The sequence below is a fragment of the Populus nigra genome, chromosome 9 (genome assembly GCF_951802175.1).
Source record: "Populus nigra chromosome 9, ddPopNigr1.1, whole genome shotgun sequence".
Classification (NCBI taxonomy): domain Eukaryota; kingdom Viridiplantae; phylum Streptophyta; class Magnoliopsida; order Malpighiales; family Salicaceae; genus Populus; species Populus nigra.
Genome location: NC_084860.1, coordinates 9220408 through 9292496, shown reverse-complemented (window position 1 = coordinate 9292496; position 72089 = coordinate 9220408). Strand labels below are relative to the sequence as shown.

The 72089-nt window shown below is 34.7% G+C and overlaps 1 protein-coding gene, 1 long non-coding RNA gene and 2 pseudogenes across 2 annotated transcripts; 3 read left to right on the top strand and 1 right to left on the bottom strand.

The window, feature by feature from the left end:
- The first annotated feature begins 9684 nt into the window (after positions 1-9684).
- LOC133702739 (transcription termination factor MTERF9, chloroplastic-like) lies at positions 9685-10819 on the top strand (annotated as a pseudogene).
- Positions 10820-28226: 17407 nt separating this feature from the next.
- LOC133702738 (uncharacterized) lies at positions 28227-47301 on the bottom strand (annotated as a pseudogene).
- A 15573-nt stretch (positions 47302-62874) lies between these two features.
- On the top strand, positions 62875-64169 carry LOC133703221 (uncharacterized). Its single transcript, XM_062127677.1, has 4 exons — positions 62875-63237; positions 63323-63372; positions 63812-63893; positions 63965-64169. Exons 1-4 carry the CDS (start codon positions 62892-62894, stop codon positions 64009-64011), a joined length of 525 nt encoding a protein of 174 aa, XP_061983661.1. The 5' UTR covers positions 62875-62891; the 3' UTR covers positions 64012-64169.
- A 2995-nt stretch (positions 64170-67164) lies between these two features.
- LOC133702551 (uncharacterized) lies at positions 67165-70177 on the top strand. The gene is made up of 2 exons (XR_009843764.1): positions 67165-67231; positions 70012-70177. It is a non-coding gene; the product is annotated as an uncharacterized LOC133702551 (long non-coding RNA).
- Positions 70178-72089: the final 1912 nt, after the last annotated feature.

Sequence of the window (72089 nt, the reverse complement as noted above, 5' to 3'; positions counted from 1 at the left end):
CACATAAAAACCCTAATGGACCCCTTATGTAGACTTATATGATCCCCATTTATAATTTTAACCCAAGATAGGACAACATGTTAGGAGACTTAACGTAAAATCTAAGCTCAATCCAACAGTCGAATTGAGACTTACAACTGTTGTTGTGAAACTGGATAGTTCTGCATTTTATATCAGAATCTGATTGTTATATCGTTTCCCAGATCATGTCAAAGAATATCTCACAACTCACACACAGTTGCGGCCGACGATGTTTATTAATCTGCAAAATTCATAGCCGCCACATTTCTGATTATGGCTTTATTTATAATGACTCTAGAGTAAAATAAATCCTAATGGACTCCCTTATGTGGAATTATAAGAGGTCCACTTACAATTGACCCAAATAAATAATAGTAACCTAAAGACTAAGAAGAAAATAATTAATATAATAAAAATCCAAAATTAATATCCTAGATATACTACAATCAAATTTGTCACCTCTAAGAAGTTCCAAATAGACAAGGAAATCTGATCTGAATGTGGAAAAAATTCTGAAGTCTTCTTGTATTCTTGTCTTGCTCGGTTTTTTTTTTTTTTTGCATGGACAATCAATGAAGAAAATCTCCCTCTTTTATACCTGTCAATTTAATTGAGCTCTTATTGGACTTGGATTAGAAGAATTAGAGGTTGTCCTTCATGATCCCTTGGCTTCCCTAGCTCCTCTAGGTCCATCTTGCTCCATATGTTCTGAACAAGCTCATTCAATGGATCTTTAAGCTTCTTTGCCCTAACTATTGTAATTGGCCCATTTTGTACCTCTAATGAGTCTTTGGCATGATTAAGCTTGGAATTGGGCTGATCCGCATCAAAAACAAGATAAAATTTCTTAATATCCTAGCTTAAATAACTCTTGGCTGAGATCCACCTCCCTAGATATTGATGCAAACCTCATGATCATGTGGTCACGTAACCCATAATCAAGATTGAGATCTGATCCCAGAAAGCCAAAAAAGGTCTGATAGGAGTGTGACACAATGTGATACGGTTCAGCCTTGTGATACGACCCAAGTAAGGTCAAATTCCGATTTTGGCGTAAGATTTTTTACCGTTTAGTTTTATGCTATTGAGCATAACTTCAAATCCAACCATTGGATCGAGCTGAAACTTTACGATAAGATTCCAAAGGTATTTGTCTATGTTGGGGTACATTTTCAAGTGAATCCACGTTCTGAATGGACTACGATATAGGTCAGAACAGGCTATATAAATTTCATACAGAGAGATCCTTATACTTGAGATCACTAACTATTTTATTATCTTATATTATTAACGACAAGTTGGAATAAGATTTAAAAATAGTTTCAAATCTTATTCAAACGATCAATGACTATTATGTAGAGAATAAACATGATTTAACCTAACAAACATACTTCATGCTTTAATGTTAAATTAGAAAAGTATTGATGAAAGAGAATTAATTACACTGAAAAACTAGTCACTGAAAGGTTAAGTCAAACCACTAATCACTTTTTTAATATTTAGGGGATCATGACATATTGTTAGAGGATGCACCTGATCTTCAAATATAAATTAATCATTTTTTGAATTGATAATAAATTAGATTATTTAATTTATTTAATTTAATTTTATAATAATTATAATTTATATTCAGGCTAATATATTATGAATCTAATAGGTCATACACATTAAGAACCATTAATCAAAAATTAAACTGGATAATTAATTAAGTCTGACTTGATTGAAAAAAAATTTAGAAATTAAAGCACTATAATGTATTTAATTAATGGATGATAATTCTAGTCTTAAAATAATCAAGTAGGGTTGATTGATTAAATTTCTAAAATTATCCTTAAATAATATCCATATATTATTGAAGGGGCAAATTTAAATTATGCCAATTTATAAAATTTGTTAGATTTTAATATAAATAGTAAGCTATGCCTCTTATTATTTGTAGTTGTTGTCTATTAGACATAAAGACTACAAAAGTCACAAAATAGAGAGCTAACATTCTAGGCATAACAATCCCTAAATAGAAAATTTCTCACTAGTAGTTTGTGTGGATTACCGTTAGAAGCTAGACAATTGGACGTCTTGTGGTTTGCAACAACCTAGCTTGTAAAGAATTATTCAAAACCGAAGAAGAACTGATGCAAACCTCATGATTACGTGATCACATAACCCACAATCAAGATTCAGATTTGATATGGGAAAGCCGAAAGAGGTCTGATAGGATTGTGACACAATGTAAACTTGTCCCAAGGCACTAGTATTATTGAAATGAAATCGAATGACGACATAAAGCTAGTTAATCTTTGATATGTTGGATTTAGTTCATTCAAGAATTAAAAAATGCAAGAATATCTCTCACACGTTAAACTAAAAAGTTCAGAAGTAGTATTCATAAAAGGTTTTGAAATTTAGGCTTTGCATTATGAGCATAATTAACCCCCTTACAAAAATTGACTCAAAACCTTTACTAGTAAGCCCAAATCTTAATCCAAAGAAGCCTTATATCTTAGTTGAAAACCAAAGAATTAATTAAGCTTAAAGGAAGAAGTAATAATGAAAACAACAAGTTTGAACAATAGTTTATTGATGTCACATATAAAAGAAAGAAAAACTGATGCGAACCTCGTGATTACATGGTCACGCAACCCACATGCAAAGACACCAATTCTCGGAAAGCCAAGTAAATCAGGTTTGATAGGAGTATGACACAAAGATAACTTGTACCTAGGCACAAGCACTATTGGAAACAGAGACCCCCACCCAACAAATATTGAATTGCGAACGAGAAGTATAAGGATGAGGCCTCGAAAACAATTGGTCTTTGATAAGTCATTTTCAGTCCTTTAGAGAACCAAGAAAGAGAAATTATCCCACCAACACACAACAAGTGCGGCAAAGAAGTTTATTGATCTGAAAATTGCGTCGCCTTACATGTTTGGTTATGCTTTTATTTATACCGACTCTAGACTTAAAGAAACCCAAATAGACCCCTCTTAGGTGGATAATTGACCCAAATAAGTGATAATAACCCAAACACTAAGAAGAAAATAAAATAAAAATCCAAAAATTACCATCCTAAATATGCTAAAATCAGATTTGGCACCCTTAAGAAGTCCTAAATAAACTAGGAAAAATCTAATTATGAAAATTTGTGTTGCTACTCCCTTTAATGTTCTTGATTAACTTGGATTTACTTGTTTAACTTTGACAAATAAGAAAATAAATTTCCTCCTTTGTTGCTGATTTAATTACTTTCCTTCCTAAATTAGGAAAAACATTAAATAGCCCTCCCCTCTTTAGGAATAAGATATGGCCAACTTCCTTAATTAGGATAATAAATTGTTGATTTTTTTTTATCCTGGTAGCATTAGAAAAAAAACAAGCCTAACAAGGCTGGTATTAGGTCGGAGACATCAACCCCTTGTTCCACACAAATTGGGCTCTTCTTGAACCTGAACTAGATGAATTAAAAGTTGTCCTTCATGCTCCTTAAATGTCCCAACCCCTCTAGGTCCATTTTGCTCCATATTGAACAAGCTCATTCAATGCTTCTTTAAGCTTCTTTGCCTTAGCTCTTGTGATTGGCCCAATTGGCACCTCTAATGGGTGAGATCCTAGCTTAAATAACAAGATAAAATTTCTTAATATCCTAGCTTAAATAACTCTTGGCCGAGATCCACCTCCCTAGATATTAATGCAAACCTCATGATCACGTGGTCACGCAACCCACAATCAAGATTAAGATTTGATCCTAGAAAGCCAAAAAAGGTCTGATAGGAGTGTGACACAATGTGATATGGTTCAGCCTTGTGATACGACCCAAGTAAGGTCAGATTCGGATTTTGGCGTAAGATTTTGTACCGTTTAGTTTTACGCTATTGAGCATAACTTCAAATCCAACCATTGGATCCAGATGAAACTAAACCATATGATTCCAAAGGTATTTGTCTATGTTGGGGTACATTTTCAAATGAATCCACGTTTGGAACGGACTTGCAATATAGGTCAAAAAAGGCTATACGAATTCTATTATTTACTAATAATATGGTTCAGCCAAGTAATACGAACCAAGTAAGATCATATTCGGATTTTGGCATAAAAGTTTCTACCGTTTAGTTTTACGCTATTGAGCATAACTTCAAATCCAATCGTTGGATGGAGCTGAAACTTTACCAGAAGATTCCAGAGGTGTTTGTCTATGTTGGGGTACATTTTCAGGAGAATCCACATTCGGAATTATGTTATTTACTTCTTTTTGACTTGTGGACTTCCTATTTGGCAAGGATCCTTTTCCTACAAGGATGTGGGAGCTTCTTTTAGGAATTTCCTAGTTCCACAAGGATCTTTAATTAGCTACAATATAATTTCAAAGTGTGGCAAGGATTCACTAATGTTTCAGAATCCACATAAGGGATTAAGTTTTGTTTTTAGTTAGGATCCAAGGCTTGTTTGGATTAAGTTATGGGCTTTTCAGTTTAGGGTTTAGGGTTAGTTTTGAGTGGACCTCATATAAGTCCACATAAGGGGTCCATTATGGTTAATTTTTCAAGAACTATTTAAACTCATGTAAGCCAAAATTTCACCAGCTTGGATGATTATTACTTCTGAATTTTTCAGTTTTAACGTGTGAGATGATTCTTGCACTCTTCAGTTCTTGAACGAACTGAATCTGACTTATCAGAGATTAACTAGCTTCGTGGCATCATTCTACTCAATCCAATAATGTTGGTGCCTTGGGGCAGGTTGCCACTGTGTCACACTCCTATCAGACCTATTTCGGCTTTCCGAGATCATATCTCAATCTTGATCATGAGGTTCGCATCAACTTTCTTTTGACTTGTGGACTTCGTATTTGACAAGGATCCTTTTCCTGCAAGGACGTGGGAGCTTGTTTTGGGAATTTCTTAGTTCCATAAGGATCTTTAATGAGGTGCAATATAATCTTCAAGTGTGGCAAGGATTCACTAATGTTTCAGAATCGTTTTCGTATAAGGATTCCTTATCTATCCTAGCTACACAAGAAAAGAAGGGTTGGTGGTATTTAATGACAAATCAGTTATTTTTATTATTTTCTTTCATGTTTTGCCTTATAGAACTTTGTTTTGAGCTAGGATCCAAGGCTTGTTTGGATCATGTTATGGGCTTTACAGTTTAAGGTTTTTGGGTCAATTCAGCCCACAAGGGTAGATCCATTAAGGTTACTTCAAGAGCTATTGAAACACATGTAACCTAAATTTCGGCAGCCTTTGATGATTATTACTTTTGAATTTTTCAATTTTAACGTATGAGAGTGATTTTTGCATTCTTCAGTTCTTGAACGAACTGAATTTGACTTATTAAAGATTAACTGGCTTTGTGGCGTCATTCTACTCATTCCAATAGTGTTGGTGCCTTGAGATAGGTTTTTATTGTGTCACACTCCTATCAGACCTATTTCGGCTTTCTAGGATCAAATCTCAATCTTGTTTGATGGTTGCGTGACCACGTGATCACGAGGTTTGCATCACAATAGAAACCTGCCCCAAGGCACTAACACTATTGGAAGCATAAAACTGGACACTAGAAACCTTTACGCTAAAATCTGAATCTGACCTTGCTTGGGTCATATCACAAGGCTGAATTGTATCAGATACTCTAAGATTGCTTAACCAACTTTTAAAGTCCTTTAGATGATAAAAAATCTTATCTGAATAGGAATTTAGTTGTTGAAGTCTTTTTTCCTTATAGGACTATGAATTCCTTTCACAACATGGAAAACAATCTTAGAAATTAATCCCCCTTGTAGCACTAAAAGAATAAAATCTTTAGCACTAAATAATCCTTCCAAGTTTAGGATTTAGATCTAACACCCCTCTTTAGTTTCCTTGAATGTCCATTTCAATTTTAGGAGAATATTTTGTTGATCCTTGTAAGAAAAGGATCCCAACATCTTAATTCACCTAAGCCAACTTTGGACCCCATGTGGCCCAAACTCATACTCATTAATATAACCCAAATAAGACTTGATACAAGCTCCCAATAAGCGTATTTTTCTACCCAAATCAAACCCATACATAGGCTTGCCTGATTTGGTTGAATGAATCATTAAAGAGATTGGATTGAACCCATCATCATGCACAAACCAAAGCTGGCTAAAACTATCCAATGCCAAAAACCCATCATGGTCAAATGGAATTCAAGCTAAATTTTAAGGAAAAACACAATCTTGGTCGAATGGCCTCTCTATAAAACCCAAGCACAAAATTGAAGGCCCTTCATGAGAAATCCATGCCTGAACCATATCAAGATCAGATCTTCAAGTAATAAATCTCTTACAACTCTAAATTTATCTAACGAGATCCTAGGGATTCCTAAATAGTTTTGTTTTATTGTTTTCATTGCATATATGATATTTGAGAACCCAACGGTGGTATCAAGCTTAGTTAGACAATTAGAGTTGTTGTTTGCATGTTTTAATTGTTATTAGTGTTAATTGTGAATTAATTTTGTGCAAAAATTATTTTTCTAAAAAGTAATTTTTTATCTCATGATTTAAAAATTAAAAAAAATAATTGTGATTCGAGGACGAATCATCTTGAAGAGAGAGGGAATGATACGGTCCAAGCAAGGTCAAATTCAGACTTTTGAGTAAAATTTCCTATTGTTTAGTTTTACGCTATGGAGCATAACTCCAAATCCAACCGATGGATAGAGCTGAAACTTTACCAGAAGATTCCAAAGGTATTTGTCTATGTTGCTATAAACATTCAGGTGAATCGGAGTTTGGGAAGGACTTGCGATATAGGTCAGAACACACTGTATGAATTTTGTTATTTATTTTCTTTTGACTTATGGACTTCCTATTTGGAACGGATCCTTTTCCTACAAGGATGTGGCAACTTTTTTTGGGAATCTCCTAGTTCTACAAGAATCTTTAATGGGTTGTAACATAATTTCCAACTATGGCAAGAATTCTTTAATATTTCAGAATCCTTTTCTTACAAGGATTTCTTATTTATCCTAGCTACACAAGGAAAGAATGGTTGGTGGTATTTAATGACATTTTGGTTTCTGAGAAGAAAACTAAATTTGCAGGTATAAAAGAAGGAGATTTTCTTCATTAATTGTCCATGCAAAATAAGGAAACCAAGCACAACATGGTAAGAAGACTTCAAAATTAATTCCATATCCAGGTCAGATTTCCTAATCTACTTGGGACTTCTTAGGGGTGGCAAATTTGATTCTAGCATATATAAGATATTAATTTTGAATTTTTATTATTTTTCTTAGTCTTTGGTTTATTATTACTTATTTAGGTCAATTGTATGTGGGTCTCATATAAGTCTATATAAGGGGGTCTATTAGGGTTTATTTCAGTTAAGAGTCAATATAAATAAAGCCATAAGCAGACATGTAAGGGCTAAGAAATTTTCATATTAATAAACATCTTTTGTCGCAACTTTGTGTGTGAGTGGTGAGATATTCTCCCTTTCTTGGTTCTCTAAAGAACTGAAATGGCTTATCCAGAACAACTGACTTCGTGATGTCATCCTTATACTTCTTGTTTGTAAATTAATATTCGTTGGGCGAGGGTTTCTATTTCAAATAGTGCTAGTGTCTCGATACAAGTTATCTTTGTGTCACACTCTTATCAAACCTGATTTACTTTGCTTTCCAGGAATTTGGTGTCCTTGCGTGTGGATTACGTGACCACGTGATCATGAGGTTTGAATTATTTGGTATCAGAGTGTGGCTCTATTAATCAAGTTATATCCTTCTAAAATTTTCTTTTCTTGTTGATTCTACAAAATTAAAAAAAAAACATTTCTTTAGTGTCCAATTTCTTCTTCTCCTTGAATCTGAGGCATATTATATAAAAAAAAGGAAAAAAAAGTTGTTCAAAAGACAGTTGTTTGCTTTTGCCGCAGAAAACTAAACAAAGGGAAATTTGATAAAATTAATTCAGAATTAGCTCAAATTTGAAACTTTAATTACTAGGGTCCTAATCTCATTACATATTAATTTTTAGACTCCCATCATAATTTCTAACAATGAAAAGTGGAACAACAGTATTGGTTATATGGTTAGAGGCTTAAGAGTCAAAATACCATGGCTTAGAATAAACTTGATGATTACCTAAAAGCCCGAAAGCATAAAGAGCAGAAAGAATCATTTGTTATACCGTTTCAAGAGTAAGTGTGTTCGGGTTTGCTAAGGCTGTAGAAGCAAGAATATGAACAAGCAGCGAGGCAGCAGACAATGCAGCAGAACTAGAGGCACCCGTAGAGGTATGATAAGCAGTACCTTGCTTCTGTTCAAGTTGAATGGGACAAGCAAAGATGATATGACCGTGTTTCTTGCAATAATTATAAAACTTCTTGGGATAATTCCGAACAATATGATCAAAAGCTTTACAACTAAAGCATTGGACAACATGCATGTTTTTACCTTTATTCCTCCCTTGTGAACAAACATTAGCCTGATGTTCCATAGCAGTCTGAGTTACAATACGCTACTCCTCACGAAGAAGTTTCAGTCAAACATGCATCAAAAGATGGTATAGGATGTCGATTCATCATATTAGAATGTGCAATTTCAAAATCAAAACGAAGCTTCATCAAGAATTGATCTCTCTTGTTTGTTTCATGCACTGCTTGAACAACAGATAGAACTGCAGCGGGGACATTAGCATAAATAATATCATAATAATCAGCCCAAATATTTTAAAAACCAGAATAATATTCCTCAATGGAGAGACTTTCCTTTGTGAAATTATTCATCTCATACTCCAATTAAAAATGATCAGCCGTGTTGTCTTGATTTTAAACCTTATTCAGATAATTCCACATGTCAGTGACAGTTGTATAAGGCCTCAAATTGAGAACAAGGCGCGGCTCAACTGAGTTAAGGATCCAAGTCATAACCCGAGCATCCTTGATTTTCCATTTAGACAAAGCTTCAACCTCTCGAGGTGCGGGAGTAATCCCATCAATATGACGCCACAATTCTTTTCTTTTGACAAATAATTTAAATTAAAACTTTTAAGCAAAATAATTTTTGCCAGTAAACCGAATATAAAACAAGTCTATTTTATCATATGACATGATGTAGCAGAAAAATAATCACACGAAAAAAATAGTTGCGAGAAGCACTGAAATCAGGGAGCGCAAATAACACTCCAAACCCGAGAGAAACAACAGAGGTGCTGAAAGGAAATAACTCACCAAAATGCTGAGCAGAAACACCGAAAAATGATACCCAAACCAAGAAAAAATACATTGAAACTACACAACTGAACCAGAGGAAAAGTGCTGAAATCCAAAGACCACCAAAAAAAGAAGGGGAAAACACAACAAAAGTTGCTGAAAATCCAGGTGCTGAACCAAAAAGCAAGAACTCCAAAAAACCAACTGAGACAGTGCTGAGAATGAGGAACCCACAAAGAAGCTCTCTTTCGTGAAAGATAGGCAATCTAGTTACCAGCTCTTCATACCATGTCAAGATATTTTGTCAAAAGCAAGAGAAACCTAAAACAGACAGCTTTATTTCTTCAAAAAAAACGCTTCCCTTTTCAGTTTCCCTCTTTCTTTATATAGTAATTCCATCTATACACATAACTGATTCCTAATAATTAGCCTTTATACATGGAAAGATAATCTTATAACTAATTTTGACAAAGTCCTAAATTTTATGTACGGTAGCAACTTTATCCAAATCTATGAGAGGCACATGCCACCCCTTCAAATAAATGTATGTTCTGCGCAGGAGAGGTTGGATTACCTTCTGAGTATTGGTCTCAAAACCCATAGTCAGATATCTGGTTGAGGAGGTTGGAATTAATGGAAAATACATATGCAAAGTCGTGCAGTGAGCCCCCAAATCCTGGTTCAGCGGATTGAGATATCATGGAATGCTCGCTGTCTTTTTCTCTCAAAGGAGTTGGGAGCATCCAGAGATAGTGTAGTAAAGATGGTAACAAAACATCCCCCGCTCCTCCATTACAGCATTGATGATGGATTTCTTCCGATGATTAATTTCCTCAGGAGTATTGGAATGCGTAATTCTGACTTCTTGAAAGTCTTGACCAGTTTTACACAGGTTAATATACTTTTGTATCCACATTAAAAAGTTCTCCCCACTTATCCTTGACATGATTTTCTTGTTCGCTACAGAAACTTCGTTGGTTTTTGTGTTTTAAAGATATTAATTTAAAAAAATCAAAATTTTTTATTTTTTTTACTTTAAATTAATTTTTTTATATTTTTAGATATTTTAATATGTTTATATAAAAAATAATTTTTAAAAAATTAAAAAAATATATTATTTTAATAATTTTTAAGTAAAAAATATTTTAAAAAATAAACACAATCACAATTTTAGAAAAAATATATATATATTATTTATCTTCGTCCTAGTCGAAATCTTAATGCTGTTATTTGATTTTATCCATCTTCATGATTTTGAAGATATCTAGTAAATTTTTTAATGATGCGCTGCTCGTCTTATCAGGTATTATCTCTGTCAGGAAGACAATCTGAAGCCGAAGAACAAGTATTTGATCAATGAGCTTCGTAATGAGGTGCGGTCCTTGACCAAATACCCTATGTACTAGAGATTATCTTTGGAACAGAGAATTCGCCCTCGCCATAGGTTCTCGGTTTCCATAAAGAAAGCTCCAGAGGGGCCATTTCCTCTTAAGTTCATTGTTCCAACAGCTGAATGCTTTTGTCAGCAGTGGGCAGGAACTAGCTTAGAAAAATATTTGGCATTTCGGCAGCAATTGCTACTAAAAGAGTTTGCTCAGAAATATGAAAGACGAGGGTAGTATGTTCTTTACCGAAAATCTATGAATACAAACGGAATTATTGATGGATTTTTTCTATAGGTATTTTACGGTGATCTTTACCGACTGAATTTTTTCCATCGCTAACTTCATCAGTATTTACCGACAGAAATATGTCGTCAGTATATACCAAGGAAATCCCAATCCAAATAGAAAAAACTGAAAAAACAAAAACAAATAGTACAATGGCGTGCAAGTTTTTACGAACGTCGTTACAGACAAAATTACAGTTGAATTCAAATAGAGAAGCCCGTATAGTGATGTGTTACTTATACTGACATAATTGTCGACAAATTGACAAACAAAATAATTTCATCGGTAAATCCATATATAATATTTAATATATGACCTGGCCCTCTCCCCTCCCCTATTTCTTCTTCTTCATTAAAAAACCTCTCTGTAACAAAACAGACACCCCCCCTCAACACCCCCCCTCATCTCAACACAACTTATCCTTCTACAACTTTTTCAGTCACGACAACACTTTGTTTGACAGCATTTGTGTTCTGATTGAAACTTTATTACGGATTTTCCATTTTAAGTAAGCAAATCTATTTTTTTAAAAAAAATTGAACACAATTTTAAAATGTTAATTTTTTATTTCATATTTTTGTAGTATATATATTTTGTTTGGGTGTTTACTTGTTTTATTGTTTTTTTCTCAAACAAAATTGTTGTATGGATTTACAATTTTGTACATATTATGGTTTGTTTTAAATTTTGTAAAATTGCATTTGTTTGTAAAGTGTTGAAAATTAAGTCGAATTACCGACTTAGGAGTGTTATGATGAAATAAATAATAGCTTGTTTAACGAATCTGTTTTATATTTTGTCAATTTTATTATGGAGTTGTAATTTCCGTAAATATGTAGAAATTTATATGTACGTAGATAATTGATAATAAATTAAGAAAAGTATTAAAGTAGGTTGAATAATCTTAAGCTAAACTTATATTTTTGCAAATTTATATAGTTAATGTAGTTAATTAATACATGTTGTCATCATTATTTGATATAGGTTTGATAGAAGTCATGGATGTATCGAGTTTCACCCTAAAGATTGCAGATGATGGTTTATTGTAATGGGGTTCAAGGTTTTATTAATTATGCAACATCTAATCTGAGAAATATTAGTGAATGCGATATTAAGTATCCATGCAAAAGGTCTAAATAGTGGTAGTAAGGCCGAAAGGCCAAGGTGGGCTAATCGAAGAAGATTCAATATGAGTAAGGAAGAAAAATGAAGGTTACGAGTTTCATATATTTATGCTCATAATGCTTTTACGATGTTAGATAAAGAGTGCAAGGCTAAACGACATGAAAAGGTTTATAAAGAAACAAATATCTTACGTGAGGAATGGAGAACTTCAATTCAGCGCCAAAGGGATAACAAACGAAAGAGGATAGCAGTGATTATCATTCAAAAATATACACAAAAGTGGATGGGAAGACATGCTTATTTGAAATTATTATCGGCAACTACATTCATACAATGTTATTAGAGGCAATTGCGTGTAAGAAAAGAACTCCAACGGCTGAAAACAAGACGCTAAGGAATTGTCCATCAAACCTGTTGGTGATTCGACAATGAATCATCTTGAAGAGAGAGGGAATGATACGATCCAAGTAAGGTCAAATTCAGATTTTGGTGTAAATTTTCTATTGTCCAGTTTTACGCTATTGAGCATAACTTCAGATCCAACCGTTGGATCGAGCTAAAATTTGACATGCAGATTTCGGAGTTTAGGAAGAATATGCGATATAGGTCAGAACAAGCTGTACGAATTTTTTTATTTACTTTCTTTTGACTTATGGATTTCCTATTTGGCAAGGATTCTTTTCCTATAAGGATGTGACAGCTTGTTTTGGGAATCTCCTAGTTCTACAACGATCTATAATAGGCTCCAACATACTTTCCAAGTGTGGCAAAGATTCACAAATGTTTCAGAATACTTTTCTTACAAGGATTCCTTTTTCATCCTAGCTACAACAAGGAAAGAAGATTTCAGAATAAATTCTACTTTCAAATCAAATTTCCTAGTCTATTTGGAACTTCTTAATGGTGATGAATTTGATTCTAGCATATTTAGGATCGTAATTTTTGAATTTTTATTATTTTCTTCTTGGTCTTTGGGTTATTATTACTTATTTGGGTTAATTATATGTGGGCCTCATATAAGTCCACCTAAGGGGGGTTCATTAGGGTTTATTTAAGTCTAAAGTCAATATAAATAAAGACATAACCAAACATGTAAGTTAGACAATTCAGATTAATAAAACTTCTTTTTGTCGTACTTGTTGTTTGTTGGTGGAATAATCTTCATTCCTTGGTTCTCTAAAGAGCTGAAAAATGACTTATCAAAGAACAACTGACTTCGTGGCTTCATCCTTATACTTTTCGTTTGCAAATCAATATTCGTTGGGTGGCGGTTTTCGTTTCAAATAGTGTTGGTGCTTAGGTACAAGTTATCTTTGTGTCACACTCTTATCAAACCTGATTTACTTAGCTTTCTGGAAAATTGGTGTCTTTGTGTGTGGGTTGCGTGATCACGTGATCACGAGGTTCACATCATTCATAATTGGGTAAAGTGAAGTATTTTCTAAGAGCTTCCTTATTGGAAGACTAATCTCGTCCGTCATAAGCTTAATGTCACACACATAGAAAAGAACATGTTTGAGAACATTTTTAATATGATCATGGATGTGAAGGGAAATACAAAGGACAGCATCAAGGCTAGAATGGATATAGCATTGTTTTGTCACCATAAAAATATGAAGCTGGTTTATGATGGGTCACCAGTCGCAAAGCCCAAAGGAAGCTTCGCTTTAGACAAAAATACATAAGTATTAGTCTACCAATGGCTTAAGAGTCTGTCTTTTCTCGATGGACATGCCTCGAACATATCAAGGTTGGTTAATTTAGAGGATCGCAAATTGTATGGAATTAAAAGTTATGACTACCACGTGTTTACACAAATACTCATTTCATTAGCTTATCGTGATTTATTGCCAACAGAGATATGGGATGCACTCATGGAGATCACTCATTTCTTTAAGGGATATATGCTCCAATAAGTTGCAGACACAATACATTGATAAGGTTCAAATGAATATCATCAGGACAATATACAAACTTGAGATGATATTTCCTCCATCATTCTTGACTTGATGGATCATCTACCCATACATTTACCATATGAGGCAAAAGTTGGAGGCTCGGTCTAGTATAGATGGATGTATCCATTCGAGAGGTTAGAGATTACACATGCAATGTAATTAAAAATGTATTTTCATTGTTTTTGTTAATTGAAAACATACGTTTAATTCCATGAAGGTACTTCTTCAACCTTAAGAAAAAGATTAAAAACAAGGTGCATATTGAGGCTTCGATATGTGAGGCCTATATAGTTGAGGAAATCTCAACATTTATCTCATATTATTTCGAGCCTCATTTAAGAACAAGAATCAATCGCGTTCCAAGGCATGACGATGATGGTGAAGTACCTTCGAGTGGGAACTTGTCACTATTCTCCAATCTTGAATGGCCCGCACCAAAAAATGCTCTCATGGAAAGGTATTTGACTAAAATAAAATTTAGACGAGCACATAATTATGTGTTATTTAATTGCGATAAACTGAGACCTTTTATTCACTAAGTATATTACTTAAACTTTGTTATTAGTGGACTATTTATCTCTTGTAATATCACAAACTCATACATTATTGAATACCTTGTAGGCAACATCGTCAATATTTACTGTCTAATAACTCACAACTGACCGAATCCCAAATCTTTCGATTATAAGATGAACAAATTAGCCCGTGGTTCAGAACACATGTAAGTACTATTATAAACTCATTATCTATCATGATACTTAATTTCATTACATAATTCTCATTCACTATTCATGGTTGTACTTGATGTATCAGGTTTATAAACTGGGAGGGAATGCTAGTGCTACATTGTCTTTTTACTAAGCCTGGGTCTTGAAAGAAAGGTGAAGTGCTATAATGAGTATTTTGTCAATGAACACATGTTTTATACTAAAGAATATGGGCAGGGTAGAAAGACATATAACAGGGTAGAAAGACATCCCAAATCTTTCGACTTCTAGTGAATTTTAAGTTGACTATTATGAGAAATTAGAAGAGATAATTGAATTGTAATATCATAGTGAGCATAATAGAGTCTTTTTATTTAAATGTTATTGGTATAACACCACTGATAGAGGAATCAGAGTAGATCTCCATCATGGTTTGGTCAAAATTAACTCAAAAGCTAAACTCTGCAATGTCAACAATGTCTTTGTTTTCGCCAAGTAATGACAACAAGTTTATTACACATACACCTTTTCCTTTAGAAAGGATCATTCAAGAGTTGATTGGTTATCCGTATTGAAAAACCAAACCAAGGGGTTATGTCGAGGTTGCTTAGGATGAGAACAATGATCATTTTCGCTCACCACTTTAAGGTACATAACCAAAGAGCTATAAGTCCACGCACAATGAGGTTCCTACAAATCCACTTTCCACAAGGTATCTACTATTAGTGAATATGTACTGTAGTCAATCAGTTGGTTATGCGTAACACTGATTTTATTCATGTAAAATATATTTATTATTAATAAAGGTTTTTTTTTCCTTGACATTCATTTATAGTTGATTAGTGAATCTAATGTTTTAATTAATGAATCTAGAGTAAAGATAAAATCCACGAGGCAAAATACTTTACAAAAAAAATTATAAAGTTGTTATAATTATGAAATTTCTATTGCATCAAAGCATTGTTCCTAAATGTTTCTAGTCAATGTTATATTAAAACTGAATATTAATTAGAGTTGTTGAGACTAATACATATTATGTTCATTCTTTTATGAAAGAAAACAACTATTCATATAAACAAAGGTATAAGAAATACCTGAAACTAATATGTAGGTTCTTGTCAAAAGCATGCATACTGAATTAACTAGTGAGAGAATCTTATATGAAGAGATCACATTTGTTTATGGAATGGCTCACGTGATAGTTCTGTAAGTGATCCTTAGACTTAAGATTACTAAGTTATCTTGTATGAGTGTTATGCTTTAATCCTAACAACATAGTTTTCTAACAAAGAGTAATAAACGGGCAAATATTGTGAAATTATAAAAAATATTTAAGTAATTATAAGAGGATTCATCACCCTAGGTGAATTAGAAAAAATATTTCATATGTTCTCAAATCGTATTAATTGTGAAATCCTTGACCAATGTAGAATGAGATTTGAAAAAAGGTTCAGATCTTATTCAAAAAATCAATGACTATAATGTTAAGAACTAACATGATTTAACAAAGCAAACATACTCCATGTTATAATAACTAAATTGAAACATTTGCGATGAAGGAATAATAATTATAATGAGAGACTAGTTACTAAAAGGTTAAATCAAACCACTTGTGACTTTCTTAATATATGGGGATCATGATAGGTTGCTAAACATTGTATTTGATATTTAAATATAAGTTAATCAATTGTTGAATTGATGATTAATTCAATTATTTTATTTATTTAATCTTATTTTATTTAGGTTTATAGTTTATATTTGGATCAACTTACTAGAGAACCTAATGGGTCACACATAGAAGAATTATTAGACAAAAATTAAAATTGGATGATTAATCAAATGTGACTTAAATGTAAATAAATTTTAGAAACCGAGGACTAGAATGTAATTAATATAGGGGATTATAGTTCTAGACCAATAAACAATCAAGTAAGAACTTGATTGAATAAATTTATAAAATTATCCTAAAGTAATATTATTTAAGGGGAAAATTGATATTTTGCTATTTATAAGATTTTTATGTTTCCTTATAATACAGTTCATTCTATAGTTTGGCCTTGGATTACTTATGATGGGGATTCGGTTTGAGGGGAAAACCTTTTGGCCAAGTAAATGGTTTTTCCTTAGGTTTTAGCTTGTATTCCATTCAGCCATGTTGGGTTTTCACCTTGGGATACATTCAGCTAGATTGGGTTTGTTGGTGTTCATGGGTTCGATCTAATTATGGAGGAGTTGGTTTCGGTCAGATATGATTTGGGCCTTGTGGATGTGCATGGGTTGGGCTATATATGGCCCAAAAGTGGCTAGGATTAATGAAAGTGTTAGGGTCCTTTTCTTTTGGATTTGACAAAAATCCTAGCTAAGTTTAGGTTCATGATGGGCGGTTACAAGACTAATTGGAGAGGGATTATTATGTCTCTATATTGGACAAGGATTCCATATCTAACATGGAAGCCAAGGATTATTATGTAAATTCCCCTATTTATTTGTCCATTACAGGCAAGGATTCCTTTCCTTACAAGGAGAACAAGAGGCAACAAGATTTGAAGGACTTCTTTGTTGTTTTCATTCCTTTCTCCCATAGGATTTCCTTACTTTAAAGAAGATTGTGGAAGGCTTTTAAAAGGGAAGAATTCAGCAACTCTCTTCCCTATTTTTTAGAGCATTAATTTGGTCAAACAAGGGAAGAAGATCAAGCATTCAAGGCAGCATGTTCAAACTATGGAAAGAGGTCTAAAAGAGATAGCAAGCATACAAGAAAATTAATCAAGCTCAGGATGATTTTAGAGGCTGATTGTTTCCTTGTATTATTCTGAATACTTTACCTAGTTCGTATGTTGTTTTAAGTATTATTTGAACCATAATATTTTTGTTTAGGTTTTAAGTTCAATTGGGTTTGTTTTGGCCCAAATTAAGTGTTTTAGGCATTAGGCTTGTGTTAGCTGAAAGCCTGATGATTTGTAATCCAATATAGGTCCATTAGGGTTCCTTATCTTAGAACTATATAATGTCTTCCTTGACGTGAATTTCAATAGCCTTTATATTAATAATACTATTGTGTTTTACTTAAAGCAAACATGTTCTTTGCAATGACAAAGAAGAAAACCTGACTTATCAAGGTATAACTGACCTTATGGTGTCAATTTGTGAATTCCAATACTTATGGTTCTTAGTTACAGGTTAAATCTAGGTCAAGGTTCTCAAACATGATTTTTGACTTTCTTCGGGAACTATCATCTTCATTGGGGGTTTCTTGACCACATGATCAAGAGGTCCACATTAGTTGGTATTAAAGCTAGGCTATTTAATTAGGTTATATCCCTTATTTCTTGTGTTTTTGTTTTGTTTTTTTTCTTAGTGTCCATTTCGTCTTCATCCTTGCATCTCCATTTCTTGTTCTTCCTAGAGTAAAAGAAATTACTCTTAGCGGTGTGTTAAATGCTGAGAAGGAGCAAATTATTCATATTCTTGGGTTTAGAGAAGGGGAGCTCCCTATGAAATATTTGGGAGTACCTCTTCTCTCATCCAGACTAAAGGCTGTTTATTGTAAGGGCCTCGTGGATCGAATCACCTCTAAAGTTCGACATTGGACTTGTCGAACACTCTCGTATGCAGGACGGGTACAACTGATTAATTCAGTCTTATTTTCCATACAAGTCTATTGGGCATCTCTCTTTCTCTTACCTGGGCAAGTAATTAAAAATGTGGAGCAAATTATGAAATCCTTTCTTTGGTCAGGTTCAGATATGAGAACTACTGGGGCTAAAGTGGCTTGGGATCAGGTATGTCTTCCAAAAAAGAAGGGGGGGCTAGGAATAAAACGGATAACAGAATGGAACAAGATTGCTTTGTTGAAACACATTTGGAACCTGTGCAATGACTCAGATGGCTCAATATGGTCTACTTGGATCAGATCCAATCTGTTGCGAGGTAGGAATTTCTGGACAATCAAGACACCACAGAATTGCTCTTGGGCTTGGGGAAAGATTCTAAAGCTGAGATCCTTAGCATGGCCGAAGATGAAGTACATCATAGGAGATGGAATGACAACCTCTCTATGGTTTGACAATTGGCATCCTCACAGCCCACTCGCGGATTCTTACGGGGAAAGATTCATCTATGATTCAGGTATGGCCAAGAACGCGAAGGTGAATGTGCTAATTCATAACTCAGAATGGAAAACTCCTACCACCCAAGCTATTGGCTGGCACCCCATTATAGAAGCTATTCCTTCCAATTCTAATCCTAAAATGGGGCAAAAGGATGAGATAGTTTGGTTGGATTCACCAAATCACAGATTCTCGATCAAAGTAGCTTGGGAACAACTAAGACGTCATCGTCAGATGGTTGAATGGCATGACATTGTGTGGTTCAAGAATGCTGTTCCAAGACATTCATTTCTTCTATGGATGGCTGTCCAACAGAAACTCACAACTCAAGATAAACTTCATCGGTTTGGTATACATGGTCCCAATAGATGCTCGCTCTGTCTCCGCAACAATGAGGATCACAACCACTTGTTCTTTGAGTGCTCCTATACTAAAGCGATCTGGTGGGATGTTTGTGACAGATGCGACATTCCAAGAATGACAAAAGGCTGGGATGAATGGATTCGATGGGCCACTGTCTCTTGGCATGGCAAGAGTTTCGTCAATTTTTCTCGTAAACTGAGTTTTGCAGCTACAGTGTATCATGTATGGCAAGAACGGAATGCAAGGATCTTTGCTGGAATGTCTAGAACTTCGAATTTGGTCTTTAATCAAATCGAATGTATCATTCGTGATAAGCTTGATTTGATGAGGAATGTCGCACCAACAAATGAAAACAAAAGGATCCAACGAGCTTGGAGGGTGAATACCATAGATTCTTAATTTGTTAGTTAGCTGGTTGTATTGGTTTCCCTAACGAATCCAGTGAGGTTTCAGTGTTATGGTCGGTGGCTAGCTTGTAGCCATCTGTTGTTTTATGTTTCTGTTATCATTGTAAATCTGGGGTATGCCCCTTATAATGTTTGTATCTTCTTCTTTTAATACATACGTCAACTTACCAAAAAAAATAAAAGAAATTACACACCAAAAACATTAGTTGGGTTAAATCTGGTATGATTACATCTGTTTCGCGTCAACCTATCAAAACACCGTAGAATTGACTAAAATTTCATGTTATAGTTATTTAGGGTGGCAGTACACCAATTATGAATTTTCAACTCATCGGGGCATCAATTTCTTAGGGTTCCATATTCGGATTAGAAAAGGGTTGTTACTTATTTCTTTCGCGTCAAACATGATCATAAGTGTGTTGAAATTGATATTTTGTTTTATTCGGGTTGAAAACGCGCTAATTATAAGTTTTTAGCTTAATTGGATGTTGTTTGGTCTAGGGTCCAGAATTGATTCAAATCAGTATTTTCATATCGTAAACTCTATTTGTGTGTCTTCGTCTCGTCTTGATATTATCTCTACAAATGCCATCAATAAAGACTTCCAACATTGAATTTAATTATAGTTAAAGTCTTTGAGTAAAACACGAGAGGAGAGTAAACATGTGAGGTAGTGGGTGAGGAAACATACTTTTCTTTATACCACTAACAAAATTTTGCAGATTCGCAATGGCTAAGGAAAAGTAAGAAAAACCATCTTAGATGGAGATGAAACAACTACAACTTCAGATTCGAGGTATGACACAAAATGGTGGAGAGGTTTAATTTGGTGATGGGTAGTACGCATGAAAGGTTGGAAAGGGTGAGAGGGCGTGGTATTGATTACCTTAAGACTATATAATGTTTTCCTTGTTATGAATTTCAACAACCTAGATTAATAATATTATTGTGTTTTGCTTGAAGCAAAAATGTTGTTTGTTGTGAAAAAAGAATAAAACCTGACTTATCAAGGTATAACTGATTTTGTGGCGTTAATTTCAGAATTTCAATACCTCTGGTTCTAATTAGTTATAGGTTAACTCTGGGTGATGGTTCCAAACCTGATTTTCAACTTTCTTGGGGAAGTATCATCTTCATTAGGAGTTGTTTAACCATGTGATCAAGAGGCATCACCTAATAAATTGAAAGGTATGCCTCTTATTTCTTAAGGTGAGTAGAGTAGAGTAAAGAAACACATAAAACATATATATAAAAAAAGAGGTAGCATTCAAAGGTATAAAAATCTTTCCATTCTAAAAGGGTTTAGGAGATTTTTCACTATTGGTTTGTGTAGATTACCATTAGAAACCAAATTACTGTGTATAAATGTCCGACCTCTAATGCTAATCCATATGTACCACTAATAAGAAATCTCATAAACCCTTTTAGGAGAGTGAGATTGCTATATACCTTTTAGTGTTAGCTCTTTTTTTTAGGTGTTTCTGTATTATACTTTACTTACCATAGGAAATAAAAGGCATAGCTTTCTATTTATAGGGTAACCTAAAAATTCTATAAATGAAAAAATATTAATTTTCCCCTTAAATGACCATTTAATTCCCTTCGATAGCTTGAGGGAATTAGTTTAGATATATCCATAATCATTCAATTAGAATGGCATGCTAGGCGTGTATGTTAATATATAATTGTTATGTATGATATATCAATTATGGCATGAAATGAGATCTAATTAAAAATTAATAATAAATCTCTCATTAATATATTAAGTACATGTTGAGTTTGTTGTTTTATTTTATATGCATAAAAAAAGAGTTATATTCATGGATAACCTATAGAGTTTCTCTAGGTTACCGTTAATTCAAAATGTCTAATGCTATAAAATTAGATCTTACTTAACTAACTTATATGTTTTAGATGAGTTACTTATGATCATTTAATATTAGAGGCAATAGTTAGGCGAAACATAAATGATATGTTTAGACAAAGAGTTGTCACCTAACTGATCTAAGAGTTACATAAAGATATGATTGATAAGTTATGTTATTTACCTAATTTACTTTTATTTTGATTTGTTAGGTTAACTAAGGTCATGTAAATTAAATAGGATTTTGGCTCACTAGGAGATCTAAGCAAGATTCCCTTAATTAATAATGACGACTATTAATTTGCAAGAAAATAGCAGGGGACTAAGTTAAGATTAAAGATCTTATCTGAATTTGGTTATAAGTAGTTATGCTTGGAACCAAAACTTGCTATCTTTATATAAATTGGTTGATAGATTACCATGATTAAGAATTTATATATCCCTACATAACATACTTGATGGTATTTTAAATTGATTGAACTAAACTTCTTAGACTAGTATTGGAATATGAGAATTATTCTCAAACAAGAAAGAAGGTTAGTTATATGTTCTTGAAAATTTGATTCCTAATGTGCCGTGAATGATTCGAAAATCAGGAACAATGAATCTAACGAAAATGGATGAAGGATGGGTCTAGTTGTGTTATCTTTCTTTTAGTGTTTAGGCTGGATTATAGTGATTTTAAGGTAAATAAGATGGAGGATAGACTAGAATGATACTTTGATAAGTCAATCTGGACGCAACAAAGATCAATCTAGGATTTCGACGCCACACTCTTTGTGATTGAAGAGTGATAAGTCAGGTAGGGTTCTTCACAAAATCATTTTGGAAGAACAATTCTTAATTCTCTGAATTAAGTTTTAAATCTTAGCCAAAAGTGTTTATTACATATTCTGATACTATATGTATAATTGGAACATCCCTTCATAGTTAGGAAAATTCAATGTGATAGAAGTTAAGCCTAAAAATTAGACTTTGACTAAGTAACTAGACAAATTTAACTAGCACACGTTTTCTAATCTTAATTGAAACATAAACAGACCAAATTTAAAACGGCTATAACTTCTTGCACAAAAGTCCAATGCAATCATGGTTGGACAACCTAGAAAGATCACGTTCTGAACTTGAAATCCACTTAGATTAGTCTTATCTACTATTCTGACCGTAAACATGCAATGGATACTATTCTGAACTTCACATATAAAGGATGACTTCAAAATCGGGTTTAAATTCATCTACTATTCTAACCGTAAACACCATCAATTTCTTCATTTATTTGCATTATCAATCCAAACTCAAGTAGCCCAACATCAAAAGAACTATTAAGAGCTTTTCTCATGTCCAAGTTTCAATTGTAGGCAAATAAGAACCTTTGAAGCAATTCGGAACAAACTGCCAGCTTTTAACTCCGAAGCAACTTCAATCATTTCGATTTAACTTGTCAAGTCCCTTTGTAGTTGTTTCTCTCTCGCTCTTGTTATTGGACCATCTAAATCTTCTTGTAGATTAGGTTGAGCTTTCGAGATGGATTATAATCCACATGATGCACATCAATTCCTCATATCCTTGATCAGGACACTAATAACAAAGTTTAGACTGAATATCAACATCATATTAATGACAATGAGTGGGCTACAAATGTGATATTAGCTAGCATGTTACTTTTACTTCAAACATAACATAAGAATATAGATGCCCATATAATAATTATGCATCTCATAAAGAAATGGGATGATACTAGAATTTATAATTGTTATTATGTTCTTGCACTTTTTAGAAACATCGTATTCATTTCTGAATGAATTTAAATTTATTATTAAAGGCAAATTGATGTGGATCAACCCAACACCAAGCTTAATCACCATAGACCAATTGAAGGTACCAAGTGGGACAATTACAAGAGCTAGGGCAAAGAAGTTTTAAGAGGCATTGAATGGGCTTGTTCAAAACATATAGAGCAAGATGGACCTAAAGGAGCTTAGGATGCCTAGGGAGCATGAAGGACAACCTATAATTCATCTAATCCAAGTCCACGAAGAGCTCAATTTGTGTGGATCAAAGGGTTTCATATCTGATTTCTTAACCTAAGAAGGATTAATTAATGATTTTCTTAGTTTAGAAAGGAAACTAAATTGGCAGGTATAAAAGAGGGATTTTCTTCATTAATTGTACATGCACAACAAGGCAAAAAGTCTTCAGAATTAATTCCACATTCAGTTAGATTTCCTAATCTATACAGGACTTCTTAAGATTGAAAAATTTGATTCTATCATATTTAGGATAGTAATTTGAAACTCCCCAGTCATGATCCGAGCCTTATTTGAAAACAAACAAATATATTTAAACTATTTCCATTTAGTTTACAAGCCTCCAAACTCATCAACGCTTTAGTCATGCTAATTTGACTTATTAAGGCGGTTTGTAGTTATTTCGCTTAAGTTATCGTTATTGGACCATATGAAATACATATTAGAACCAACTGCTTCCATGTTAGAATCCTCGTGCATATCATCACCCTTGAGTTGAAACTGATTTCACCTTAAATCAAAATTGTTAACATCTTCCAAGTAAGGTGACAATTCTTTTATATTAAAAATCAGACCCTTCTATATTAGAATCATGATACATATCATCACCCTCAAGTTGAAAATGATTTGTTCTAAAATCAAAATTGTGAACCTTATATCATAATGGATATAGAATCCTTGCAAACTATAGATAATAGTTGTTGCAATAAATGTCTCTTTGTTTAACATGGAATCCTTGTAGAATAGGTGAGCCAATAATAGCCACAATTGCTTCCAAGAGCATTAAAGAATCATTGTATTGACTAGAATTCATAATACACAAGAAAATAATATTTATTAGATTTGAGTCTTTATTTCAAGCACATCTAATGTGAACCTCGTGATCACGCAACCCACAATCAAGATTGAGATATGATCCTGGAAAGCGGAAATATGTATAATAGGAGTGTGACACAATGAAAACCTGCCCCAATGCACCAACAATATTGGAATGAAGTAAAATGACGCCACGAAACTAGTTAATCTTTGATAAGTCAAATTCAGTTCATTTAAGAACTAAAGAATGCAAGAATCACTCTTACATGTTAAAACTGAAAAATTCTGAAGTAATATTTGTCAATTGGCTGCCAAAATTTTGGTTACATGAGTTTAAATAGTTCTTGAAAATTAACCCTAATAGACCCCTTATGTGGAATTATATGAAACAAAGTTTTAATTAAACCCAAACATGAAAGAAAAAAAATAAAAATAACTAATCTGTCATTAAATAGCACCGGCCCTTCTTTCCTTGTGTAGCCAGGATGAATAGGAATCCTTATAAGAAAAGGATTCTGGAACATTAATGAATCGTTGCCACAGTTGGAATTATGTTTCAGCTCATTAAAGATTCTTGTGGAACTAGGAAATTCCCAAAACAAGTTACCACATCCTTTTAGAAAAAGGATCTTTGTCAAATAGCAAGTCCACAGGTTAAAAGGAAGTAAATAACAAAATTCATACAGCCTGTTCTGACCTACATTGCAAGTCCTTTCCGAACTCCGATTCATCTGACAATTTACTCCAACATAGACACATACCTCTGGAATCTTCTGGTAAAGTTTCAGCTTGATCCAATAGTTGAAATTGGAGTTATGCTCAATAGCGTAAAACTGGACGGTAGAAAATTTTACACCAAAATCTAAATTTGACCTTGCTTGGGTCGTATCACAAAGCTGAACCAAATCAACATCGTTCTCTCTTGTCTAGATGAATTAGTAGGCCTACCATATATTGATAAAAAGGTACGAATATCTACTTTCTAACCCACTTGAAATCTCAATAGAATTCCTTTAGTAGCTTTAGATATAATCTAAACACTATATAAAGGTCCATAAAGATAGATTTGACAAAATTCATCCAGTAACTTTAACCCTCTAAAATAATTGATTTTTAATGTCCGATTGACTTAAAATTTTAACCCAATATAGAAAAGAATGTCTCCAAATGTTTGTAAAAATTTTAGTTTGATCCAACGATCGAGTTAAAAGTTATGCTCAATAATGTAAAATCAGATAATAGAAACTTTGACGTCAAAATGTAAACTTGACATTGCTTGGATCATATTATTTCTCAAAAAAATATGTGTCCTAAACACAACTTGAAAGAGATATTATGGAAACCACTCCCTATGCTTCGGCTATAGGATCCATTATATATGCAATGCTAGGTACAAGACCAGATGTATCTTATACTTTGAACATAACAAGTAGATACCAATCTAACATAGGTGAGAGTCACTAGAAGATAGTTAAAAATAGTCTTAAGTACTCAAGAAGAACTAAGAATGTCTTTCTAGTCTATAAGAGGACATGAATAAGAAGTTCAAAATTATTCAAATGCTACTTTTCAATTTGATATTGATAATAACAAATTTTAGTCAAGATATATTTTTACTCTAAATAGTGGTGTTGTGAGTTGGAAAAGTTTTAAATAAAATACCATTATAAATATAGCTGAAGTTGAATACATCTCTGCGTCTAAGGCAACAAAAGAGGCTATTTGGATTAAGAAGTTCATCATTGAATTAAGTGTGGTTCCTAGAATTATTGATCCAATATCCTTGTATTATGATTACAATGGAGCCAATACACATGCAAAGATACCAAAGTCTTATCAAAGATCCAAACATGTACTTAGATGATTCCATTTGATTAGAGAAATCATAGAAAATAAAGATGTAAAGATAGAGCGAGTACCCACTAAAAAGAATCTTGCAGATACTTTTATTAAGGCCTTATCCCACCAGAAGCTTGCAGATACTCTTATTAAAGCCCTGTCCCAATAGAAGCTTGATCACCATATAAAGAAATATGGTAGTAGATACATAAGCAATTGATTTAATGAAATGAGAGATTGTTAGTGAATATGCTCTGTCGCAAATCGATTGGTTACACCCAGCACTAATTTTATTCATGTAAAACATATTTATTATTAGTAAAGGCTTTTTTATATTTAATATTTCTTTATATTTGATTAGTGAATGTAATGTGTAATTAATGAATCTAGAGTAAGAATTAATCTAATCTTTAGTTAATGAATCTACAGTAAAGATTAATTCCACGAGACAAAAATACTATGCAAATAAAATTATGAAGTTGTTATAATTATAAGATTCTGATTGCATCAAAGCATTGTTATTATTCATGGTCAATGTTCTATTACGAGTGGATATTAATTCAAGTTGTTGAAACTAATACATATTATGTTCCTTCTTTTATGAAAGGAAACAACTGGTTTTATAAACTAAGATATGAGAGATAAATGGAACTAATATATAGGTGCTTCTCAAACGACATGTATATTGAACTGACCCGCAAGAGAATTCCATATGGAGAAATCACCTATGTTTATGAAAAGGCTCGCATGATAGTTAGGTAGGTGATCCTTCGACTTGAAATCTCTAAGTTATCACAACATAAACTCTTCACGAGATAAGCTAACATGACTAAGGTCTATAAATTTATCTGGTTACCAAGTAAAAACATTCAAGCTAGGCAAGTTCATTCAATAGATTTATAAGAGTTCATTAAATAATCTCATACATAACACACAACCTCTCTTACATTCTTTACTCTCCTTTTATTTCCTATACATTATTTCCCTAATAGACATTATTAAGGAGCTTAAATGTACTCCTTTCCTTTTTTAAAAAATAAAAAATGTAAGCATCAAAAGGGCATCATAGGGTCTCCAATTTCGATAGAGGACTTGTTTTTGTAAGAAATAGTAAGCATAGAGAAAAAAGCCTACGATCAAGCTCAATCACCTAAGCCTAAAACACACTCATGAACAACCCAATCCAATCCTCAAGTTTTCATGACTTCATTAATGGCATTATCTATGAGAATTGAACAAACGAATTCCTATTAGTATAAAGACACCAAACTCTTTGTGATTAAAAGTGACAAGTCTAAGTTGTTCTTTAACCAATTCTAGAAATGGAAGAACAAGGATAAAAACTCTTTAAAGTAGAAGTAAAAAGTTTTATATTCTTTCAAAAGTTCCCTATATTTGGTATGAAACATCATTATATACTTGGAGCAACCCTCCAAGTATAAGAAATACCAAAATGATATAATTTAGACCCAAATATATAACGTTTTTTAGAAAACTAGATAAATAATAAATAATACATGTTTTTGACTTATAGAACACACACAAACACACAAAAATTAGAACAACCATAACTTTTGGTATAAAAGTTCAATGCATGCATGGTTGGACAAATTGCAAAGATGACTTTCTAAACTTGAAAACCATTCAGAATAGGCATATTTTCCAAAGCAATAAAGTGGTGAAAATTCAGGCTGAAATTGGCCCAAGAGTTGACAACAAACCAAACCCTCCAAAAACCCCAATCATGGTTGGACATGTTTTTTACTTATAAAACACATACACAAGCACATAAAAATTAAAAAAGTATGCCTTTCCTACAAAACTCCAATGCATGCATGGTTGGACAAATTGGAAAGATGAAATTTTAAACTTTAAAACAATGTAGAATAACAACAAACTCAAACTCTCTGAAACTCCATAGTCATGATCTAAGCCTTATTTGAAAGCCAAAACAAAACATATTTAAACTATTTCCATTCAGTTTACAAGTCTCCAAACTCATCAAAGCTTTAGTTATGCTAATCTGACTTATTAAGGCACTTTGTAGTCTCGTTATTGAACCACATGAAATACATGTTAGAACCAACCCCTTCCATGTTAAAATCCTCATGCGTATCATCACCCTTGAGTTGAAACTGATTTCATCTCAAATCAAAATTGTTAACATATTCCAAGTAAGGTGACAAGTCTTTTATATTAAAAGTAGTTGAAATAGCACTCATCAGAAGGTCAACCTTGTAAGCATTATCATTCACCCTTTTGATAACCCGAAATGGTCCATCAATTCTCGGCATCAATTTAGACTTTCACCTAATTGGAAATCTGCTCTTCCTAAGATTGATCCAAACAAGATATCATGGCTTAAATCCTGTAACAACCCGGCTTTTCAAGCCCCAAACAACGGTAATTTTTTTTTTGTACTTGACACTCATCGTTTCGGTAATCGGCGAATCTATTCCCTCACATCATCAAGATACAATCCATACATCAATAACAATCAACATTTCATTTAAAGGTGAATCTTACATAAACACATAATATTATGTTTGCATGATTAGAAGTTCATATTAAAAATTACATACATAGACATGAATTTGCATTCCTATCCTACTAATAGTTATCACAAATTTAAACAAAAAGGATCTAATAATAGTTATACGTTCATTACATTGATTCATACAAAATACATCGTGATTTAGAATGCAACTACATGATTCCTTGTAAAAGTAGGGTCCCGTGTATTGGGATTCCTAGGCACCTCGTTGGTGTGACATCCCTTCTGCAGTACAAAACATTTATAAGAATGCAATTACTTAATAATAATAATGATAATAAACGGTGTGGCACTTTAATGAAACATTAACATTATCCCATGTTCGAAACCTGACATTTGTAGTTCCTTTATATACTTCGTATAAACAACTTGTAGTATATATAGATGCACTAATTCTTGTAATCGGCCATAATCTTAAATCCGGCTATCCTCTTAAGCCATCATTTGCCAAGGTTCACCATTCACTCACCCCAGCCATTCACTTCGGATGCCATCAACCAAAGCTAATCAACCATTTGTTTCGATCATCCATTCGAATGTCATTAGCCAAAGCTAATCATTCATTATTCTCGGTCATCCCTTCAGATGCCATTAGCCGAAGCTAATCAATCGTTTATCCTGGTCATCCACTCGGATGCCATTAGCCGAAGCTAATCATTCCTTTGTCCCAAGCATCCTTTCAGATGCCATTAGCCGAAGCTAATTATTCATTTGTCCCGGTCATTCATTTGGATGCCATTAGCCAACACTAATCAACCATTTGTCAACATTTAAACATTTGGCAATATGATATCTATACTAACACAATACGGTAACATTCATGATAAAGTATTTTATTATTCAACGTTATGAAAAGAGAAGGTGAAAGTCACCTACCTGCTCCACCTGTGGGTTGTTCTTCTCTGATGGTCCGATCCCGACTGCACCACTTAAGACATCAATGGTCACAAATCAGTACATTTGTATCTTTGAATCACATTCATCATCATACTTATTTCTAGAGTTCATATGTTCACATTTAAGTGTTCCACATTTGACACCATTATACCATGAAATTATTTAATGTGCATCATGGGAATTATAATCCATCTTGTAAAGCTAAATCATTAACGCAAGAGGATTCAGATGGTCCAATGACAAGAGCGAGAGCAAAACAACTGCAAAGGGCCTTGACGAGTCAAATTGGAATAATTGAAGCTGTGTCGGAGTTCAAAATTAACAATCAGTTTGAAATTGGTTCAAGGATGTTTATTTGCCTACAATTGGAACTCGGAGATGGGAAAATCCCTTAATGGTTCTTTTGATGCTGGGCTACTTGAATTTGGGTTGATATGCAAATAAGTGAAGGAATTGATGCTGTTTATGGTCAGAACAACAAATGAATTTGAACTCGAATTTGAAGTCATCCATTGCATGTGAAAACAAGACTAATTTAGGTGGATTTCAAGTTCAGAACGTGCTCTTTCTAGATTGTCCAACCATGACTGCATTGGACTTTTGTGTAAGAAGATATGGTTCTTTTAAATTTGGTCTGTTTATGTTAGAAAGGTCAAAAAAACATGTGCTAGTTAATTTGTCTAGGTTATTTTGTCAAAGTCTGTTTTTTGGGCTTGACTTCTACCATGTTGAATTTTTTCTAACTTTGGAGGGATGTTCCAATTATAAATACAATATCAGAATATGTAATAAAGCATTTGGCCAAGATTTGAAACTTAATTCACAGAATTAAGAGTTGTTCTTCCAGATTGATTTTGTGAAGAACCATACCTGACTTATCACTCTTCAATCACAAAGAGTGTGGCGTCGAAATCCTAGATTGATCTTTGTGGTGTCCAGATCGACTTATCAAAGTATCATTCTAATCTATCCTCCATCTTACTTACCATGAAATCACTATAATCCAGCCTAAACACCAAAAGAAAGACAACACAACCAGACCCATCCTTCATCCATTTTCGTCAGATTCATTGTTGCCGATTTTTGAATCATTCACGGCACATCATCTGGTATCAGAGCATCAGTTGCGATTTAAGGCAGGAGCCAAAAACAGAAGAAAGGCTTGCTGGAATTAAGGTTGATAAACTTAATTATGGCTGGAGATAAAGAAGATTTGCCAAGAGGGTTAAGTTTGGAACAGGCACAGGTTATGGGCTTACAACGATCTCATGCTGAGATTCGGGATGAAATGACTGGAATTCGTGAACAATTGAATACCCTTTATGCAAATGATGCAAAGAAATAATTTGCAACCCCAACAGAGGCAAGCACTTAGGGTGCCACGAAATGATATTATAGGAGCTGATGAAGATCCAAATGGGTATGATGAGGCTGACGATAGGGGTAGACCAAGAAGGCAGAATTATAATCCTCCTAATGGTCTCAAACTTAAGATTCCACCGTTTAGAGGAAGTAGTTCACCCGAGGAATCTCCTATACTAAAGCGATCTGGTGGGATGTTTGTGACAGATGCGACATTCCAAGAATGACAAAAGGCTGGGATGAATGGATTCGATGGGCCACTGTCTCTTGGCATGGCAAGAGTTTCGTCAATTTTTCTCGTAAACTGAGTTTTGCAGCTACAGTGTATCATGTATGGCAAGAAAGGAATGCAAGGATCTTTGCTGGAATGTCTAGAACTTCGAATTTGGTCTTTAATCAAATCGAATGTATCATTCGTGAAAAGCTTGATTTGATGAGGAATGTCGCACCAACAAATGAAAACAAAAGGATCCAACGAGCTTGAAGGGTGAATACCATAGATTCTTAATTTGTTAGTTAGCTGGCTGTATTGGTTTCCCTAACGAATCTAGTGAGGTTTCAGTTTTTGGTCGGTGGCTAGCCTGTAGCCATATGTTGTTTTATGTTTCTGTTATCATTGTAAATCTGGGGTATGCCCCTTATAATGTTTGTATCTTCTTCTTTTAATACATACGTCAACTTACCAAAAAAAAAGTTCACCCGAGGAATACTTGGAGTGGATTCAGAAGGTTGAAAAGGTGTTTGAATGGTATGAATAGTCTGAAGAAAGCAAGTGCAAGGTGGCAGCACTTGAGTTTACAGATTATGCTCTTTTGTGGTGGGAAAATTTAAAGATTCAGAGGAGAAGGGATGGAGAAGAGGAGATTACAACGTGGGCAACTATGAAAAGAGTGATGAAGAAGAGATTTGTTCCTGATTACTATAAACAGGAGCTATACATCAGACTTCAAACTCTGCGACAAGGATCTTTAAGCGTGGAAGAGTATGTGAAAGAGTTTGAGTTGCTGCTGATTCGATGTGAATTGATGGAACCCCAGGGGCAAACAATAGCTAGATTTCTTGGAGGGTTGAGAAAGGATATAGCTAATGTTGTTGAACTACAGCCATACATCTTCCTTGAGGAAGTTATAAAGCTTGCAACTCGAGTAGAGAGGCAGCAGAAACGAGGAGGTGTTTGAACTGGTGTAACTATATATCAAGCACAACAAGGGCTGTTTCTACACCTACACGAACATGGAGCACACCTAAACGAGATGAGAAGGTGGAGTTTACTAAGGGGAATACCAGTTCTGATTCTTTGAAGGGCAAGGAGAAGGTGACAGAACCTCAACATCCTAGGAGGTCTCGGGACATCAAGTGCTTAGGACATGGGCACATTGCTTCGGAATGTCCAAATAAAAGGGTGATGATTTTGCATGGAGATCATGGAGAGCTGATTAGTGGAGATGAGGTTAAAATTGAAGATGAAGATGAGGGACAAGTGGCTGAATAAGAAGAGGATTTCAAACCAGTGAAGGGAGATTTGTTGGTTGTACAACGGGTTCTGAATGCACAAATTGACGTTAGTGATGAGCAACGCGAGAACATCTTTCATACTCGATGTCAGATTCGAGATAAGGTGTGTGAGATGATCATTGACAATGGAAGTTGCACTAATGTTGCGTCAACTACCTTGGTGGAGAAATTGGGTTTAACTACCCTTCCACATCCCAGGCCATACAGTTTGCGATGGCTGAATGAGAATGGGGAGATTCGGGTGACACAGCAAGTCCGTGTACCTTTTTCCATTAAAACCTATCATGACGAGGTTTTGTGTGACGTTGCGCCAATGTCAGCTAGCCAATTATTGCTGGGTCGTCCATGGCAGTTTGATAAGGATGTGACCTACAATGGACGAAAAAACACTTATTCTTTTATGCTAAATGGAAAGAAGGTGAACTTGTTACCATTGAGTTCTCAACAAGTTAGAGAGGATCAGATACGAAGCCAACAAAAGGAGGTGAAATCACGCAAGGGGCTGTTATTAGCCAAAAAAGGAGACATCAAACAAGCATTAGCTTCGGCGAGGGCTGTTTTCATGATCTGGGCAAAGCAATTACTACAAGTAGAAGGATTGGACTTACCAATACAGGTTAAGGAATTGCTTGAAGAATTTAAAGATGTGTTTCCAGATGAATTAGCTAAAGGGTTACCACCTATTCCTGGAATTGAGCATCAAATTGATTTGGTGCCGGGAGCTTCACTTCCTAACAGACCAGCATACAGATGTAATCCAGAGGAAGCAAAAGAGATTCAAAGGCAGGTTGGTGAGCTCTTAGAGAAGGGCTATGTGCGAGAATCACTTAGTCCATGTTCCGTACCTACTTTGCTTGTACCAAAGAAAGATGGTACCATGAGGATGTGTATGGACAGTCGTGCTATCAACAAAATAATAGTTAAGTATCGATTTCCTATACTAGACTTGATGATTTGCTTGATGAGTTGCATGGTGCTGCATTGTTTTCTAATGTTGATTTGATGAGTGGTTATCACCAAATTAGAATGAAAGAAGGAGATGAATGGAAAACAGCATTTAAAACTAAACAGGGGTTATATGAATGGATGGTAATGCCGTTTGGGTTATCTAATGCGCCTAGTACATTTATGAGACTTATGAATCATGTTTTGAGGAAGTATATTGGGTTGTTTGTTGTATTATATTTTGATGATATCCTGGTGTATAGCAAGACCTTTGATGATCATATGACGCATCTTAGAGTTGTGTTTGAAACTTTGCGAGATTCTAAGTTGTATGGGAAACTCACAAAGTGTTACTTCTGTAAAGAAAGTGTTGTGTTTCTTGGATATATTATCTCTAGCAGGGGAGTTAAGGTTGATGAGGAGAAAATTGAGGCAATTTGGGACTGGCCAAAACCTGCTAGTATTGGTGATGTGAGGAGTTTCCATGGTCTAGCTTCTTTCTACAGGCGATTTGTGAAAGACTTCAGCTCTATTGTTGCTCCTATGACACAATGCTTGAAAAAAGGGAATGACTTTAGATGGAGTGAAGATGCCCAAAAAGCTTTTGAGTTAATTAAGGAAAAGTTGTGTACTGCTCCAGTTTTAGCACTGCCAAACTTTGCTAAAACATTCGAAATAGAGTGCGATGCTTCCGGAGTTGGAATTGGGGCTGTCTTGCTGCAAGAAAAGAGGCCGATTGCATTCTTCAGTGAAAAGTTAAATGGAGCTCGTTTGAACTACTCTATTTACGACAAGGAGTTCTATGCTTTGATTCGGGCTCTAGAGGTATGGCAACACTACTTGTTGCCTAAAGAATTTGTTATACATACTGATCATGAATCCTTGAAGTATCTTAAGGGGCAAAGGAAGCTGAATCGCAGACATGCTAAATGGGTCAAGTTTATGGAGTCATTTCCTTATGTCATAAAGTACAAGAAAGAGCAAGTTAATGTGGTTGCTGATGCTCTTTCTAGGAGGTTTGCACTGATCTCTATGTTGAATGCAAAGCTGATGGGTTTTGAACAAGTGAAGGAACAATATGCTAATGATTCTTACTTTGCTAATGTGGTTCCCGAATGTGCATGAAGGTTACTTGTTCAAAATGGGCAGAATGTGTATTCCTTCAAGATCGTTACGGGAGTTGCTTGTGCGAGAGGCTCATGGTGGTGGTCTTAGTGGTCATTTTGGGGAGAAGAAGACTTATGAGCTGCTGAAAGAATATTTTTTTTGGCCTAGTATGTTACGGGATGTGCACAAGGTGATTGAGAGATGTGTTATTTACAAGAAAGCTAAGGGTAAAGAGAATGCATATGGACTGTAAATGCCATTGCCTATTCCAGAGCAACCATGGATGGATGTTAGCATGGACTTTGTACTTGGGTTACCAAGAACACAGCGTGGAAAGGATTCAATAATGGTCGTGGTTGATCGATTCTCCAAAATGTCTCATTTCATTCCTTGCAACAAAACTGACGATGCAGTACATGTTGTTGATTTGTTGTTTCAAGAGATTGTTCGTTTACATGGAGTTCCTAAAAGCATTGTCTTTGATCGTGATACAAAGTTCTTAAGCCACTTTTGGAAGACTCTTTGGAGGAAGCTTGGAACGAAGTTACTTTTCAGTACAGCATGTCATCCACAAACTGATGGACAAACTGAGGTAGTAAACCGAACTTTATCTTCTTTGTTACGAGCTGTTATACATAAGAATTTGAAGAGTTAGGATACTTGTTTGCCTATTGTGGAGTTTGCATATAATCGTAGTGTGCATGGGGATACAAAATTTTCACCATTTGAGGTTGTGTATGGCTTTAATCCTTGTGTTACTATTGATCTTGTTCATATTCCAATTGATGAGAGGACATCTATGGATGGAATTAGAAAGGCATAATTGATGAAGAAACTACATGAGCAGGTTCGATTACATATTGAGGAGAAAACGACAAAGTATGCTAAACAAGCTAACAAGGGGCGGAAAATGGTTAGGTTTGAACCTGGAGATCTTGTTTGGATTCATATTAGCAAGGGCAGATTCCCAAGCAAACGTAAGTCCAAGTTGATGCCAAGAGCTGATGGTCCATTTCGGATTATAGAGAAAGTGAATGACAATGCATATAAGGTAGATCTTCCTGGTGATTACAACGTATCAGCTACTTTTAATGTGAAAGACTTGACTCCATACTTGGATGATGATGACGATGACGATTCTGATTTGAGGACAAATCATTTTCAACCCGGGGCTGATGATGTGCATCATGGGAATTATAATCCATCTTGTAAAGCTAAATCTAATACGCAAGAGGATTCAGATGGTCCAATGACAAGAGCGAGAGCAAAACAACTGCAAAGGGCCTTGACGAGTCAAATTGGAATAATTGAAGCTGTGTCGGAGTTCAAAATTAACAATCAGTTTGAAATTGGTTCAAGGATGTTTATTTGCCTACAATTGGAACTCGGAGATGGGAAAATCCCTTAATGGTTCTTTTGATGCTGGGCTACTTGAATATGGGTTGATATGCAAATAAGTGAAGGAATTGATGTTGTTTATGGTCAGAACAACAAATGAATTTGAACTTGAATTTGAAGTCATCCATTGCATGTGAAAACAAGACTAATCTAGGTGGATTTCAAGTTCAGAACGTGCTCTTTCTAGATTGTCCAACCATGACTCCATTGGACTTTTGTGTAAGAAGATATGGTTGATTTGGTCTGTTTATGTTAGAAAGGTCAAAAAAACGTGTGCTAGTCAATTTGTCTAGGTTATTTTGTCAAAGTCTGTTTTTTAGACTTGACTTCTGCCATGTTGTTGTTTTAAATTTGGTTTGTTTATGTTAGAAAGGTCAAAAAACATGTGTTAGTTAATTTGTCTAGGTTATTTTGTCAAAGTTTGTTTTTTGGGCTTGACTTCTACCATGTTGAATTTTTCCTAACTTTGGAGGGATGTTCAAATTATAAATACAATATCAGAATATGTAATAAAGCACTTTTGGCCAAGATTTGAAACTTAAGTCACAGAATTAAGAGTTGTTCTTCCAGATTGATTTTGTGAAGAACCCTACCTGACTTATCACTCTTCAATCACAAAGAGTGTGGCGTCGAAATCCTAGATTGATCTTTGTGGAGTCCAGATCGACTTATCAAAGTATCATTCTAATCTATCCTCCATCTTACTTACCATGAAATCACTATAATCCAGCCTAAACACCAAAAGAAAGACAACACAACCAGACCCATCCTTCATCCATTTTCGTCAGATTCATTGTTGTCGATTTTTGAATCATTCACGGCACATCATTATTACTAGCATTTAAGTAATTTTTGCCCGAGAGGCCTAATAACACTACATTGGCAGCAAAAACTGGTTTGCTACAAGCTCCCAATTCAACAACGAAAACTATTTCGCTGTTGGCACTACAATTCCGACAGCAAATGCTACTTCGCTACAGATAACTCAATTTCCACAGCAGGTCACAAATTTGCTATGCTTTGGAGAACACACAATTTGATAGCAAATGCTAATTCGCTGCAGGCAACTCAGTTTCGACAGCGAATCACAAATTTGGTGCAGATAACTCAGTTGCGGCAGCGAATCATGAATTCGCTGCAGAACACACAATCTGGAAGCGAATGTAATTCGCTGCAGTCAACTCAGTTTCTCCTGCGAATCACAAATTTGCTGCACAACACACATTTCGGCAGCGTATGCCAATTTGCTGCAGACAACTCATTTCCGGTAGTGAATCACAGATTCGCTACAGACAATTCAATTTCAGCAGCGAATGCTAATTCGCTGCAGACAACTCAGCTTCGGCAGCCATTCGCAGATTCCCAACAGAGTCACATGATTTTAATGTGAACACACACATGCATCTTTTTACACAATGCATTCTAGCCAAGCCCATTGTTGTGGTCGACTGATGCAAACCTCATGATCACGTGATCATGCAACCCACAATCAAGATTGAGATCTGATCCCGGAAAGCCGAAATAGGTCTGATAAGAGTGTGACACGATGGAAACCTGCCCCAAGGCACCGACACAATTGGATTGAGTAGAATGACGCCACGAAGCCAGTTAATCTTCGATAAGTCAGATTCAGTTCGTTCAAGAACTAAAGAATGCAAGAATCACTCTCACGCGTTAAAACTGAAAAATTCAGAAGTAATTACCATCAAAGCTGCCGAAATTTTGGCTTACATGAGTTTAAATAGTTCTTGAAAAATTAACCCTAATGGACCCTTTATATGGACTTATATGACGTCCACTCAAAACTAACCCAAAACCCTAAACTGAAAAGTCCATAACTTAATCCAAACAAGTCTTGGATTCTAACTGAAAACAAAGTATTAATTAAGCCCAAACATGAAAGAAAATAATAAAAATGACTAACTTGTCATTAAATACCAGCAGCCCTTCTTTCCTTGTGTAGCTAGGATTAATAAGGAATCCTTATAAGAAAAGGATTCTAAAACATTGATGAATCCTTGCCACACTTGGAGATTATATTGCAGCTCATTAAAGATTCTTGTGGAGGCAGGAAATTCCCAAAACGAGCTCCCACATCCTTGTAAGAAAAGGATCCTTGCCAAATATGAAGTCCACAAGTCAAAAGGTAAGTAAATAACAGAATTCATATAGCCTGTTTAGACCTATATTACAAGTCCTTACCGAACGTGGATTCTCCTGAAAATGTTCCCCAACATAGATTGACAACTTTGGAATCTTCTGATAAAGTTTCAGCTCGATCCAACGGTTGGATTTGAAGTTATGCTCAATAGCGTAAAACTGAACGGTAGAAAATTTTACGCCAAAATCTAAATCTGACCTTGTTTGGTTCGTATCACAAGGCGGAACAGTATCATTGACCCTCTACCAAGTTTTATTCTTTCCATTTTATTCATTATCCTTAGTTAGATGCTCTGGAATTTGGTCTCATTTTGTCTTTGTTGCTTCTGCTCTTAGTTGTTTTTAGTTTCCTTTACAATTAGCCTAAGGGGTTTAGGTTAATTTTTCTTAAGGATCCTTCATCATTTTCAGTTCTAGGTTTGAAGAACAAGGTGGCAAAAGGAGACTACATGACCCATACCTTTCAACTCTAAGTAGGTCTGGACAGTTTCGTAGTATATCTCCTCCCTCTTTCTCCTGTTTTTCCCTTTCTTCTTCCTCTCTCGGTTCTCCTTTTCTTTTTCTTTGTTTTCTGTCAGTTTCTTCTCCCTCGTTCCAGCCCCCTTTCCTTCCCCCTAAACAACTGCTCAGCCTTCATTCACGATCCCAACTCTCTCTCACATGTTCAAGAGGTATTCTTTGCTGGTTTTGGTTTGAATTTTTGTTGGGAAGAAGGTGGAAAAGAGAGACATGCAGTTGTAGCAAGCAGACTTTGGGAAGAGCAAGGGTCACCTTCTCTCTTTCTCCTTGCATTTATACTTCATATAAACTAAGGCGGGGTGTTTGAGATTGAGTTAAAGGTGTTCTTGTTCGTGTTTTGGTCTGTCTAAAACCGGTTTTGCCTCTCCCTCTCAGCTCCTTAAGACAGTCTAATTTGTTTCCCTAACTTTTAATAACATTACGTTGTTGTCAATTTAGAACTCGGCAGCAAAAACTACGTCGCTGCCGATTCAGAAATCGACAGCAACGGTGGAGTCATCAATTATATATATATATATATATATATATATATATATATATATATATATGTGTGTGTGTGTGTGTGTGTGTGTGTGTGTGTGTGTGTGTTTGTTTACAAATCTGACCATTTTCAGCCTTTTATTAGCATGTTTGGCATACTCTGTTGTCTTCTCCTCAATATGAGATCAAACTTGTTTGTCACATGTGTGCGGTGTCATGACGATCATCCTCCTGGAGCAAGATCTTTTTGGTGATGGGTGGAAAGATGAAGAAATTCTTGTTTCTTATTAGTAAAAACAGGATGGAGTCTCTACTTAGTATTTTGGTAACTAGGAACCCTAAATGGTCTTAAAGTCTAGATAAGAGAGCTAGTTGTGTATAGGAAGGACATACCACCCCTAGTACATCTTACTTAGCGTAAACTGCATTATTTGTTTGTCTGACATAAACTAAGGTATTTCTTGTGTTTTTTAATCGCTGTTCTATTTAAGGTTTAAGAAAAGTCTTTCTCAGTAAGGAGATCCTTGTCGTATCATGCTAAAATCTAATTGTTCTAATGTTAAAACATATATAAAAAAAGAAAGTGTCTTTTTATTCAATATCGGGAATACGTCTAACATATAACTCCATAATCTCGTGTATTAAAAGAAAACATTTTTTTGACGTTTTTGAAATGTAGGCCAAGTTTTCATTGCTTTATTAAATTAGTTATTAAATAAAAAAATACATGCAAAAATATCAAAAATATATATATATTTTTGAACTTTTAAAGATGCTAAATCATGCCTTGTATTTATATTTTTATTATTATTTATGCAAATTTGATTTTTTATTTTTAAGAAACTTGGCCATATACACACAAATAAAAACATATTTTTGTATTTTCTTTGAATAAGAGAATTTTAATTGTAATGCATGTTCACCAAACATAACCTTATCCAAAATCATACGCTTAAAAAATACCTTAAGTTCATGTTTGGCAAACACGCTTTAAGGACAAAAAGATGCGTTTTCCTTTGCTAAAATTTTGTCCATCCAAAGATGACATTAAGTTGATAGAAGGATCAAAGATCAAAAGGAGAAAAAATGCTTGAAACTTGTCAAAGAACACTAAGAACTCCAAGAAGAAAACTAGAAATGTAAACTCAATTTCACACTGGATTGCATAAAATTAAAGGCATAAAATGATGCACTAACATAATTCAAACAAGATGTTGGGGCTAGATCTTCCTAATAATCCAGCAAAAGTCAAGATTATTTGTTTTTATACAAAAAGACAGAAAAAATGCTTGATTATTTGTTTTTAAGCCATGAAATCCTCATATTAACGACCAACAAGTTTGCGAATACATGTAATAACCATCAATCAACCAAAAGAATACCACAATCAAGGACTTAATGTAAAGTTCATGGCAAGAACACCAACCTAGACATTTTATAAACCCAGAATCCTAAAAACAAAAACTTAAACCCATAAAAAATGCAATATAACCTAGAATAGCAACTAAACTTAGCAAACATAGCTTAAATATTCTTAATACAACTTACTTCAATCATGAAAACAAACAAGAAACAAAAATCAAATAGAAAAATGAGTAAGCCATGAAATACTAAGCAAAAATAACATATCCTTACGTAAAAACATTGTTCTATTGGATAAACTCAATGTCCTGATGCTTAAACAACATGCTTACAACCTTAACAAACCCACTAGACTATCTTAAAACAACTTAAACCATAACAACTTCAAAAATTAAAACACAATGCCATAACTTCAAAAATGATCATCTTAACATCAAAGTATTTAAAACATTACTCTATATTTATATTTCATGCTTTAATGAATAGATTTAATCATTCAACTAAACTTGAAACTAAACCATGTCCTCAATAACCATTTGAAAAGGGGCGAACAAAGCTATTAATGAACAAGTAGCCTAAAAGGGAATGCATAATGAACGTCTATTACCATCAACCCGCCCCCATATGCTTCACGTACAAGCAATTCACTCATAGAACTTAATAAAACACACAAATGATTCTCTTTAAATATTTACCCATTAAGTCGATAGAACTTACCAAAAGTAAAAGTTTCCCAAGCATTGTGCACATTAGCAAAAGCATTATCATCCTTGTACAATTCTTTTATGCGTTCAAATCCTAGAAATCTAGCATCCAAAGAAATAAAAGAACATACTTGCACGAAACTGCATCAATCACAATGTTTTCTTTTCCTTGCTTATAGTTGATCACATACGGAAAGGTTTCAATAAATTCAACCCATTTGGCATGTCTGCTACCTTTCAAGTGCTTCAATGATTCATGATTTGAATGTATCACAAACTCCTTGAGCCACAGGTAATATTGCCTCATCTCTAAAGTTCTTGTCAAGGCATAGAGCTACTTGTTATATGTAGGGTAATTCAAGGCTGTCCCATTAAGTTTTTAACTGAAATACGCAATAGGCCTCCTATCCTGTATTGAAACAGCTCCTATACTTATATCTGAAGCATCACATTCAACTTTATAAACTCTAGTAAATTTTGACAAAGCTAAACAGGCGCAAAACAAAGTTTATCTTTCAACAAATTAAAAGCCTTATCGTGTGGAATTCCATTTGAATCCAACAGACTATCTTTCGTGTGCAATAGTACTAAAATCCTTCACAAACCTTCTATAAAAACTTAAACTCCTTACCTCATTTACTGATTTTTGTGTAAGCCAATCCCGGATGGCTTTGACTTTCTCCTCATCCATCTCGATACCCCGCGCAGTTACGACATAGCCAAGAAACACATTGTTTTCCATGCAAAAGATACATTTCTTAAGATTACCATACAATTGCTCACTACGCAATACACTAAGTACATTATGATTAAGATGCTCATTTAAGTTCTTGCTATTCATCAAAATATCATCAAAATACACAACAACAAACTCACCTATAAACGCAGGCAATACATTATTCATTAAACACATAAACATACTAGGCATATTTGTAAGTCCAAACGACATGACTAACCATTTATATAAACCCTGCCTAGTCTTAAATGCACTTTTCTCTTTAAGTCAATTTTAGAGAAAATACATGATCCATGTAACTCATCTAGTATGTCATCAAGCCTAGGAATAGGATGTCAAAACTTTACCGTTATGTTGTTGAGATCCTTTGCATAAAGAGTAGGTTGTTTCTTTAATTTTTCACACTATTATCATCACATAAGCTTACTTTCTTCACTCCTCGAGTTTTACCTCCACTTTCTACCGTTTTAATTAATAATTTAGACTTAGCCGAATCTGATGGTCTTCTCTCACTATTGTCCTCACGTGAATTTTCACTCTTCTCATCCTCACATTCGAGTAAGGAGAATTCCCTCTAAGCTGAAATAAACACTCTCAACAGCAAGTCGATCGAGTAGGAAGAGTAATAACTAGGAGTTAGGCCTTAAGAACAGCTGGCACAGAGTTAGCCGATGCTTCCACATCATTGCTTCTTCTTCGGGAAAAGAAGTTCCCTTTTTAATCTCATTTGATCATCATACACTTGTTTTGGAGAAAGAGGTATAAGAGTGATGGTTTTACCATCCTTTACAATAATGAATCTATTTTTAAAATCATCATGCATAGCCTTCTGATTAAACTGCCAAGGACACCCCCAAAGTATGTGACTAGCATGCATTGGGACTACATCACACATAACATCATCATAATACTTCCCAAAAGCAAACGCAATCAATACTTGCTTAGTACACATCCATTCAACCATTGCAACTATAAGGCCTAAGATGCTTAAGACAAATCAGATCAAATTTCTTCATAAGAGTATCACTAGCTACATTACCATAACTACCTTCATTGATTATCATGCTACATACCTTGTTTTGGATATGACATCGAGTGTGAAATATGTTTTCCCGTTACTGATCTACCCTATCGTCGGGCTAAAAGACAACATGTTTGCGCCCCTTATTGGCTTTGGTCGCATACACACGATTCCTCTTTTCAATCTGTTGCCGCACACTCTCATGAAGTGTTTTTACCACCCGTGCTTTACGATTACCATCCAAACTAACCCTTTCATCAATAGGCAAAGGAATCAAATCCATTAGAGTTAAAGGGTTAAATCCATACACAATTTCAAATGGTGAAAATTCAGTAGTAGAGTGCACACTACGATTATATGCAAACTCTATAAATGGCAAACAATCTTCCCAATTCTTTAAGTTCTTTTGAATGACAGCACGCAGAAGTTGTGTTAAGGTCCTATTAACTACTTCGGTTTGTCCATCTGTTTGGGGGTGACAAGTAGTTGAAAACAACAGTTGAGTACCCAATTTTCCCCATAACACCTTCCAAAAATAACTAAGGAAGTTAACATCTCTATCAGAAACAATGCTCTTAGGGACCCCGTGAAGCCGTACTATCTCCCTAAAGAACAAGTCAGCAATGTTAGTTGCATCATCAGTTTTATGACATGGAATGAAGTGTGCCATCTTTGAAAACCTATCAACAACTACAAAGATCGAATCCCTACCCCGTTTTGACCTAGGTAAACCTAATACAAAGTCCATCGAAATGTCTACCCATGGTTCTTTCGGTACAGGCAAAGGGGTATACAAGCCATGTGGTTGAGTCCTAGACTTTGCTTGCCTACAAGTTATGCATTTATCACATATGCGTTGCACATCTTTTTTTCATTTTAGGCCAATAAAAATGCTCATGCAACACATCCAAAGTCTTAACAACACCAAAATGCCCCATCAATCCACCTCCATGTGCTTCACGTACAAGCAATTCACACATAGAACTTAATGGAACACACAAACGACTCTCTTTAAACAAATATCCATCAAGTCTATAAAGCTTTCCAAAAGCCGAAGTTTCACAAGCATTGTAAACATTAGCAAAATCACTATCATCCTTGTACAATTCTTTTATGAGTTCAAATCCTAGAAATCTAGCATTCAAAGTAGATAAAAGAACATACCTGCGTGAAAGTGCATCAGCCACAATGTTTTCTTTCCTTTTCTTATACTTGATCACATACGGAAAGGTTTCAATAAATTCAATCCATTTGGCATGTCTCCTACTCAACTTACCTTGCCATTTCAAGTTCTTCAATGATTCATGATCAGAATGTATCACAAACTCCTTGGGCCACAGGTAATGTTGCCACGTCTCTAAAGTTCTTACCAAGGCATAAAGCTCTTTGTCAAATGTAGGGTAATTCAAGGCTACCCCATTAAGTTTTTTGCTAAAATACGCAATGGGCCTCCTATCCTGCATTAACACAACTCCTATTCCAATATCTGACGCATCACATTCAACTTCAAAAGCTCTCGTAAAGTCTGGCAAAGCTAAAACAGGCGCCGAACAAAGTTTATCTTTCAACAAATTAAAAGCCTCATCCTGTTCATCATTCCATTTGAATCCAACAGACTTTTTCACAATTTCAGTTAAAGGTGCAACAATAGTACTAAAATCCTTCACAAACCTTCTATAAAAACTAGCAAGTCCATGAAAACTCCTTACCTCACTTACCGATTTTGGTGTAGGCCAATCCCGGATGGCCATAAATTTCTCCTCGTCCATCTCGATACCCTGCGCAGTTACGACATAGCCAAGAAACACAATTTTTTCCATGCAAAAGGTACACTTCTTAAGATTAGCATATAATTGCTCACAACGCAACACACTAAGTACATTACGCAAATGATCAAGATGCTTATTTAAGTTCTTGCTATAGATCAAAATGTCATCAAAATACACAAGAACAAACTTACCTATAAACGTACGCAATACATGATTCATTAAACGCATAAACGTGCTAGGCGCATTTGTAAGTCCAAACGACATGACTAACCATTCATACAAACCATGCTTAGTCTTAAATGCAGTTTTCCACTCATCACCCTCTTTCATCCTAATTTGATGGTACCCACCTTTTAAGTCAATCTTAGAGAAAATACATGATCCATGTAACTCATCTAGCATGTCATCAAGCCTAGGAATAGGATGTCGTTACTTTACCGTTATGTTATTGACGGCACGACAATCGACACACATCCTCCATGTTCCATCCTTTTTAGGCACAAGTAGCACTGGCAAAGCACAAGGATGAGACTCTCACAAATGTACCCCTTCATCACCAACTCATCTACTTGCCTTTTAAGCTCTTTCGTCTCCTCAGGGTTGCTTCTGTAGGCTGGACGGTTAGGAATTGAAGCTCCGAGCACAAGATCAATTTGATGTTCAATCTCCCTTAATGGTGGTAATCCATTAGGGATGTCTTCAGGGAATACATCATCAAACTCCTGCATCAAAGAAACAGCCACACTAGGAATAGCAGGATCAAGATCGTTAGTGTTAAAATAAGCCTCCTTCTACACAAGTAAGATCATTGGCTTATTAGTGAAAAATGCATATCTAATTTGAGATCCTTTTGCATAAAAATTAGGTTGTTTCTTTAATTTTTCCACACTATTATCATCACACCAGCTTACTTTCTTCGCTCCTCGGTTTTTACCTCCAATCTCAACCGGTTTAATTAATGATTTAGGTTTAGCCAAATCTGATGGTTTTCTCTCACCATTGTCCTCACGTGAATTTTCACTCTTCCCATCCTCACATTCCTTTTTTAATTTCATTTGATCATCATACACTTGTTTTGGAGAAAGAGGTACAAGAGTGATGGTTTTACCATCCTTTACAATAGTGAACCTATTTCTAAACCCATCATGAATCGCTTTCCGATCAAACTGCCATGGACGCCCCAAAAGTAAGTGACTAGCATGCATTGGGACTACATCACACAAAATCTCATCAGAATACTTCCCAATAGCAAACGCAATCAAAACCTGCTTAGTAACCCTCACTTTACCACAATCATTCAACCATTACAATCTATAAGGTCTAGGATGCTTAATACAACTCAAATTCAATTTCTTCACAAGAGTATCACTAGCAACATTAGCACAACTCCCTCCATCAATTATCATGCTACATACCTTGTTTTGGATGTGACATCGAGTGTGAAATATATTTTCCCGTTGCTGATCTACATCATCTTCTTTGATTTGCATGTTGAGCACACGCCTTATAACCAAGGCCTCCCCCTCAACAGGATATGCAATCTCCTCATCACTACAATCCACCAAAGGTGGCATCTCTTCACTTTCAGATTTGTCACTTTCAGATTCAACCTCCCCATTGTCTCTTGTAAGCATAACTCTTCGATTTGGACACTGAGATGCAATTTGCCCCTTCCCTAAACACTTAAAGCATTTAATATCTCTATCACGAGTAGGTTGAGACTCAGATTTACATTTCTCATCCATACGAGTATCCTTTATGGCTTTGGTTGGACAGCCCCTTCTCTCTTCACATTCGGCCTCCATGTTGAGGAAGATGAAGCCGAATTGGTTTGAAAACGTGTACTGCCCCTTCTCTTTATTTGCCTCTCCACCTTCGTTGCCATAGGACCATGTCCTCCAATTCCACACAATGTTGTAATTCTACAACATTCACAATGTCCCTATTCAACCCATTTAGAAATCTAGCCATAGTAGCTTCCCGATCCTCGATCACATTGGCCCGAATCATGGCAATCTCCATCTCCTTGAAATACTCATCCACGGACCTAGAACCCTAATTCAAACCCTGCAATTTCAGATACAAATCTCTATAATAGTGGTTAGGCACAAATCGCCTTCTCATCAACACTTTCATCTCATCCCACGGCGCTACCGGCCTCTCTCCACTCCTCCTTCTACTAATAACATTCTGATCCCACCAAGTCAGTGCATAATCCGTGAATTCGATGACTACTAATTTCACTTTCTTCGCCTCTAAATAGTTATGGCAATCAAAAATCCAATCCACCTTTTTCTTCCACTCCAAATATGCCTCGGGATCGTTTTTACCTTGAAAAGAAGGTATTTTCAGTTTGATAGCATCCAAATCACCATCTAAATCAGCATGTCACTACGGAAATATTCTCTTTGGCCAAATTGGCCCCTAGTTCTATTCCCATAAGCCCTTCGGTTTCTAGGCTGTTGAAAACCTTCCCGATGGTCTATGGCCTCATCCTCAAAACCACCATCACCAATATCATCAACGGCCTCCTCAAAATCCTCATAATCAGCCTACCTTGGCCTTTCGACCCTACCGCCATTGTTTGCTTTCAGTTCAGCCCCAAGCTTCCTCACATTTTGGGTGCTTGTACCAGCCTCGTTACCACGTTTCTCCACCCTATCAAGTCTGTCACACACATTTCCCATCACAAAATTCATCCTCTCCATCATCTGCGTCATGGCTTGCATTTGGAACGTAAGTTCTCCCTCACGTATGGGGTGGTGTGTTGTTTTGATCTGACACGATAGTACCTGCAAAAATTGGTTAGTGGTAAAAAAAAATTATCCTCACGTCACTCGTGTTTCGCTTAAACACTCTTAATATCCTCGCACACTCACACCTCTCGTCTCACCTTCTTGTGGTTCTTGCGAAACTGAAACCAACACCAAATAGAACCAACTTGGCAGCGCAATCCAAATATATATATATATATATGACTCAAGAAGCAATAAAAACTAGAAAACAAGCAAAACGAAACTGCGATGATAGTCTCGCGAGTAGAAAGCGAGTCTATCCGAAATATGAACGAAACTGAACACTCGAATGAAAACAGAAACAAAAAATATGCAAAATCATGAAACAACACCCAAATATGTTGGATATGATGAAAAATAAACTGCAAGATATGAAAACAACAGAAAGCAAGCGAATTTCAAAAGTTGACGCAAAACAGACTCGTTTACGAAGAGTTAAGTCCGAATCTGGAACCTAAAGTAAATGATGTCCAATTGAATTAAAATTTCATATATTGTGCGATATCAACCCAAATAGACAGAATATAAAGTTTGAGCAATTTACCACAAGGTTTGATATACTGACGCAAAAACGTTATGAATCAGATTTGATTAGACCCGAATTTGAAACCCAAAGCAAAGGATATCCAATTGACCCCAAATTTTATATGTGGTGATATTAGGACCCCATTAATTAGAGTATCAAATTTGAGCTAATTCCGAGTTGATTTGATCTAATTTTCTCTTGTTTAGTTTTCTGCGGCAGAATCCAATAAACATCTTTTTGAACAATTTTTTTTTTTTGCGCTTTTCTCTGTTTTTTTTTGCTTTTTATGCTACTGAAATATTTTTAACAATACCATAATGAAATAACAATTTGTGTTTTTATATATGCTGCAAATTCAAGGAGAAGAAGAAATTGGATATACTAAGGAATTATTTTTTTTTGGCGGAATCAACAAGAAACGAAAATTTCAGAAGGATATAACCTGATTAATGGAGCCAAGCTCTAATACCAAATGATGCGAACCTCGTGATCACGTGGTCACGCAACCCACACGCAAAGACACCAATTCTCGGAAAGCCAAGTAAATCAGGTTTGATAGGAGTGTGACACAAAGATAACTTGTACCTAGGCACCAGCACTATGGGAAACAGAGACCCCCACCCAACGAATATTGATTCGCGAACGAGAAGTATATAAGGATGACACCACGAAGACAGTTGTTCTTCGATAAGTCGTTTTCAGTTCTTTAGAGAACCAAGGAAGGGAGATTATCCCACCATCACACAATAAGTGCAGCAAAGAAGTTTATTGATCTGAAAATTCTGTCACCTTATATGTTTGGTTATACCTTTATTTATATGGACTCACTCTAGACTTAAAGAAACCCTAATGGACCCCCTTTAGGTGGATTTTTTTTTTTTGGTAAGTTGACGTATGTATTAAAAGAAGAAGATACAAACATTATAAGGGGCATATCCCAGATTTACAATGATAACAGAAACATAAAACAACATATGGCTACAGGCTAGCCACGGACCATAAAACTGAAACCTCACCAGATTCGTTAGGGGAACCAATACAACCAGCTAACTAACAAATTAAGAATCTATGGTATTCACCCTCCAAGCTCGTTGGATCCTTTTGTTTTCATTTGTTGGTGCGACATTCCTCATCAAATCAAGCTTATCACGAATGATACATTCAATTTGATTAAAGACCAAATTCGAAGTTCTAGACATTCCAGCAAAGATCCTTGCATTCCGTTCTTGCCATACATGATACACTATAGCTGCAAAACTCAGTTTACGAGAAAAATTGACGAAACTCTTGCGATGCCAAGAGACAGTGGCCCATCGAATCCATTCATCCCAGCCTTTTGTCATTCTTGGAATGTCGCATCTGTCACAAACATCCCACCAGATCGCTTTAGTATAGGAGCATTCAAAGAACAAGTGGTTGTGATCCTTATTGTTGCGGAGACAGAGCGGGCATCTATTGGGACCATGTATACCAAACCGATGAAGTTTATCTTGAGTTGTGAATTTCTGTTGGACAGCCATCCATAAAAGAAATGAATGTCTTGGAACAGCATTCTTGAACCACACAATGTCATGCCATTCAACCATCTGACGATGACGTCTTAGTTGTTCCCAAGCTACTTTGATCGAGAATCTGTGATTTGGCGAATCCAACCAAACTATCTCATCCTTTTGCCCCATCTTAGGATTAGAATTGGAAGGAATAGCTTCTATAATGGGGTGCCAGCCAATAGCTTGGGTGGTAGGAGTTTTCCATCAATTCTTGGTTCGCACTCATCTTGCAGAATAGCCCCGAAAGGATTTCCATACATAGGACAAACAAATATGGGGACAATGGATCCCCTTGTCTCAGCCCTCTTCCCCCTTGAAAGTAACCTGCAAGCTCACCATTGACGTTGATAGAGAATTGACATGATGTAACACAAACCATGATCCAATCAATGACTGTTCTAGGGAATCCCATTTTTATTAACATAGCGTCAACGAAATCCCACCGCACCGAGTCATAAGCCTTCATCAGATCAACTTTCATAGCACAACGAGCAGGTCCCGTAGATTTATGATAGCCTTTCATTAGTTCCTGAGACAAAAGAATGTTATCACTGATTCTCCGTCCTGAGATAAAAGCAGTCTGATATGGACCAACTAAGGATGGCAAAACAACTTTGATTCTCCCAGCTAGAATCTTAGCGATGCATTTGTACACTGTATTGCAGCAAGATATAGGACGAAAATCTGTCAACCTTGTAGGATTAGCAACTTTAGGAATAAGGGAAATGGATGTAGAATTCATTTCTTTAAGCATTCTACGAGTCTGAAAGAAGGATCTAACAGCGTTGATTACATCTTCCCCAACTATGTGCCACATTCTTTTGAAGAAACCTGCGTTAAAGCCATCCGGACTAGGAGCTTTGTTGTTCTTCAAACTAAACATAGCATGCTTAATCTCCTCCCTTGTTACATCTTGTGCGAGTAGATGCTGTTGCGTTGAAGACAGTTTCAAGTTAATTGCCGAGTCCATCACTTCCTCGTTCAGAACCCTAGGCATCTGATCCACTCCTAACACACGATGGAAGTATGCAATTACTTCTGATTTGACTGCCTCGTGTCCTTCGACAACCTCTCCATCCTCCCTTGTAAGTGATAGAAGCTTATTTCTATTCTGTCTTCCATTTACTGATTTGTGAAAGTAGCTAGTATTCTGATCCCCCAAGCTAAGCCATTGTATCCTTGCCTTCTGTTTGAAAAAACTCTCTTCAGCCCTGACGGTAGAAGTGTATTTACAAACAGCATCCCTTTCTCGCATGCATAAAATTGGATTGTCATGCGCTGTATGCAGAGCTTGTTGAGCCTTATCCATTTCGTTTTTTGCATCTTTAACTCTATCTGAAATGTTGGAGAAGTGAGCCATATTGAAAAGTTTCAATTCCTGCTTTAGCTTTCTTAATTTGCAACACAGCTGATACATTGGACAACCCCCCGAATTCTGATCCCATACCTTCTTCACCAAGGGCATGAACTCGTCATGATCCATCCACATATCAAAGAATCTGAATGGTTTCTTTATGTTCTGATCATTGCCAATAACCTTTACCACCATGGGAGAATGGTTTGACATACCCGAAGGCAAAAATCTCGCTTCTGATAATGGAAAGTTCAAATTCCACTTCTCATTGACAAGCACTCTATCTAGTTTCCGCATAATCAGATTCTCGGGACATTGGTTCGACCAAGTATAATGCATACCTGAATACCGAAGGTCATCTACTTTCGCTTCTCGAATACATGTATCCAATCTGTCCATAGTACCAGCCCACGTAGTAGACCCTCCTAACCTGTCCGACTGGTTGCGGATAGCATTAAAGTCACCTATAAGAATCCACGGGGTTGACTCCCATCCATCACTACGACTCACTATATCAGACCATAATGCCTCACGTAAGGAAACATTATTGTCTCCATAAATAATTGAAGCATTACTGAATGCTCCTATACTAAAGCGATCTGGTGGGATGTTTGTGACAGATGCGACATTCCAAGAATGACAAAAGGCTGGGATGAATGGATTCGATGGGCCACTGTCTCTTGGCATGGCAAGAGTTTCGTCAATTTTTCTCGTAAACTGAGTTTTGCAGCTACAGTGTATCATGTATGGCAAGAACAGAATGCAAGGATCTTTGCTGGAATGTCTAGAACTTCGAATTTGGTCTTTAATCAAATCGAATGTATCATTCGTGATAAGCTTGATTTGATGAGGAATGTCGCACCAACAAATGAAAACAAAAGGATCCAACGAGCTTGGAGGGTGAATACCATAGATTCTTAATTTGTTAGTTAGCTGGTTGTATTGGTTTCCCTAACGAATCCAGTGAGGTTTCAGTGTTATGGTCGGTGGCTAGCTTGTAGCCATCTGTTGTTTTATGTTTCTGTTATCATTGTAAATCTGGGGTATGCCCCTTATAATGTTTGTATCTTCTTCTTTTAATACATACGTCAACTTACCAAAAAGAAATTATAAGTGAACAGGATAACAAATATAAAGCATGTTAGTATCCAACATTAAGGTCCATGTTAAGTTTATATTATACTTATTCTTACACCATTAGTGTACCCTTTTCACCTTGACATAATAAACTTAGTTAAACATAATGAAAGAAAGAAACATAAATAAACAAGGAAAGGAAATGAAAAGCATAAACTTGATATTAATGAAAGCAAAGCATGAGCAATACAAAGAGAGAAAGCAAGAGCATGATCTTGATCTCAAAACCAAGATGCCTAAATACATGGCAAATGCCTCCTTTTATAGGCCAAAATTCGGAACTATTGATTTGTTGACTAATTGATGAGTGGGTGGCCACATCTTGACTTGGTGACAATTCTTATCTTCTTGTCTGCCAAAAACGTCATTGATGACGTCATAATTTGAACAAACTTGAATCATGAAAGTTCTAGGAAATTGTCTCATCTTTCCAGGGTAAAAATTTGAGATCATTTGAACTTCTAGAACTCGAGATATGGGCTGAACACTGAACAGTGTCTGGGCTGCAGGACAGATTCGGACTTCTTCTTTGTTGCTACAATTTGGACTTGAAAACGGTCTTGTTAAATCTTGGGCTCCACATGAAAGTTGTAGGCCTATGTCTTATCTTTCCATCCATATAAAATGACCTAAATCCAAGATCTACAGCTCCAGATATGACCCAATTACCGAACTGTGTTCCAATTTGGACTGCACGAGCATCTCTTTGGCCATCTTTTTGTCCTTTCAATTTCAGCACTTCAACTCATCAATCAATTCTTTCTTTTATGTGATAGGCCTGCATTTAAGATGAACATTTACCATAAATTAAAGGTATCTTATGTAATTAGATATGTTATTATAAAACATGCTTTAGTTAAAGAGTTATTGATACTTCAAGTGCAAAATGATGATATAAAACCTTGATAAAAATGCACTTTTAAGTACTAATCATCACTAGATTCCAATAGGTTAACTAGTCAATTTTGATTTTATGTATACATACATAGAAACACACACACACACATTGTACGCAACATTCACATAATAATAATATTTCGGCTACTTGTAGGCAATATTGAAGTCACGATAATTATCACGCCCATAGGCAATATTCACATATTAATACATCTCATTCTTGTAAACAATACTCACATATCAATACTTCTCATTCCCGTAAACAATATTCATATAACAATCTTCCTTATGCTCGTACACAATATTTACATAAAAATATTTCTTGTGATCCACAGTAGTACAAAATACATATAATGTTTATTACATTCTAGCATTAACAAAATTTAAACAATTATAGAAGCAAGGAGGCGACCCTCACCTTGATTCTTTCTGAATGCTTCTCTTACAATTTCCAAATCAAACAATTATTACAACTCACACCATAAATTAATTTGAATCATTAGCATATCCATACCATACATCTCAAATTTCCACACACGTCATATATACAATTTCTTCAATATATTTTTTTGATGATAAATCACATAACTCATTCTTGTAGTTTTAATTTTAAGACTCTCAAAATAACAACAACTCCAACCAAGCATTCGAGTTTTACAACTTTCATTCAGAAAACAATTCTAAATTACATAATTTTAATGCTCAAAATAAACAATCATATAGCATCCAAAATCTATTCAGATTTTAGTCAATTTAAACCTTTACCCTATTTTTGGCTCATATATAGAGTTATAGAACTCCAAATTAAGGAAGGTCAATTTCATTTAAAAGGTAACATTCATAGCTACAACTATTTCAAATTCATGAAGAAACGTATTTCAAATTTTATCATTTTTAATTCCTAATATCATTGAAAGTTTGATAACAAAATTGTTCAATTTCTCAATCTATGGGTTTGACAACAACCCTCACAAGTTTCCTACTACCTCTTATATTTTGTTTTTAGTCAAGTAAGGTCTTGTCCTTACATCTCTACTCTATCCAATAATCCATGTTAAAATATAATGATGCTTATATAAGTAAGGATCAATGATAACAATTTCTCTAACATTCTCTCTTATAATTCATATAATTCATGTCAAACAAATAGTACTAATTCTAACTACATAAATCATATAAACCATTTCCTACCATTATCATCATGACAAGTCCAAACATTAAAGTTCTTTCTCTATTTTGAACAACATTTCTCCTTATGTTTATACAAGAGCACATAATTTGCAAGTTTCCTTAGATCACCCTATTTAGCCGAACTCTTCATGCCTATATTCCCTAAATTCTTTCATTCCAATTACTTCATTTTTTTCACTTAAACCACAATTTACAACTTCCTAATTATATTCTATGTTTTAACCATGCAATACAACAAGATTTTTTTCATAGACCCCTATACTAATCATTATATCACTAACACAAAGAAAACACCATTCTTCAAATATATTGATGCAACAAGGTCTCTCTCTAGCCACCACAATTTACAACCTCCTCTCATTCAAGAACACTCACAATGCATTAACTCAATCAATAACCCATTCTAATCAAAATATGGTCTGTATATGACTTTTAAGCATGCATCATAAACATTTTCAAATCAAAAGTCATCCCTCCTTTTTGGTTCATGGATGACCAGCCCCAAGTATAGGTTTCCTCTTGGTATTTTTTTTCCCATTTTCTTTCATATTTCCTTTAGTTTTTTCCTCTCATTATTATCTTTAACACCTTTGGTCAAATCAAAATTTCATTATCAAACATTTATACTAAACGTAACACCCACACAAGTCTCATTTCATCAAACCATGTATTTTATCAAGTCTCCTAAATTTCTCACACACTAGCAGCAAATTCAAAAGGAAATACATCCTTAACCATCATCATATGTTCAAACACGAAGTCATTCATAACATAACTCAAAATTAAAATGATCCAACAGGTAAATTAGACCCAATTGCCTCTATACTAAAACTGACCTGGAAATCAATGTTTTTTAAACCCTTATTGTTAAAGATGAACCATTTCTTCATGGTGACTTTGTTTCCAATCTCCACCATTCATAGGTAATATATCCTACTCTTTTGTACCTCTCTTCTAAATTTGGTAGTAATCCAAAGGTATATAAAGGAGAAACACGGTGTTAAAGAAATCCCACCTTTATATAGTTTCACTTTTCTAGATGTAACTTCCGAACAAAATGTGATATGAGAATATCCAATGGTCAGCTTGTAAATGATGTTAATTATAACACAATATGTAAAAATAGAATTGATCAAATAGCGAACGACGACGCGAAAGGCTTCGTAGTAGTGCTTGTCCCATTTCCATTTTCTCTCTGACTTCTTCTTGGCCTGCCATGAATGGAGAAAAATGTCTTCCATGAAAAGCTTTTAGCAATTTTAATGCTCTTATTTAGCTTTATTACATTGTTACTCTAAATTATCTTTATTTTCTCTTGGTGCATGATGAGGATTAACCCAACGTAATCACGTCAAGGACCCATTGGAGGTGCCAATTGGGCCTATTACAAGAGCTAGGGCAAAGAAGCATTGAATGAGCTTGTTCAAAACATATGGAGCAAGATGGACCTAGAGGGGCTTGGGACATTTAAGGAGCATGAAAGACAACCTTTAATTCATCTAATTCAAGTCCAAAACGAGTTCAAGTCGTGTGGAACAAGGGGCTTATGTGTACGGCCCCATACCAGCCTTCTTAGTTTTGTTTTTTCCTAATGCTACAAGGATAGAAAGTCAGCATTTTATTCTCCTAATTAAGTAAGGAAGTTGGCCAGATCTTGTTCCTAAAGAGGGGAGGATTATTGAATGCTTTTCCTAACTTAGGAAGGAAAGTAATTAAATCAGTAATAAGGGAGGAAATTTGTTTTCTTCTTTGTCCAAGTTAAACAAGAAAATCCAATCTAATCAAGGACATCAAAGGAGGCAGGAACATAAATTTTTCAAATCAGATTTCTCCTAGTTTATTTGGGACTTCTTAAGGGTGATAAATCTGATTCTAGCATATATATGATGGTAATTTTTGGATTTTTATCATTTTCTTCTTAGTCTTTGGGCTATTATTATTTAGTTGGGTCAGTTGTAAGTGGGCTTCATATAAGTCCACCTAAGGGGGGTATATTAGGGTTTTTTTAAGTCTAGAGTCAATATAAATAAAGGCATAACCAAACATGTAAGGTTATGTAATTTTCAGATAATTAAATTTCTTTGGTCCACTTATTATGTGTTAGTGGGATAGTCTCCCTTCCTTGGTTCTCTAAAGAATTAAAAATGACTTATCGAAGAACAACTGGCTTCATGGCATCATCCTTATACTTCTCGTTCGTGAATCAATATTCCTTAAGTTGGGCTTTTTCGTTTCCAATAGTGGTGGTGCCTAGGTACAAGTTATCTTTGTATCACACTCCTATCAAACCTAATTTACTTGGCTTTTCGGGAATTGGTGTTGTTGCGCCACGTGTTCACAAGGTTCGCATCAACAGCTCTATTTGTTGTTCAAGAGTGCATGAAGCAAGCAAGAGAGATCAATTCTTAATGAAGCTTCGTTTTGATTTTGAAACTACACGCTCTAATATGATGAATTGACATCCTGTATCATCTCTTTTTTTTGGTAAGTAGACATCCTGTATCATCTCTAAATGTTTGTTTAAGTGAAACTTCTTCGTGAAGAGTAGCGTATTGTAACTCAGGCTATCATGAAACATCAAGCTAATGTTAGTGCACCTGTTTCTGTGACTTATGCAGCACAGAAAATGAATAAGGGTAGAGACATATGTGTTGTCTAATGCTTTAATTGGAAAGCTTTTAGTCATATTGCTCGGGATTATCCCTAGAAGTTTTGTAACTATTGCAAGAAACATGGTCATATCATCTCTACTTATCATACCTCAACTGGTGCCTCTAGTTCTGTTGCATTGCCTACTGCCTCGCTGGTTGTTCCTGTTCTTGTTTATACAGCCTTAGCAAATCCAAACACACTTACTCCTGAAATGGTACAATAGATGATCTTTTCTACTCTTTCTGCTTTTGGGCTTTTTTGTAATCATCAAGTTTCTTTTAAGCTATGCTATTTTAACTCTGGAGCCTCTAATCATATGACCAATATTGTTGTTTCTCTTTTCAATATCAGAAATTATGATAAAAGTTTTAAAATTAACATGGTTAATGGCAATTCTCTACTTATTTGTGTTGTTGGTGATCTTTCCTCTTCCTTAACTGATGTTTTATGTCTTCCGACCTCTCTACAAATTTTATTTTTGTTGGTCAATTGGTTGATAATAATTGTAATGTCCATTTCTTCCATTCTGGTTATATTATGCAGGATCAAGTGTTAGGGAAGATGGTCATGAAGGGGCCTAAAGTGGGATGACTCTTTCCTCTTCACATTTCTCCTTCCACTATTATCCCTAGTTTCCTTTACTTTCCTTTGCATATAATATTGTTGGTTCTGGAACTAAGATATGGCATAGACGTTTAGGCCACCCAAACTCTAACGTACTTCGCACCTTGTTTAATTCTGGATTATTGGGAAATAAAGCATGTTCTTCTTTTGATCTTTCTTTTAATTGTACATCATGCAAACTTGGCAAAAGTAAAGTTCTACCTTTTCTTCATTATGCATCTCGCCCCTCATAATGTTTTGATATTATTCATAATGATGTTTAGGGTATTGCACTCGTTATTTCTCATGAGCATTATAAGTACTTTGTTATTTTTATTGATAAATTTAGTTGCTTTTACTTAGGTTTACTTCCTCCGGGCCAAGACCAAAGTTTTTTCAGTCTTTAAGTGCTTCCTTGCACTTCTTGAGACTCAATTCTCTGTTAGCATCAAGGTTTTGCACTCTGATTCTGGCAGTGAATACATGTCTAATGAGTTTCATGATTTTCTTCAAAGCAAAGGAATCATGTCTCAGCGTTCTTGTCCTTCTACACCATAACAAAACGATGTTGTTAAGAGAAAAAATCATCACCTTCTTGATGTGGTAAGAACTCTTTTACTTGAATCATCTATTCCTCCTCGTTGTAGGTGTGAAACACTTTTTACTTTAATTCACTTGATCATTCGCTTACCCTCTCCTATGTTAAATCATGTTTCTCCTTTCTTTAAGTTTGGTCATTCTTTTTTATACTCTGATCTTCATACATTTGGTTGTGTTTGTTTTGTGCATCTTCCTGCTCATGAACGACATAAACTTACTACTCAATTTGTTAAGTGTATTTTTCTTGGTTATGCTATCCCTCAAAAGGGTTATGTTTGTTATGATCCCTATGCTCGTCGTATACAGGTTTCTAGAAATGTGGTTTTCTTTGAAAATCAATATTTTTTCCACTTCCTCTGTGCCCCCTTTTGATCATGACTCGATGCCTGATCTCGCTCCTGCTTCCACCACTCTTCGTCGGTCTACTCGTCCTTCTCGACCCCCTGATTGGTATGGTTTCTTCTCTCTTATCTGATCTCTTGTTGCTACTTTATCCACTATTTCCATTCCTTTTTGCTACAAACAGGCCATCTAATAAGAGTGTTGGCAAAATGCAATGCAAGCATAACTTCAAGCACTTGAGGAGAATCACACTTGGGATATTGTTTTTTATCCTCTTACAGTCAAACCTATTGGGAGTAAATGGGTTTTCTCTGTAAAACTTCATTCTAATGGCTCTTTAGATTAGAACAAAGCTTGTCTCGTAGCTTTGGGTAACAAACAAGAATATGGGGTTGATTAGGAGGAGACTTTTGCTCATGTTGCTAAAATGACCACAATTTGAATTATCTTAGTTATTGTCGTTTCACAGTCATGACAATCTACATCAGATGGATTTGAAGAATGCCTTTCTTCACGGTGATCTGCAGGAAGAGATTTACATGAAGCTTCCCTTGGGTATGACTATTTCTTCTCCTCATAATATCTGTAAGCTAAGGCGTTCTTTGTATGGGCTCAAGCAGACGCCCCGAGCTTGGTTTGAGAAGGTTCGTAATACACTTATTTCCTTCACTTTTACACAAAGTCAGTATGATTCTTCTCTCTTCTTCCACACATATGCATCGGGTATAGTCATTCTTTTGGTTTATATGGATGATATTATCATTACTAGCACTAACCGTAGTTTGATTACTAAGCTTCAGTAGTTTTTACATGTAACTTTCCATACGAAAGATCTTGCCAAGCTCACATACTTTTTAGGATTGGAAGTTCATTATCGGGCTAATGATATTTTTGTGAACTAGCATAAGTATCTTCAAGATCTTATTGCTTTGGCTGGTTTGGAGGACACTTCTACAGTTGATACTCCTATGGAGGTAAATGTCAAATACAGGAAAGATGAAGGGGACCTTCTGGATGATCCTACTCTTTACCGGTGCTTGGTTGGGAGTCTTATCTGCTTGACCACTAATCGACCTAATATCTGCTATATTGTTCATTAGGTTAGTCAGTTTATGTCTTCTCCTCGACATATCCATCTTGTTGTAGTTCGATGCATCATCCGCTATCTTCGAGGTTTACCTACTTCTGGGTTGTTCTTTCCTACTGGCTCCTCTCTTCAATTGGTTGCCTATAGTGATGCTGATTGGGCTGAGTGTCCGGATACATGTCGATCTACTACGTGTTTTTGTATGTTTTTAGGTAATGCTTTAATTTCTTGGAGATGTAAGAAACAAGACTATGTTTCTAATCCTCTATTAAGGCCGAGTATCATGCCATGTCTACTACTTGTTCTGAAATTGTATGGCTATGTGGTCTTCTTAAAGAGCTTGGTTTTCCTAAAACTACTTCTACCCCCCTTCATGCTGATAACGACAGTGCTATTCAGATTGCCACCAATCCAGTTTTCCATGAACGTACCCAGCACATTGAGGTTGATTGTCATTCTATTTGAAACATCTTGAAAAGTTGGGTGATATGTCTTCTTCACATCTCTTTTGATCTCCAAGTGGCTGATATCTTTACCAAAGTTATGATTCGACAACGACATCAATTTCTTGTTAGCAAATTGTTACTGGTTAACTTACCAGCATCAATTCGAAAGATGTTACCGTATATAAAATTTAGGACTTTGTTAATATTAGATATAAGATTATCTTTCTATGTATAAAGACTAATTATTAGGAATCAGTTATACTTATGTGTATAGATGGAATTAATATATAAGGAAGAGGGGAACTGAAAAGAGAAGTGTTGTTTTAGAGAAACAAAGCTCTCTGTTTTAGGTTTCTCTTGGTTTTGACAGAATATCTTGACAAAAGTGTGGTTCCTTGAGATCAAATGTGCTTAGGTAATCCAAAAGTGGGAAACACTTTTTATCCAGATCTATTTCTTCATATAGCTTTGGATATCTTTCTGGATATCTTTCCTCCGTAGATTTCCTAGTCATCAACTGCAACGAAAGCCAATTTCTAAGCTCTTTTGAAATATATGTTAGTGCGTGTGAAAATATAAAATTCTAACCATACCTTTCCTTGTTCATTAATGTCAGAGGAAACAACTTTCTTCGTTCTATTTTTGTATGATAAGATTTTCTAACTATACTCCTCTCATAAGCAAGATTGTCAATTTCGTTCTGTTTTGTCCGAAATGACTGACATATTCCATACCAATTCAAAAAACAGAACAAAACGGAATAAATTTCATCTCATTTTAAATCTCAGTCCGTTCCGGATTTTTCGACTAAATTCCGCCTGGAATGTTCCGGTTTCATTCCACATGTTCCGTTCCGTTCTTGAAAAGCCATTGAATTAAATTGAACCTTGTTCAATTTAATTAATTAAATCACCCAATTATAAAAAGCTTTTTTTCATTACTATTTTCAATAACAATGATATTGATAATAATATTGAAAATTGTTATTACTATTTTCATTAACAATGATATTAATTTTTTAAAATTAGATTTATTATTAATATATATGATTTATATTCATGTTGTTTTTTTCATGTTTATACTTTGTAGGAATTTGAACAAAATAAGGGATGCTTTAGATACCATTAGCCTTGATAACATTGACCTAACTTTATATTTAAAATATTTGTGTTAAAACATTTTACTTTTATAATATTTTGATATTTTGTTTAAGTTGAATTACTTTAAGTTAAAGATCTATTTAACCTTGACTATTTAGAAATATTTTAAATTTTAAAATTATATTTGTTTGGCATTGTGTTTGTATTGCATAATTTATAATTAATTTATCTTGAATTTGAATTATGTTTGTTATATATATATATATATGAACAGTACAACCCTGAAACGGCACGCCGAAACACTTCAAAACTGAAACATTTCATTCCAATTGAAAAAACAAAACACTTATCAAAACAGAATTAACAACCTTGCTCATAGGTGTTCTAGCAAGTTCTCTTTATCTTGCACCACTTGTCTTTTGTGAATTAACTCTCTTGTTTCCATCCACTTCAAAATCCACAAGTTCTACAAATTCATCCTTGATACACGTTCCGTCAGGGATTAAAAACAGATATAAAAAATGCAAAGTTAACATAGCATGAGTTGTGCAAGTAGTGCTAGTGACTAGCTCGACGCAAAAAATAATAATGCCCATAAGCCATAATGAAACTATGGAAAATCAATGATGGGCATGTTAGTTAATAAGAAGAATGCATATGTTTCTTACAATCCATGTGAACAACAGGCCGCAATATATAAACAATTGGCCTAATATTACTGAAAAAAATAAAAATAACTTCATTTACTAATATTATTAGGGAAATAATCATTTAATATTATTTTTTTTGTTAAACATAAATGTAAAATAGTTTATATGGAGAGAATCATTAGTTCATAATCACCCATACACATTGTACATGTAGCCTTTTGATTCATTAAGACTTGGCAAACTCTCACATTAGAATTCCAGTGCTTTTTACTAATTAAGTAATTAACACATTGTGTTAGTTTTAATAATGTTATTAATTTCTCTTTTTCTTTTCTTTTCTTGAAACTAAAAAGCTGAAATTGAAATATACAAAGAGTCTAAATTAGTCAAAAGAAACTCACATCAAGTAAGCAATCATCATCAGTGACATAAATATTCCATATGTCCATAGCATGACTTTCGATGAGGCTTGAGAATCTTAGCATTTGAGTGCGTAGACAATACCAAGCGAGTGACTATTCCTTTAAGTGAGCTTGGGAAATAGCAAGCGAGCGACTGTTCCTTTAAGTGGTGAGAGAGAAGAGCAGGATATAGATAAATATTTAGATAGAAATAACAAGCACAAACTCAGGCTACCATGGAACATCATATTAATGTTAGTATATAGTTTCATCTATTTCTATATCTTCAAATGATTGTACATTTAATGGATAAACAGATGAAATTGTTATGTTTTCTCTTATTATTTTAGATAGACAAATATAGTGCGTGCAGATAGAATTGTGTGAGAATATACCCATAAACCATGTCCTCGCCTCTAAATAATAATAATATCTTTGCAAATCCGATGGAAATTTTTTTAATTTTAATTGTTCAGATATATTTATTAAATACATAAAATGAATTTTCTTTTTTCTTCTTTTAGTGTGAATAATTAAAAAATATTATCAAAATCATTTATCTTCATTTAAATATTTTTATTTTTTTAACACAATTTTATTACAAATGAATTACGCACTTTATGGATGTACAGAACCTCTAGTTTAGAGTTCATTAAAGTGTTTTTTTTTTTTTTTTTACCATTGCTGGCTTATCCAAAATCAGATTATTTGGACAATTATGGAACGACTTCGTTTCGCTTCACTAGAATACAAGTATCAAAGAAAAACAACGCTGAAGGGTCCGAACGGTGACGTTTTTTAACTATCTTCATCTGAATTCCATTCCGCTGTATCTTGTATTGTGTGGTTGGCGCCAGACCGGCCATATTATGTTGACGTGGCACAATCTCTGTCTCTCCGTGGTTGATTAATAAAAAAAAAATATAAAAAAAAAAGAAAAAGAAAAATGAAATGCCCAGCCTGCCCTGCTAAAGCTGCAGTTTGCAGTGGATCGTGGGGTGCCATGGAAGCAACAGCAATTTCTTCTTCTTTAAAGCTGTTAATAACATTTCCTGCAAACAAGAAAGCTCTAATTACTACTAGGAAGAAGAGAGATACAATCCAATTCTCCGATCAGTTTCCAAATTCAAAATCAAGTACCGGACACAATCCTTCTCCTACTGGGATTACAATTAATGGAAGAAGATTAAAAACCAGGTCCGAGATCTTAGCCATCAATGACTATGGTATTTCGGCTGCAGCAGATATAGCCCAAGTGGAGGTCACCTGGCAAATTATTGTTGGAGCTATAGGTAATAGTATTACTGTTAATAATAAAGGGCTCCATGCGTTATAATTTGTGTGTCTAAGCAAAATTACAAATTAATTAATATGCAGCTGGTGTAACACCCTTCGTTGTAGCTGGGATTGAGTTCAGCAAAAGAATAGTAAGTACTACTGCATCATATCTCAACCTTACTTTTCTACTACTCCTTCATTGTTGAAGATTACTGCTTCCTTTATGTTTTTTCAAGTTTTTTTCATGAATTTTCTACACAATACATTATTCCTAACGGTTGCCAACATTTAATAGGATTTCAAATTCTGAAAAACAAAAAGGAGAAAAAACATACATGCATTTCAAGAATATCATTCCAAAATAAATCAATTGCTGTTATTAATCAATTTATATTTCACAAACAAGTGTTATTTATCAATTTATTTGATTATTGTGGATGAATTGTGATGCTCAACATTCCGTGTCTATTCAATACAAGGGTCCTTGTAATATATTTTAATTGGTGATGTAATTTTTTAAAATAAATATTTTGATTTTCACATACAAACTGAAGGAATTTTTAGCCTCACGGTTTACATACATGGCAGATAGCACAGCGAAGGTGTCAAGTATGTGGGGGATCTGGACTTGTTTTAAGGGACAAGGACTATTTTCGTTGCCCAGGATGTGGTAAGACTTTTTTCTTTTTTCTTTTTTATTCACACACTGACTAATAAAATATGTTTCTCAACACTTGGCAGGAGGGTTTCTACCGTGGCAGACATGGAAAAGATTCTTCTCTGGTTAGTGTGTGTGTGTGTGTGTATTTCGGTATTCATATGTATTTTCTTATTTATATACACGAGGAGAGGTGTACTTTTACATATGTGATACTTTTAGTCGAAGATTGTTTCGATTATTTTTTAGTTTAAGTCAATCATAGTTTGACGGAGTAATTTTATGGAATGCCGGGATAATGAAGTATATTAATGGGAAATGAAAGATTAAAAGGGGTAAAAGGTCTTGAGATTGATTTTTGTTTTTTCTTACAAAAAAACTCAGCGTTTACTCTTTTTTTTAACAAATAATCATTGGACCTCGTGAACATATATTATATATCATATTATTGTTTTAGAATTTTAATTTAAAATAAATTAAATATCATTATTTATGTGAATCTCGTGATCACACAATTCACAACGAAAATGATAACTTTTTCAAGAAAGTTAAACAATCAGGTTTGATTGAACTTTGACCAAAAGTTAACCTGTAACTAAGAACTAAAGGTATTAGATGATTCGAATGAAGCCACAAGGTCATGTTATACCTTGATAAGTCAGATTAACTTTTTGTTCGGGCAAAGAACAAGAAGTTTGCTCAAGTAAAATTAAATTTTATTAATATCTAAAGGCAAATTTACAGCAAAATAAAACATAATATAGTTCTAACATAAAAACCTTAATGGTCCAATATTAGGTTGCAAACCAATAAATCTTAACTAAAACTCAGTTAAGTACAAGTTTAATGTCTAAACATTGATTTTGAGCGGAAACAGAACCAACAGAAATAAAATCCCTAAAAATAAAATATAATTATCTCAAATATTAATTAAAACAATAAATAAACCTAAAAATATTCAAATTAATACAAAGTTATCAAATAACCCCAAAATCATATCTCCTTGCATTGGATTCCCTATAGCTGAATCTGAAACTTGTAAAAGAAAGAATGTCCCTTTGTGCCATCCATTAATTCCTCTTTCTTTCCTTGAAAGATGTTATCTTCAAATGCTGAAGTTTCTTCTCTTATTTAGCTAAAAGTATGCCCTAAAAAATAAGAATAAAAGTGGTTGAAATATCTCTTTTAAATAGCCTCCATAATCTCCATTTTGAATAAGAAAATCATATAAAGTAAGGAAAAAAAACAACAAAATAATCTAAAGCCTCCTTGCCACCACGTACATTCCATAATAGATATGGAATCCTTGTAAATTATGGATAATAGTTGTAAAAAATATCTCATTGTTTGACATGAAATTCATGTAAAATTGGTAAATCAATAGCTATCACACATGAGCATTAAAGAATCCTTGTATTCATTGAAATATATAATACACAAGGAAACAATTTTTCTCTAATTTTCGCATATTCCTCACAAATTTCAGTCATGACTAAAACATGTCTTTCTCTCTTGTTTAGATGAATTACTAAGCCTACCATATATTTTTGAAAAGATACGGTTGTCTATTTTCCAACTCAATTGGAATCTTAGCATAACTTTTTCTGTAACTCTAGATATAGTCCAAAAAGTAGATGAAGGTCTAGATAAATATATTTGATAAAATTCATCTAGTAAATTCAAACCTCTAAAATAACCCCTTACCTAACTTCAATTGACCTAAAATCTTAACCTAATGTAGAAAATCATGTCTAGAATTTGTTTATAAATATTTCTGTAAATCCTGAGATAATCAAGGCTAGATTAAATTAAAAAAATAAACTAAACTAAAAAGAAGTGGGGGCAAAACGAATACATTTAAAGAAAATGGGGTCTAAATACAAATAAAAATAATTATAGAGCATAAATACTACTCTTTTTACCAAAAACAGATCAGCAACTATCGTGAAGAAAGAAGAGACGAAGTTTGGGTAACTATTTTTACAGATCAAGAGAGAAACACCAAATTTCAAGAACTCATCCAAGATTAAGGGTTATAGGTAAAAATAAACACTGGTAGGCAAGGGATTAACAAGAAAAAAATTAAACAAGAAGAGAAGAGGGTAGGGTCGGCTGTCATTAGAAAGAAAAGGAGGGATTGAGACCTTGATTCGTATCGGGTAAAATATTCTAAACATGGTCTTATGAGTTGTTTTAAAGTCGATTATGAATTGATGCCTGGATGTTAAATTATAGATTTGAGTTCTATAACCCCAGATATAGTTAAAAATATGAGAAGAGGTTAGACAGTAACAGTTCAAAAACGGACAGTAACAGTCCAAGTGTTTGTTAATGAGCGATTTTGACTATCTTAGAGGCAGAACTGGGTTCTCCTTAAATCATAGAACTTGTAGCCTCATGTCTTAGCTTTCCAACGACATAAATTTTGCTTGAATCGAAGTTCTATAACTCCAGATATAGTTAAAAATCCGAGGAGAGGTCAGACAGTAACAGTTAAAAAACTAACAGTAACAGTCCAAGTGTTTGTTGATGAGCGATTTTGACTATCTTAGAGGCAGAACTGGGTTCTCCTTAAACATAGAACTTGTAACCTCATGTCTTAGCTTTCCAACGATATAAATTTTTCTTGAATCAGAGTTCTATAACTCCAGATATAATTAAAAATCTGAGGAGAGGTCAGACAGTAACTGTCCAAGTGTTTGTTGATGAGCAATTTTGACTATCTTAGAGGGAGAACTGGTTCTCCTTAAATCATAGAACTTGTAGCCTCATGTCTTATCTTTCTAACAACATAAATTTTGCTTGAATCGGAGTTCTATAACTCCAGATATAGTTAAAAATCTGAGGAGAGGTCAGACAGTAACAGTTCAAAAACGGACAGTAACAGTCCAAGTGTTTGTTGATGAGCGATTTTGACTATCTTAGAGGCAGAACTGAGTTCTCCTTTAACATAGAACTTGTAGCCTCATGTCTTAGCTTTCCAACGACACAAATTTCGCTTGAATCAGAGTTCTATAACTCTAGATATAGTTAAAAATCTAAGGAGAGGTCAGACAATAACAATTCAAAAACAAGGCAATAACAATTGGAAAGTGACAGTCCAAATATAAAGAAAGGAATGATAACTAGGATTGGACAAAGAACGACAATAATGATGAGTGAAATAAGAAAAACATAAAGTACTAAGAAATGACTTAAAGAAAGACTTATTGGTTGTTGATATGGTTATTATAAAACATATCATTGAGTGAGGAAAACTCATGAGATAAACCTGTGATTTGCAGGAGGGACCATAGGCGTGGTGCAGCAGCAGCAGCAGCAGGGGAGCACAAGTAGAGCTTCTATTGCAGGTAGTGAATCACACCTTTACCTTCTACGTAAATTCCATGTTTTAATATATAATACTGATGTGAAATGTGAATTACCGAATGTATGAGTACTCAAGGAGAAAGGTTGTTGTGTAAATTGCTAAGTGATGAAATTATCACCGACAAATAAAATATAAGTGTGATTTGAGGCGTAAACTAGCATACATTAAGTATATTAGGATCCCGAGTAAGGGGATCGCCATGGTTGGACTAGCATACATTTAGTGTATGTTAGGATCCCGGGTAAAGGGATCACCATGTTTTCGGCTAGTATACATTCAGTGTATGTTAGGATCCCGGGCAAGGGGATCGTGATATCTCATACATTCAGTGTATGTTAGGATCCCGGGCAAGGGGATCGTGATATCTCGGCTAGCATACATTCAGTGTATGTTAGGATCCCGGGTAAGGGGATCACCATGTTTCGGCTAGCATATATTCAGTGTATGTTAGGATGATCCCAAGTAAGGGGATCACCCTACATCGACTCCTATGGGATGATGATGATGATGATACTAGTGAAAGGGGTCTCAAAAATGAGTTAAACGAAGATAATCATGTTTGATCTTATAAAGTCTGGAATGGAGTTTAATAGTGAAAGAGAGAACGATTATTAATAGTTTGAATAAGGAAGAGATTCTAATGAAAACTAGAAAGGAGAAGGGAACAAAATATGAATGCATGTTACCCTTTTAAAATTGTTTGATATTCGTGTTGTTATTTTTTTATGTGATAGTTACCTTTCAATAATATGTATTTTGTTTCAGGAATGATTAGTACTTAAAAATGTATTTTTATCAAGGTTTTATATCATCATTTTGCATTTGAAGTATCAATAACTCCTTAACTAGAGCATGTTTTTATAATAACAAGTTTGATAATATAAGATAGCTTTAAGTTATGGTAAATACTCATTTTAAATGCAGGCATATCTCACAATTCAAAGGATTGATTGATGTGATTAACTATTGAAAGTGAAAGGACAAAGGAAAGGTTAAGCTTAGAAATGAGATATCGATTCAATTCAAATTGGAACACTGTTTAGTTATTGTGTCATATTTGGCCTACAATGTTCATGAATAGTGGAAGACCCAAATCTGTTGTTTTCAAATTCAAAGTTTGGCCACAAAAGAGAAGTCAGAATATATTCTACAATTCAGCCCAAACACTGCTCAGAATGTTACTCATAGCTGGAGTTCTAGATAGCAAAATGACATCAAATATGGTGGGTGGGAGGATAAGACAATTTCCAACAACTTTCATACGGACAACCTGCTCAAATTCTGATGGTAGCAATGACATTTCATCTAGACAAGAACTTGAGGGCTATCCACCATGTCCACCAGCAGCACTACTCAGTATTTTAGCCATATCTCGAGCTCTAGTGATCCAAATGCTCTGCAATTTTATGAGTGGAAAGATAAGATGATTTCTAACAACTGTCATGAGGAACACTTTGCCAAATTCTGATTGCATCAATGTCATTTCATCCAGCCAAAATGCTTGAGTGTTGGTGTCCATTAAGTCCACTAAATCAATAGTTGGCCACTATATCAATAATCAATTACCAAATGAATAGTTCTGAATTTTAGCCTATAAAAGGAGGCATTTGCCATTCATTTAGGAATCTTGGTTTTTCAGATCAAGATCATGATCTTCCTCTCTCTTTATATTTTTGTAATGCTTAAGTTTTGCTTTCATTAATCTCTTGTTTATGCTTTTCATTTCATTTACTATACTTAGTTAACTTATATCATGTTTATGTTCTTATATTGTTTATTTATGTTTTTCTTCTTCATAATGTCTAGCTAAGTTAATTATATTAAGGTGAAAAGGTTTCACTAATGGTGTTAGAATGTGTATAATATAAACTCAACATAGACTTTAATGTTTATATCCAAGAAAGTTTGCTCTTGCAAAATTCACATCTCAATTTTCAAGAAAAAGGTAAGTTTTCATCTCAACCACAGCAAAATTCCAAGTGGCAATACAATGTAAATGCAAGTAGTTCCAGAAGCCAACACATGGATCAAGTCAAATCAGTCATCACTCTTTGTAGTGGTAAGGTTATTGAAAAACCCACTCTTAAACCTTGTGAGAAAGATGATGAGTTAATCTTCGAGGGTAAGGAAGGGGTTGAATCTGAACATTGCAAAGAAAAGACTAATTCCCCGCCAGCACTTCCATTTCCTCATGACATGACCAAACAAAGGAAAGTCAATCACAACTCTGAAATCTTTAAAACTTTCAAACAGGTAAGGATCAATATACCTTTGTTAGATGCTATAAAACAGGTACCTTCTTATACTAAATTTTTAAAAGATCTATGCGCTGTGAAGAGAAAACTGAATGTGAAAAAGAAAGCCTTTTTAGCCGAACAAGTAAGTTCCATTCTTCAGAACAATAATGCTTTGAAATATAAAGACCTTGGTTGTCTTACAAATTTCTTGCGTTATTACAGAACATAAAATTGACAGAGCTTTACTTGATCTTGGAGCTAGTGTGAATTTACTTCCATATTCAGTCTTTGAGAGTCTCAAGCTAGGTGAGTTAAAACCAACTTCTGTAACTCTTTTACTTGTCGATAGATTTGTAAAAGTGCCTAGAGGAATAGTTGAAGATGTGTTAGTACAAGTTGATAAATTCATTTATCCTATGGATTTTGTTGTCTTGGATACACAACCTGTTGAAGCATGTAATTCAATTCTTGTTATTTTAGGATGTTCGTTTCTTGCAACTTCTAATGCATTAATTAATTGTAGGAATGGACTGATGAAGCTATCATTTGGAAACATGACATTGAAGATGAATGTTTTTAACATTTGCAAGCAACCTGGAGATAATAATGATTTACAGGAAGTGGAGTTTATTGAAAAATTAGTTCATGATCAATTTGAAACTATTTCCAGTAAAATTGAGTTTAATGAATCTGAGAATTTGTAAATGGTTTATTTTCAGGAAGAATCAAAGGCAAGTAATTGAGGACCACAAATTGAAGAATTTTCACCACGATCAATTGAGTCTATACCTTCAAGTGTTCAACCACTAAAACCTGATTTGAAGTCGTTAGCATTCAATCTCAAATTTTCATTTTTGGGAGAAAATGAAACTTTTCCGGTAATAATCTCTTCCAAACTTAATGCACATCAAGAAGGTAAGTTATTACAAACTCTGAAAATGGACAAAAATGCATTAGGATGGACCATAGGTGACATAAAAGGAATTAGTCCTTTGATTTGTACACACAGGATTTATTTGGAGGAAAATGCTAAACCCTCTAGAAGGCTTAATCCTAATATGAAAGAAGTAGTGGGGAATGAAGTCATTAAGCTTCTAGATAATGGAATCATTTATCCTATTTCTAATAGCAAATGGGTAAGTCCTACCCAAGTTGTCCCCAATAAATCTGGAGTCACTGTGATAACAAATGAGAAAAATGAGTTAATTCCAATTAGAACTGGTTGGTGCATGTGCATTGACTATAGGAAACTTAATTCAATGACTAGAAAAGATCATTTCCCTTTACCTTTCATAGATCAAATCCTAAAAGGAGTTGCAGGTCATGAATTTTATTGTTTTCTAGATGGCTATTCAGGGTACAACCAAATTGAAATTGCATTGGAAGATCAAGAGAAGACTACTTTCACATGTCCATTCGATGGGCCACTGTCTCTTGGCATGGCAAGAGTTTCGTCAATTTTTCTCGTAAACTGAGTTTTGAAGCTACAGTGTATCATGTATGGCAAGAACGGAATGCAAGGATCTTTGCTGGAATGTCTAGAACTTCGAATTTGGTCTTTAATCAAATCGAATGTATCATTCGTGATAAGCTTGATTTGATGAGGAATGTCGCACCAACAAATGAAAACAAAAGGATTCAACGAGCTTGGAGGGTGAATACCATAGATTCTTAATTTGTTAGTTAGCTGGTTGTATTGGTTTCCCTAACGAATCCAGTGAGGTTTCAGTGTTATGGTCGGTGGCTAGCTTGTAGCCATCTGTTGTTTTATGTTTCTGTTATCATTGTAAATCTGGGGTATGCCCCTTATAATGTTTGTATCTTCTTCTTTTCATACATACGTCAACTTACCAAAAAAAAAAAAAAAATTTCATATAGAAGGATGCCTTTTGGATTATGTAATGCACTAGTCACGTTTCAAAGATGCATGCTTAGCATATTCAGTGATATGGTTGAATGTTTTCTTGAAATTTTTATGGATAATTTTTCTGTTTTTGGCAATTCATTTGATGATTGTTTGACTAACTTAGAAAAGGTTTTGAGCAGGTGTGAAGAGAAGAATCTTGTGCTGAATTGGGAAAAATGTCATTTTATGGTAACAAACGACATTGTACTTGGTCACATTGTTTCATCGAAAGGAATTGAGGTTGACAAATCTAAAATCAAGTTAATTGCCAACTTGCCTACTCTAAAATCTATTAAGATGTTAGATCATTCTTAGGACATGCTAGTTTTTATAGAAGGTTCATCAAAGATTTTAGTGTCATATCTAAGCCATTGTGTAACCTTCAAAGGAGAATGTTTTTGAATGGATTGAACAATGTGAAGAAGCCTTTGTTAAACATAAAAACTTGCTTACTTCTACTCCTGTCATTCAACCTCCTAATACATTACCCTTTGAAATAATATGTGATGCTAGTGATTATGCCATAGGTGCTATCTTAGGACAAAGAAAAGATAAGAAACCCTATGTAATTTACTATGCAAGTAAAACTTTAAATAGTGCTCAAATGAATTACACTACCACTTAAAAGGAATTACTTGCAGTAGTATTTGTAGGTGACAAGTTCAGATCTTATCTTGTTGGCTCACTTCTTGTTG

Coding starts and splice junctions, on each gene's coding strand:
- LOC133703221 (XM_062127677.1), top strand. CDS start 62,892: ATGAAATGCCCAGCCTGCCCTGCTAAAGCTGCAGTTTGCAGTGGATCG. Junction 63,238..63,322: donor AATTATTGTTGGAGCTATAG/GTAATAGTATTA, acceptor ATTAATATGCAG/CTGGTGTAACACCCTTCGTT. Junction 63,373..63,811: donor TTGAGTTCAGCAAAAGAATA/GTAAGTACTACT, acceptor CATACATGGCAG/ATAGCACAGCGAAGGTGTCA.